The following is a 72,089-nucleotide window of genomic DNA, read 5'->3' as shown; positions in this document are numbered from 1 at the left end:
CCGTTTGTTTATTGTTCAAATGTTTCTTGGTTGCTACTTAATGACACGGCAACGATTGTCCTGATAAGTAAATTAGAACTTATAATGTTGATCACCGATGCAAAGCCATTTTTACTGTATGGTGATGTAACACAAGCCATTAGTGATTGCATATTTTGTAATTGAGTTTCACTGTGAAGGTTATGCCAAAGTAGGTTCTGCTTGTTCTGATGCTTAATTGGTAGGTAATTGACAAGGGTTATAACTTCTTTCAGTTTATTGTATACACTTCAAATTATTTGAAGCTGGAGTATTCTCTTGTCTAGAGTTTTTTTTACATTGATATGGTGTTACCTTTTTACAAAGATGGGAGATATATAGATGTTGTCATGTTGATACTGCAGCTCCAGCAGCGCAAGATTCAATCAAGCATGGTATGCTAATATGGAGAATGCGAGGCCTAAACTTCAGGTCCTGGAACAGGTGAGGAAAGCTTACTGCCTTGTAACTATTTCCAACTCATTTCCCAATATGGATGATTAGGCATTGAAGTGTGAATCGTGTCTTAAAGTTGCTTATGTTACTCCCAATGTATCGAATTTCTTCAGTTACATTAAGATCCAAATTATAGATCTTGCAGGTTATGAGGGGTTATCACAATGGACAGGACGCCTGTGGGTGGTAGTCGGCGTGAGCTGGTGTTGTACTATCACAAACATTAGGATGGGTAAACGGGGAGGCAGGGTGGAGGCCAGGGAGACATCAGGCAAAAACATGGTGAGCAAGGCGGTAGTGTTGTACCATGACACGGTCGTGTTTGTGGCCGTCGCGTGCAGCTGACTCATAGACATTGGAGCAGGGCTAGCACCACAGAAGCAAGCAATGGTTCTTGAGCGGCACACAAGTAAGCAATGGTGCTTGAGGTTGCCGGGCCAAGCAGCTATACGTGAGTGGTACACATCTGATTTTTGTCGTCAAATTCTAAAGGATCCCTTGAGTTCACTGCCATTTTTATTAATGTGAAAAAATCATATATTCATGGTTGATCCTCATTTTAAGGGTGTCGTAAAACTGAAGAGAAAACTATCATCTAACCAATTTTGAAAATTGAGTTTGAGTTTGGACGAAAAAAAGTTTACCAAATAAGACATCAAGGAACTTATATTTAGGGAGATATTGGAGTACCACCCTTAGCTTCTCAAGGATTTCATGAACGTCTCTAAGGTATGAGCTTTCTACATGGTAGGTTTCTGTGACATGCTTGTAAGTTTTTTCACTGTTATTTTGTCTATGCAGCAACTTATGCCATTGGCTCTTCATCTTTTTTTTGTTATGCAGTGATGTTGTCAATTTCTGGAGGCAATTCGCTCATGACTTAGAAGATGATAGTGAAAAGAGTGGGGTGATGAACATGAAGTAGGTTTCTCTCGCACGGTAACTTACATTATCACATTACAATCTGTGATTAGTTACATCTATATATCAGGTTCACAATGACTTGTGCCGCCACACGTAGCTTGTACTAAGACTGATTATAAATACCAAAATGCATTAGTTAATAGCTTTTCTACAAAGGTCTCTTCATGTACAATATGAATTATTGTATTGCTTCGTGGATTTTGAAAATTGGTGATTTTTATTTTGGGGGGTGTAGATTTTAGAATTTCCTATGCACATTTGGTCTGCTTCATGCAGGACTACTGGTAGGAACAGCTAGGGTTCTACCGGGTCTAGGGCGGAGGTTGTAGGGGATGAAGCGGGGTTGGCGAGGGCTGGAGCGCGGCAGCCGCCGGCGGGGAGCCGTTGCGCGCGAGAGGGAGGCGGCGGCGGTGGAAGGCGGCAGTGCAGCTAGGGTTCTAGCTCCTTTAGGAGCCGGACAATAGAGTTATGACTATATTGCTTAATTCGAAAAGAGTTATTTACATCGGTTTATATAATCTCACGGCTGACTAAGATAACTTGGAAACTAAGATAACTAAGATAACTTGGGCTAAGCCCGTAACTAATCCTGCCCATTGGGTCTCCTCCTTTGGTACGTAGTACCGGTCATAACATCTCTCCCCGCCTGCGCAAACAGCTCGTCCTCAAGCTGGAAGTCTGGATAGTGTTGGCTGAATTCGTCACGCTGCTCCCAAGTCACGTCCTCCTCTAGAAGGCCTTCCCACTGGATCAATAGGTACCACACCCCGCGACGTAGTTGGGCCCGCAACACCTTCGCTGGCCTGGGAAGGAGGCGCCCGTGGGAGGTCGGGGGTAGCGCCGGCGTTGCCACCGGTGGCTCCCCACGGAAAGGCTTCAGGAGCCCCACATGGAAGACGTCGTGGATGCGAGCACCGGCCGAAAGCTGAAGGCGGGCCACCTTTCCGATGCGCTCCAGCACGGAAAATGGCCCGGCGTAGCATGGGCCCAGCTTGCGCTTCACGCGCGGGTCAAGGGACTACGTAGAACGGTGAAGGAGACGCAGCCACACCCAGTCGCCCACCGCGAACTCCGCTTCGCGTTGGTGGCCGTCATAGTAGTGCTTGGCCAACTGCTGGGCCTGAACGAGGCGTTGACGCACCTCGGCAAGCATCTCGTCACGGCTGCGAAGAAGATCACATGCCGCCTCCGTCCTAGCCGTCTCCGGGTCAACCGACAGGATGGGAGGGGGCGGACGGCCATAGACCACCTCGAACGGCGTGGCACGTAGGGCGGAGTGATAAGAGTTGTTGTAGCAGTACTCCGCCCACGCAAGCCAATCCACCCAAGCACGAGGACAATCACCTGTAACACAATGCAAATACATGGCAATCACCTTGTTGACCACCTTGGATTGGCCGTCCGTCTGAGGATGGAATGTCGTGCTCAAGCGAAGCTTCACGCCAGCCATCCTGAAGAGATCGCGCCAGACATGCCCCGTGAACACCGGGTCCCGGTCGCTGACGATCGAAGAGGGAAACCCGTGTAGGCGAACGATGCCGTCGAAGAAGGCCCGGGCCACGGAGGTGGTGGTGTAAGGATGGCCAAGCGCGATGAAGTGGGCGTACTTGGAGAAGCGATCGACCACGGTGAGGATGACGGGCTTGCCCCCCACCTTGGGAAGGCCCTCGATGAAGTCCATGGTAATATCGGCCCAAACCTGAGAGGGCACCTCCAAGGGCTGTAGATGCCCTGTCGGCCGTCGTGTCTCTATCTTGTTATGCTGGCACGTCACACAAGACCGCGCCCAGTCCCGAACCAGGGCCCGATCGTCGAGGATGTAGAAGTCGTCCGCTTCCAAGTAGAAGAGGCGCGGGCAGACGTGGTCCGGCATGTAGGGCTCATCGCAGTCAAAACATAGCCCCTAGCGACGGCACTCGAGTTGCTCGGCCGGGAAGAGCTGGCGGAAGGGCCGCGGCGAGGCCAAAGTAGTAGTCGCAGGAGGGACCGGGGGCGGACGGCCCAGCACAGCCGTAGTCTGGGGAACCCGGGCCGGTTGACGGCCACTCCGAGCCGGCGCCACCTGCTGCAAGGCCAGCGCGCAACGCTCGAAGGCACGGGCGTAGTACATGGCCGTCTGGAGTTCCTGGGGGCCCCGAAGCTCCACGTCCACGCGGATGTGATCTGGCAGACCATCGACGAAGAGCTCGGCCGGTCGCGAGAGTGCGTTTGCCCCGGAAGAACTGCTCACACTGATTGAGCCAATTGAGGGGGTCCTCTATACCGTCGTAGGTGGCGAAGTCAATCTTGGCGAAGCGCGGCGGTGTCTGAGTAAGACCGCCGTGCCCGTATGGCTTGGCGGCGCGGAGCAGCGAGGGTGACGGCGCCGGGGCGGTGGCCACCGGGGGTCCTCCGTGGAAAGGCGGCCCGTCGCGGCAGGCGTAGGGGCCCGCGGAGCTTGAGGGGCCCCTGTACTGCACAGCGGTCGTCGGCTACTCCGACGCCATCGTGTAGACCGGCGGCGGAATGGACCCGGCCAACCAGCCGGAAGTGGGGATGGTAAGGACGGGAACCAGACCTCCTGGATCGGGACGCCTGCTGGTGTTGTGGACGGCGGCCCGGAGCTGAACTGCAGCGGCTACAGGTAGGGGGGCCGACGCGGCCGACGCCGCAAGTGCCTGGGTCGGCCAGGGCAACCAAGGCGGAGTGGTGGCGGGTGGGGGCGGCAGCTGAAGGGGCTCGACGAGTACGGTGCCCAGCGATGGTGGCTGCTGCCATGGAAGCAGCTGTAGCCCGGTGGCGGGGGCCGGCAGCGCCGCCGGTGGCGGACCGCAGGGACCGGCCAAATACAGGCGGATCCCCTGGACCGCGGTGGCGAGGTCGCGCAGGGCCCCCGTGACCTCCTCCGGGGTGTAGACGACAGGGGCCGGGGCGGGAGTGGTAGCCGGCGCGGCAGTGGCGGACGCCGTACCCAGCGGTGCGGTGGAGATGGCTTGCAGCGGGGCGGTGGTGACGATCTGGACGGTGGAGGTGGGCGGGATGGTGGTGACAGTAGGCGAGGACGACATGATCGGCCTCGAGTCTCTAGATACCAAATTGGTGGGAACAGCTAGGGTTCTACCGGGTCTAGGGCGGAGGTTGTAGGGGATGAAGCGGGGTTGGCGAGGGCTGGAGCGCGGAGGCCGGCGGCGGGGCGCCATTGTGCGCGAGAGGGAGGCGGCGGCGGCGACGCAGCTAGGGTTCCGGCTCCCAGAGGAGCCGGGCAATAGAGTTATGACTATATTGCTTAATTTCAAAAGAATTGTTTACATCGGTTTATATAATAACTTGGAAACTAAGATAACTTGGGCTAAGCCCATAAGTGATCCTGCCCATTGGGCCTCCTCCTTTGGTACGTAGTGCCGGTCATAACAACTACAATGTCTGAAAATCAAATACTAGCAGGACTACAACAGTTCACTCTACTATGATTTCTCCAACAAATCGTCCTCCATAATCCTCAAAGGATTCCAACAAGTGTTTATTAGCTATTTGTGACATACCGAGCTGGTATCATTTTTTCCATTTTGCTTGAGTTAGAATCAGTATAACAGATTTTGCCTTTGCCACTCTCGCAGCTAGACAACATGATTCTAACATATTCGCCTTTGCCACTCTCACACCTAGACCAGACAGACTATCTTCCTCAGGGACATCAATCCGAAATGCAAGTATCACCGATTGACACATTGGAAAAATAGGGGGAAGGGAATTGAAGTTATACTGCTCTCACATACTAATAACACTTGCAGAACACATATCATCACTTCAGGCACACCAAGTTTGCATTGAAGATTGGCATGCTGTCCTTGCACTATTACATTTTTTCATTCAGCGGCAGGGCCACAAGAGTGGATATGACATGGTTGGTGTGGGCACACGGGTGTAGTATGAGAATGGTCAGGCAAGCTTGCGGGTCAAGTATGAGAAGGGATCCTTAGAACCGCTATAGTTCTATTCCACACTGAGGTCCAGGCTGGAGGGACACATGGTAAAATTTAGAGAGTTTTTACTGTACCCTATACCGCTAATAGTGTAGCGAGCAGTATACTAAAATCCAACCAATCATTTTCCGAGGGTAGGATAGACATAGATTTATTGTCATGCTCATGGGAACCTTAGCTTCGTTGTTAGTCGACAAATAATGGCGCGATCGGAAATAGATTTGTTGTCCCAGGAGGCTAGGACTCCATGGTCTCCTTTGACCTCCTGCAGTCGCTGCACCCTGCAGCCTGCACGGATTGCTGAAGCTCATCTTCTTTGTGGCACACCCGAGGACCACCGCAGGCATCGGCATGCTCACTCGCCGTCTGCACTGCGTCCGCGGTCATCTCGCCGCGTCGATCGAGCACGTGGTGAGCTGGTGCTCATTCCCGCCTCCTTTCCTGTCGTTTTCGTCCATCATAGCATCGTCTCACTAAAGCCGGTGCCCTCTGCCCTGTCCATCATGGACTAGTCCCTGGAGCTCGTCCCCGCACACACACATGACACACCCAGCCACACGCACGCTGTTCGCACTCCATGCCCGCAAGGACAGCCGCAGCGCACGCGCCACAGCCTCGCAGTGACCGCTTCCGCCTCACGAACGCAAGTAGCCCCGCAGCCCTCACGTCGCCTCGTCGCTGTCAGCGGTCAGAGCGATCCTAGAGGGCAGGCAATGGCAGCCAACCGCCTTGGTCTCGCCTGCCTGGCACGGCCAGCCGCCGTCCTGGACGACTGGACGAGCACCGTACGCCGGGAGGCTTCAGATGTTCGAGGGTGTTGCTGTCGGTTCCGAGGTCCTCCACCTTGCCAACCCAGCCGTCCTTGCAGCGGCAGTACAACGCACAGAGGGCGAGAAGGCGGGCCTGAAGTCAACGACGCGGCCAAGCAGGGGTGAGGCAGCGCGAGCTACACCAGGGCAGGTCGTGCCTTCAGGGATGAGAGAGAGAGAGAGCAACAGCAGCAGCGCGCCTGTGGATACGAAGACGTGGAGAGACCAGTCGCGGCCTCGCGGTGGAGCAACTGTGTGGGCGTGGTGGGTTCTCGTCCAGCGCCTAGCGCCCTAGCGGCAGGAAGAAAAGGATGAGGATGGAGGGACGGGAGAGAGCAACTGGGAGTTGATGACGAGGAAGATGGCCTAGCTCGACAACCTCCTGGTTCGCCATAGATGGCCAGACACACACTGGTGGTGGCTGGAACTCACGGCCGTGGTCGAGAACGAAATGGGAGGGCGAGGGCGGGCCGGCGGGGTGGGCTGAATTTTTTTACTTCCTAAAATGCCCTTAGAACTTGTATACTGGAGGAAGGGAGCGAAGCAGTGCAATCTATACTGCTCACGATTTCATTTTCGAATTAGTCGGTATAGATCGATAGCGAGCGTTAGATTTCCCAAATGAACGGTCAATATTTGACCGCGGGTACCATAAAAGAGCTCAAAATTTATCCCTTTTTCTGAATTTTATTATAGGAGATACTCCCTCTACTGAAATATTTATAGTACATTTCACTCTACAGATATTTCGGTACAAAGGGAGTAGGAAACAATGACTCTCTTGTATATATGGCGACACTTCATTTTTCTTTCTTCTGCTGTGTGAAGTTGCTGTTGCTCCAGCGTATGTTGATGGATGGTTTTGCTATAGTGGAAGTAGTAGTAACTACCTATGAGGTGAACTTGTAGGTTGTGGAGTTTCCTTTTTTTGATTCTCCTATGTTTTTTACTTATTTTGTTTTACTTTTCACTGGTAGCCAACCGCATGTAATCTTGCTATTTCCTTTTTATAATGTTGAAATAAAGTCATACTTTTTTGTCATATAAATATTTTGCGTATCACTGATTGATTTTGTTCAGTGATCTTTGTTGCATATCTCTAAGCTTAATCTCCACTAGAAAATCTTCTTGCAAACTAATAAATGGCTACATTTTATTTTCCTATGTTTTATGTGAATGATGCAAACAAACCTCTACTATTAAAAGGTAAATAATGGGGTGCTTTTCTTATGCTTGAGGGAAATGCTGAAGTGAATATTCATGGTTTGAGTAGCGGTGATGGGGTTACTCAAAAGAAGAGAGTAACGATGACGGGGAGAGCCCAAACATAGTTTCCATCTTTATTTAGCTTGGTCACTATTACCAAACTGGACAACGGGTAGTAACGATGTTTGTGTGACCCTTCATCGTCCATGTTAAACTGAGGTGCTTAACATGATAACAATACGACCATCCTGTGAAACCAATTGCAGTTGTGGTCACACTTTTGTTACCAATGTTGTACACGTTGGTATTATTTGGTCTCCTACCCATGATAACAGTACGACAATCGGAATGCTCCATCATGTGTAACTGTTGATGCCAAGAACCATACGGTGATTTGGTAGAGTTTAAGAGGAGACAACACACGATGCTTGTAGCAATAGACAGTTTGAGAATTTTCAATTGCCATAGAAAAACAATTTGATTTGTATTGCCTTTATTGATTGTTCTACACATTTGCAATTGTCATAGATAAACAATTTCATTTCTTATTGTCTTTATAGACTGTTTTGTTCCGTGGCAGGGCAAGGACATCCAACTAGTTATTTAAAAATGGGTCGTGACAGTTCACAGATCGGCTGATACCGCCGCCGCCTGTCCTGTTTTGGCCGCTATCGTGGCCAACCGATTTCGGCCAGCTCCGGTGCCGCCATGTCGCCCTCTCCAGCTCCGGCACCGTCTTAGCCAGCGCCGACCCCTTCCCTACCCTTTCCAGACCGCCGCCTGCCATCCCCCTACCCGAATTCGGCCATTCTTATGCTGGGGCAGAGGAGCAGCCGTGAGTAGAGGAGGATGTCAGACACGCGCCCTTCTCGGAGGCACTCATGGCCGCGCAGCTCCACCTTGACTTCGTCCCGGGCCACGACCCGACCGGCGGTGTCCACGGAGGAGGAGGCGATGAGGAATGGCTGGGGCGGTAGCAACAACCAGCAGTGTGCAGCAGAGGACGGGTTGCAGCTCGATTTGCTCTGCAGTCGGCGGCGGCGCGCGAGAATCTGGTTGGCAACGTGCGAGAGCATCGGCCATTTGACAGTTACGACAGGAGGTTCAGTACAACACCAATTATACATCATCTACATTAGAGTTGTTCTTTTATTTTTTTTAAAAAAAATAAGAAATTTAGCCTTCAGCCTCTTTTACATCTTTCCTTTTTTTCTGTCTTCTTAAATCGGATGTATTCGAATGAGCGACCTCCCGGTCGAGGTGACGCTGCACTAACCACCAGAACACGTTCATCTAACATGCTCAGTTACACCTTCTTAACTTTTTTCTTCTATGTCTTTGACTTTCTTGTTTGTTTTTCATTTTATTTGGAACGATTTTGTTCAGTTTTTTATTCAATTCTCTTTTTTTTTTTGCGGAAAGTTTTTTATTCAATTCTCTACACTGAATGCTATGTTTTTCAAAATTGAATGATTTTTCTTTTCCAAATTCAATGAACTTTTTTCAAACTCGATGGACATTTTTAAAAAATTATGATTTTTTTTAATTCGATGAACTTTTTCAATTGTTTTACCTTTTTTAAAAAAACTGATGAGCTTTTTTCAAAATCCATAAGCTTGTTATGAAATTTACGTTTCTTTTTTCAGATAATTTGTATTGGGTATATGTTAACATTTTCTTTTAGTAAAATGTTAACTAGCACTGTTGTAGCATATATGTATATACATATGGAAAAGTATTTCTTTCATCCGGCTGATCCAACACTGGACGTCCGCCGCCTTCATCACGCAATGTGTATCCCTTGCACCGCTACATCCTTCTTATCTCCTTCTCAATCAACTCCTTTCCCCAGCTCCTGCAGCATACCATGGCCATCACCACCTCAAGCTCCCGCAACACCACTGCTCATACGAGCCAGCCGGTCGCCGCCATATGCCCACGCGCTCCCGTGCTCACCACAGGCTCCGTCGCCGGCCTGCTGCATACCTACCGCCCCTCCGCGCGCCGGCATGCGTGCCGAAGAAGATGGAGGAGACGCGCTCTCCGGCTGGCTGCCCGTGGAGAAAGGGCGGGTCCATCTGAGCAAGATCCGCAGATGAGTTTCTGCAACATGAACTTTGTTGTAGAAATTTCTTTTGCAACAGTAATTATGTTGTAGAAAGATGAAGAAAAAAAACTGCAACAAAGGGATTGTTTCAGAAACTCGAGCGTTGTCTCAGGAATTACCGGGTGCCCAGCCGAAGCGCGCGCGAAGAAAAAAAAACTGCAACAAAGCGATTGTTTCAGAAACTCGAGCGTTGTCTCAGTAATTACCGGATGACAGTCGAAACGCGCGCGAAGGAAAAAAAAACTGCAATAAAGCGATTGTTTCAGAAACTCGAGCGTTGTCTGCCTGACCGGAGCAGGCGATTAGGACACCTGACCGGAGTTATTGACAAGATAACAAAGTATGGAAAGGGGCCGGCCCAGCGTGTCGTCCGTGGACTGGGCCGAGAACTGGTCCGTCCGATACCGACTGGGTACAGGGCTCGCTCGGCTTAGGGTTCCTCTTCTTTGCCTTCTTTATATAGATCGAGACGGCACCGCCGCCTGCCCCCAAGTCCCCAAACCAGCGCAAGCAACCAACAATCCTTGAAATCCAACCTCGTATATCATCGATTGTGCTTCTGATGGCGGGTACGGAGCAAAAACTTTCCATGGAGATGATGAAGCCGTGTAGCGTCGCCAAATCTTCCGAGGCCGGCGACCATGGTCCGGCTCCGGCCACGCGGTTCCCCTCTAAAAGGAATGCAGCCGCCGGATCCAGCTACAAGACGGCTGTGCAGATACCAATCGACAAGATGTTGGGGGAGGCGAATCTGCCATCCATCGTTGCCAAGCAGGGCGCCGCTGCAGGAGCAGATTCATCAGCTTCGGGTGGCAAAGTTGCGCTGCCGGCGGATGAGGTCAAGCTCATCTTGGGCCTCAAGAGAGAAAATCTTCCCACTATGGACTACCTGGACGACCTAGCCGAGTACTACACGCCGGAGGAGATTGCGGAGAGGATCCTTCTTCACGACAAGGATTTGGCGCTGTGCAACAAGATTGACGACGAATTCGAGGCGTACCAGAAGGAGGTCCGTGATTCAATGCTAAAAAAGGGTTACTTTGAGGTCGACAGTGGCTATCTTGAAGACAGGAAAAAGATCAATGCCTGGACCAAGGAGCAGTGGGCGAGCATCAAAGAAGTCGATCTTGTATTTTGCGCCCCTGGTGCCGACCAAGCCACCCAGGGTTACATTGAATATGTCGACTCGGACGACTCGATGGTTCTGACTGATGATGATTCTGATTGACATTTTCTCAGTCATGAGGCAGAATGTGAGCTGGAGAAGAATTGAGCTGAGGTGGAGTGCGAAGTTTGTGTGACCGAGCACCTCGGTGCTCTGAATCCGGGACGTCCAGTAGCACATTGGGATGGTAAGCTGTCTGCTGGCTGTCCCCTGCTAGCTCGTGTTAGGTTGAGGATCTAGGTATCATAGACGTATTGGTTTGACACACATGTTTCGTAATACATGTGTCTACTGTTCTCTTGTGGCCCCTGTTGAGAGACTGAACGATTAAATATCTAGTTGGAGCAAGGGTGACTGATGAGATAGAAAAGACAAGTCGTGATGGGTGGCCCCGGTGAACGATTAATGGGTCTGGACACCACCGCTTGCATCCATACGCAGCCTACAGTCATGCAACGTGGCCGCATTTTTTAATGGGTTAAATCTAATTAGCTTTTAGTGGTGCATTAAGGTTTATGTGAGGGTGTGCATGTTTAATTGTTTTCACTCTATTTTAAGTTTAATTTCATCTACGATATCAGATGAATACGTCGACAAAATATTTTCATATTGAATACATATGCGTCGATACCTCATTAAAAGCTTCATTTATCTATTTAAATATATTTCTCACCAAGGATGGAACAAGGGCTTCATTTACCATACGGTCGATATTTTGAAACTACTATGATTTTATGTAGATATTCGACACCCGCCGTAGTTGGCGGCGTGCATGGATGAACGTTATGTGTACTTGAATATGTATTATTATCCGAGTGTATCATTTTAATTAGGACAAATAATTCATGGAGATTTCTATTCATTTTGCCAATCTTACAAATATCGGCCCGTTTGTTAATTTATTTCTTGGGTTTGCTATTTTATACAGAGTGGTGACAATTCATCATGGTCATTTCTCAATGGTGTACTTCATTATTTCAAGTAATTTATTCGTTTGAATTGCATTATATTTTCTTCGGTCAAAACCGCTGTCAATAGGATGCCAATTTTTTTGATTCGTTTTTTCTTTTCGAGTGACAATTTTAGTTTTAGAAAATGCCACGGTGAAGTTGCTTTATGCCACATGTGTGACACTTATCATTTATAAAAAATAGAGATAATAAGATTTATCTTAAATCTTTTTCGTAAAAAAAACATTTATCTTAAATCCAACTTCATAAAGTGTGACCCAATTTATTTATAATATAATCAACTTCTGGAACATTGGAGATATACAGTATCATCTAATGATATCAATTTTATATCGTGAATGCTGATTTTTTATATAATCATAATCAAACTTTAACGTTTGATTCAATATATTTTTTACATGCGGACTTAAAAAAGGGAGGGAGTACTTTGACACTGTGGTGCTTGTTATGTGCCACGTATTAAGAAGGGCGGTTATTTAAATTTTTATTTTGCCTTCATTGTGAAAAACATGTCTATTACCCGCAAAACAACACTATTTGAGGGATTGATTTCATAATTTTAGTTTGACGTGTACTGCTGGATTGATTTCATATAACGTGTGTGGTTTGTTTAATGGCCGATGTGTAGCTGGAATTTGTTTTGATGAAATGAATAATCGTTTTGCTTATAATCCATTTTCCAACTGCAGTAGGGTCGGCAGTTCATGCTTGCTGATTGTTGTGCACAAGTGGAGGATTAATTAGAGACTTAGCATGATTAGGTTCTGACGCATGCGCATTTCATTTTTTATTTTTCCAGGTAATAAACGACACCAAGGAGGGCATGGACTCACGTTTTTGGCTGTCAGTTTTTCCCATCAATATTTATTTGTCACAAGTTAGCTATATAACGTTCTCTAAAAGTTTTGTAGTCCCTAATTGAACGTTATCACATAAAAACCCAGATTATATTTAACGCTAATACATGCCTGTCAAAGGACACCACACGCAAACTCGTACAGTGCCAACAGAAGGTCAAAAACACTGCTGGTACATGCATGCAGTAACAAGACAGGGGCTCGATCGATCACTGTAGAACCATGTGAAAAGTAACAATGCAGACATCAATTCAACAACATGCTCATGTCAAATCGGAAGTATTTTTTATTGTTTCTCAGCCCATTCAACACGCACGTCATTTACTCCCTAGCATGTCAAATCGTAATACAAGAAAAGCTGCCTCCTACACGGGGGACAGGCCAAAACAATACGATGACGGCGCGGATCCCTAGCGGGTGTGTATGAACAGGATGCCGAGCACCGAGGTGCTCGTCCTCAAATCCGAATTTTCGGCTGAGGTGCTCCTTCTCTATGTAATAATCTAACTATGTTGGCAGGCATCCCTATTATGCCTAGTGCCAGTTATCTTTCTAGTATTATAGATCCATCCATGTTTCATCTTTTATTTTATATATCCTTGCTGTTGGTACTCTGCCATTGAACACCAAAGTACAAATTTTGTGTTTTCCTATCGCAATGTAGTATTGATCCTGATGAGGGGTTTTGAGTGAATCATGTTTTGTTACTACAAATGTACTTGCTGGTGTGCTGTTGATTCTGAGGATCTCGTTCCTGGCTGCAGCTCTTTGTTGATCCTTGTGTTGACAACCTGCCAGCACTGCAAATCATTGTCACATTTTCCTCTTATGTTTTTTTGCGACTGTTATATTTTTAACAATATAACAGTGCTTAAGTAATTTGGGATTGTTTGGTTTTCGTAAGATGACTTATACATTGGGACGGGCGGAGTATTAAAATCCGCCCTCAAACGTCCGGACAATGACATTATGATGCATTCATGTATCTCAAAGTTTATAACTTAAATCCATAAAAGTCATAGGGATTACTAAGTAGGTATTTTATCTACTCATCATTGGAGATGTTCACGATCTCTCTGTATCCGGCTTCGGATAAATTGGCAACCGTGGAAACTCTGTCACGTGCAGCAGCTCCGGCTTGTCGTCAGACGAACTAGAGACGGAGAACTTGTCGATCTGCCCTCTGCCGCCAGATGAAACGTCGATTAGCCTTCACATATATAGGCCTCGTCCAAGATGGACTGTACGGTGGCGGTCTACTCCGCCATCTCCTTTGCGAGGGTAACCTCGAACTCTGCCATGGCATCCGCCATGACGAAGCCCGCAGCCGCCTCCGCCCCCCTCCATGGGCTGGAGGTCTTGCTCCACCTTCGGCTACTGCCCCCTCCCCATCCTCCTCCGTCTCCTCCTCCACCTCTTGTTTTGGCTCGGGTAAATTCGGAGGCAGGCCAGCTACAACACGAGCGACGCGCCTTGCCCGGATCTCCTCCTCGAGCTGAAGCCGGGGTTCCGGCATCAACATGGCATAGGTGGTGATTCTCCGTCGGGCCATGGCTAGCGGCTATGGCGAGCGGATGGAAACTAACAGCGCAGGTGGAAGGAGAGGGAAGGAATGAGGATATGCTAGGGTTCGACTCCTGCCGTCCGGCTTAAGTAGCTTGACTTGCTCTCTCAGGTTGTGCGGCGTCACGTGGAGCGAAGGAAGTGCCCGAAGGACCAACGATAGCTATGTGTCCCTGCGTGGACCCTTGTGGCCAGTTCGACATGGCACCCACGTTCAGGCGCCTTCATACGCGCTCCAGATATGGGCCATATATAGGGAATGTCGGTCAGGTCGAACATTTGGATCGAATATGGGCATCCGGTTGGGTGTGGTTTTTCGTGATCGGATAGCCTGTCTGAACGTTTGGGATGATACAAGGGGTTCGGTTTTAGATGGTCTAAGACCATTAGAGCATCTACAACTCTGGTTACATAATTGAAGGCCCTATATGCTTGTGGACACAACCGGTCGTGTCCACAATCAGTGACAAGGCATACCTTATTTGTCCATGTCCACGACCGCATCTCATATGTTGGCAACGAAATCTATAAAAAAACATTCACGCCACGTAAATTGTCCATACAATTTATGATAAGAGCAATCAAATATATAGTACTCTCTTCGTTCCTAAATATAAGTCTTTTAATCGATTTCAGTAGGTGTCTACATACGAAACAAAACGATTGAATGTATACTCTAAAGTATGTTTATATACATCCGTATGTAGTCCACTAGTGAAATCCCTACAAAGACTTATATTTAGGAACGGAGGGAGTAGTTACTAGTTAGGACAATCCGCATAGATAAAATGCATACAACTCGACCCAAAAAGGGCCGCCGGAGTTCACCACTAACTAAAATGCAAGATTAAAATGTAATTAAACATAGGAAGACGAGAGGAGTTCACCACTTCATCGCTGACCACTTCCCCTTAGGGTGTGGAGAGCGGTGTTTGTCATCAACATAGTTGTTCATGGTGGGCAGAGCGTCATTGTCTGTCGTGTCATGGTGGAAGAACTGATCTCCCTGCCATACGATGAGCGGCTCCGGTGCAGATCTGCATGATCAGTAGGACAGAGCTTGCTACTTTGTGAACTGATTGTAGATGGTAAGAATTTGGCATAGTTAATGTTGTCATAAAAGCATCTACAGTCGATAGCAAATATGATCCCTACGGACGTGTCTGGTGAGTGATCAGACGTGTCCTCTATTCATCGGTCCGTACAACCACACCGTTCATTTGCTTTCTCATATGTCCAGTCATTTGCAAAGTGATTGTTGAAGAGAAAGAAAGAGAAAGAATGAATAAAGAAAAAAAAGTGGTTCGGGATGGAGTCGCGTCCTACGTGACGGACTGGCTAGGCGTGCACGGCGCATCTGTGAACCCTCATATCCTTCATATATTTAAGATGAATAAGAGGGTTTGTGGACAACCCAGACGTATAGTAATGATATGAGGGATTCGGTTGAGTTACTTTTTTCTTCTATCCTGTCCGATCACTGATTGGACACATCTAAAGGCCAGAAAGAATGCTCTATGATATATGTGATGGGCAATATAATAGAATTTTCTATAAGGTAAACGTTTCTGGCCGGTGCGCCGGCCGAACCCTTCGGCCGGCCGCACGCGACCCGCCTGAGCGCTGATTAGGCATGTAACTTTTTTTTCGTCAAAATTGTTGCAACCAGCGTTCATATTTGTTACAAGCTTTCTTATTTGCTACATTTGTCCAGTAAAAAAGCTGCATATACGTTTGGTTGCAACTTCAGTTCGTCGGATTTTTCGTTACAATCGGTGTTTTTTTACTTTTGCTACAACTGTGTTAATTTTTGCTACAATCAGCATCATTTTTTGTTGCAACCGTTCAGTAAAAAAGTTGCATCCACGTCACGTAGATATTTGCTACAACCGGCGTTTAACTTTTGCTACCACGCACCATCAGTTTTGTTTTTTTGCTACAATCACGTAGATATATATTTTTTTCTAAAAATTTTTTGTTGTGACCGTTGACGAAAATTACTGCATCGCGTTAAATTTTTGCTGCATCAGGGAAAAAATGTTACATGAATATTTAACGGTACGGACGGTTGACGGATCGTGCGGGCCGCGTGCGGCCGGTCGAAACTTTCGGCCGGCGGGCCGGTGCAGAGCACTGACCTTTCTACTCCCTCCGTACCGAAATATAAGTCTTTTAAGATATTTCACTAGATGTCTACATACGAAGCAAAATGAGTGAATCTATACTTTAAAATATGTCCATATACATCCATATGTAGTTCATTAGTGAAACCTCTAGAAAAACTTATATTTAGAAACGGAGGGAGTATAAGTGTAAAATTCATCACAGATCACTAAACTTGTCGCAGAACTCACTTTGATCCCTGTACTTCGAAATACTCTAAACACGGTCACCAAAGTTGTTTGAGGGGTTCACATACGGTCAGTGTACATATTTTGCTTAGCTGGCATACAGTAGACCGATTTGACTGGGACGTGGCACTAATTAACTAGCCTACTTGGCAAACTGCGATGGTCCCACATGTCAGTTGGAGCAACAAATAATAAATGTAGTGCTAAATTTTTGCTTCGGTGTACGTGAGTGCTAAAAGGTTGCAGCTAAAGCACTCTAGCCACTACGTCCAAGAGGTTCATGCTCAACACGTAGAGCGTGGCTCAACATGTAGAGCGTGGTTAGAGCAAGTCTAGTAGAACCCTCAAACCCTTAAATAATCATTTTTTTACAGTTTTCGTCGACAAAACGACGTAGACTAGAACCCTTAAACCCGTAAAAAAAATTAAAGGTCCAACCCGTAAACCCCTTCCTAGCCTGTAAAAGTAAGGGTTGGGAAGGAAAACTGTCCCCAACCCGTACTCCACTTCCCACCTCGCGCGGGAGGCAGTTGGTTCCCGCCCGCGCGAGGAAGTTGCCTCGGCCGCCGCCGCCCCGCCTCCCCCCGCGCTCCCTCCGCGCCCGCCCTGGCCGCCGTCGCGCCCCGCCCGCCCCGGCCGCCGTCGCACCCCGTCCGCCCAGGCCGCCGTCGCGCCCCGCCCCCGCGCCCGCCGCGCCCGCCCCGGCCGCCGCCGCGCCCGCCCCCCGCGCCCGCCCCGGCCGCCGCCCCTCCCCTTCCCTCTCCCTGCCGCAGAAGGAGCTCGCCGCGGCGGCGCCGCAGCAGCAGTAGCGCGCGAGCTCCAGCAGCCGGTGCGCGCGGTCCTGGCTGTATTCCGATTTTGAGGGTTGGGTTTGAGGGTTGTAGTCTTTGCCCCTATTTTTCAGCCCTTAAAAGTGTCAAAAATGTGCAATTCTCAACCCTTAAAACTAATTTTTGTTTTAAGGGTTTGAGGGTTCTACTAGACTTGCTCTTATGATTCGAAAACTAAAGCCTCATCTAAAATCAAAACTGATTGATTGACCCCACATGTGCGGCTGATTTGGCATGCCTACATGGACAATATGGCGAGGTGGAAGATGGGCCCACCGGTCAGCCTCCCATCTCCTTTCACCATTCTTCTTCTTCCTCCTCCTCTTCCCCCTCTCACTGACTCCTCCCACCACTATCCACCACCTGCAACATGCCGACGAGCTCAAACAGAGGGAGGAGCACTGGGGACCGGGCGCCAGATTCGGCCACCAGCCACCGCCGCATCGCCAGATCGGCCTGCCCCTAGGTTCCTGCTCAGCGCCAGGAGGCCTCGACCTCTAGCGTCGCGCCCTGCCGCCTCCCGTCTCCCACATCCCGGCGACGCGTCGTGCCCCCGCCTCCCACCTCCAGCGTCGCGCCATGGCCCCCGCCTCCCACATCCCCTCGACGAGCCACGGCCCTGCCTCTCACATCCCGGCCTCCCACCTCCAGCGTCGCGCCATGGCCCTCGCCTCCCACATCCCGGCGATGAGCCACGGCCATGCCTCCCACATCCCGCCAACTGTGCAGAATCCTACCCGCATGTTGCCTCCTCTGCCATGCTTGGATCCAGTGAAGGTGAGGCAGGCAGCAGAATCACGAGGGGGGATGGGATGCAACCTCCAGTGACAGATCTCCCTTTCTTGTGCGACACCTCCTTCTCCTAGATCCACAACAATCTCGTCAGTTGTGTTGTGCTCGCTGGAGCAGAATAGAGGGGGTGGCCGGTGGTGACGGAGACGTTGGGTGGAAGAAGAAGAAGATAGCAAAAATAAATGTGGCTAGCAGGTGGGGCCTCCATCCACCTCAGCAGGTCAAACATTGACTAAAACTACACATCATCCCGACAGGTGGGCTCAGGATGTCTATTCTTCTGTTATTTGCGTCTCGAAGCTGATTTAGTGCGATTTGTTAGTCACTTAACGCGAAAGCGATGGGTTTTTATGATTTTTAACAAAACCTATAATTTTAGAATACCCTAATTATAAATGTGATGGTTTTGTGCAATTTATTTTCGAACGGAGTATCATCTGACGACGTAGCGGAAGAGATGTGGGCACGGATTGGCCATCGTAACGCACATAGGAATGCGGTGTCGGCACAGGGCCACGAGCCATGGAGATCACCCCGAAGGCTAGCGTATGCCTACCAACCAGCGGTTGTTAACTAAGTCAGATGATAATTGATCAATATAAACCGCCCCATCCACTGTACGATTCACGAGAATAGGTCACTCAGATTTGTCCGTGTTAGGACATCTCTAATGGTCGTATGATCATCGTTGATAAAATTGCCACATAGATGATTTTGATGACATGACACATAATAAAAGAAGAGAGAGAATGAAACCGTATGAACTTGAAGCAACGGTTCATGCACAAGCTTCGAGACAAACAAGGTTATTTCTTCAACATTTAATGGACCCACACCTTTAGAGCCATGTTAGGTAGCAAGCCATGCGTTCCTTGTTTTTTTGTTGGGCGCAGCAAACCACGCCTTTCACTCGAAAGAAAGGCAAGCCATCGTACAAGAAACATGCATGTCAACGTACTGACGGTTCTCACACATGGCCATGCTGCAACCATTCGAGGTCACATGCCAACACAGCTCGCGTTACGTAGCTTCTGTCGCGTGCCGCGTCGGCAACATGTCATATGGGTCACACCCGAGTTCTGCAGTTCACATAGTGTCTTAGGGTAATGTTTGGTTTAAGTCCCAATTTGCTTCCCTTATCGAGAAGTCTCTGTCCTTCGTTTCATCATCCCATCTCAAATACCCCCTCCGTCACTTTGCAAAAACGTCTTATATTATAAGATGAATGGAGTATGAGACAAGAGAAAGCAAGCCAATAGGGAAGAAGAAAGATGTTGCAACCCTTCCCGTCACACGAGGCGTGGTTATTGCTGGTGGAGGCCATCATAGCACCATCGAAGATGTGATGTCACATGCGGCTAAGGCGTTGACTGGTTTGTCCAACATTGCAACATGACCGATGTGCAGCTAATTGCAACATGACTCCTCACAACGTGTAATGCCCCGGACATACCCGCCGGCGGTCGTTACTCGTGGCAGGATCTAGACTGGTCTCACGTATCAATACTAGTCTTTTCTTTTCTACGCACTTTGTCCTCACTCATGCGCACCCGGGATCAACTTTCCGGTCGGTCACCCATCCTAGAACTACTCCAAGCTGAGAACGCTTAACCTGGGAGTTCTGTTCGAATGGGTTCCCGGAAAAGAAGGAATTCCTTATTTATATGAGTAGTCTATCATCCCTAATAAGCCAGGCTATCACACGACGTGACGCTAAGGTGCTCGATCACACCGACCAAACATCTTGTGACCCGTCCGATCTTTGCCAAACTCAGCCGACTAATGAATAGCATGAGCTTTGCGGCATCGCGGCCCGACTTGCGGCAGCAAGTGGGATATCCGGTAGCAGCAACAACGTTACTGGGAATTGCAGGTTCATAGAATTTTCTTCCCTTTTGTCTTTCCTCGAATTAAATCGCCCTAAGACCATTACCATTAATTCGTATTGAACGTGTGTGCTGCGCTTGCTACACACCAATCGGCCTTTGTAACATCAGCATGTTCTCTTGACCCGGTCTAGAATTTGCATCAACAAAAAAGAATGATGGACGTCCTTTGCAAAATTGAATGTCCACTTGCAATGTCGAACGTCTCGCTTTGCAACATACCTACAAACCTACGTACTATGTAGAACCTATTTACTAAGATGTCGACAATCTTCATGCCCTCCGACAAATAAATGACCGACTGCCGCAAATCCATCCCTCCGGCGCCTCAAGCTGCTTCGCTACGGCCTCCTCCGCCTCGATCTTCGCCTCCAACTCGTCGAAGAGGGTGTCGGCCTCCGCCTACCTCTGCCGAATGAGCCGATGGTTGGCCTTTACCTCGGCCTCATCCCGGATGAAATCCACAATGGCGTGCTGCTCCGCCATCTCCTCCGATTGGGCAACAGCGAACTCCGACTGCCTCTGTCGGATGAGCTGACGGTTGGCCTCCACCTTGGCCTCATCCCAGATGAAATCCAGGATGACCTGCTGCTCCGCCATCTCCTCCAATTAGGCGACGACGAACTCCGCCTCCGTCTTTGCCATGATCAAGTCGGGAGCCTGCTCCTCCGAGTCGTCCTCCTCCATGGCCTCCTGTTGCTGCTGCGGCTCCTCCTCCTCCTCCTTCCCGACGAGTCCGGAGGGAGACCCGGAGCGCTGCGTGCTGCGCGACGAGCTTGGATCTCCGCCTCGATTTGCAGGCGCCGCTCCGGAGTGAGATGCGCGTAGGTGATGATGAGCTGTCGGACCATCCTGACGCAGAGGGAAGTACGAGATGAGCAACAGCTTGGGTGACGTGCGGAGAGATGAAGCAGAAGAATGAGCTAGGGCTGGGGGCGTCGACCGTCTTAAATAGTCGGCCCCAACGTCAGGCGGGGAGCCAGACGGCACCACGCGGCGTTCACACCACGTCGACGGTCAAGGCGCCCGTCAGACTTTCGGGCTTTCCGACGAGTCCACGTGGGGCCAAGCCGTCAGACCGACGTGACGAGCATATCTGGGTTTTTCTATATCTACCTCATATTTGAGCTGGAAATGAAGGATGATGGTTAGTCCGAATGTTTGAGAGACCCGTATGGGTTGCATTTCGTGACCGGACGGCCTGTCCGGATGTTCCGAAGAGGGTTTCAGGGGCTGGTTGTATCTCGGATGTTTGATATTGTGTATCTTTTGTATTGTGGATGTTAGAATATTTTATAATCCGCCGGTGTCTCTCGCGCCAACCGGCGGCGCTCATCTCCCTCGCCGTCGCGTCTCCCCCCGCCACTAGCACGGAGGCGAAGCCGAACCAAAGCGAGGTAGTCAGCGAGATGCTGCTAGACGAGCTGCTCCGCTGCCAGATCCACGAGTGGTACCCGGCGTTCCGCCGCCACACCGTCCCCACCGTCGTCATCCCCCTCCCTGCCGCCTTCCTCCGCTACCTCTCCGGCCAACCCGCCTGCCCCTGCCCCGACGCCCCTCACCAGGACGCGGCGGAAGGGCCTCCCTCATTCCTCCTCCCGGCGCTCACCTCCGGCCGCACCCCCTTCCCGCCCCTCCACGCCAACCTCGCGGACCGCGACAGCTCCGGCCTCTTCTCCGGCTGCTCCGACGACGAGAGCCCGCCCCGCCCCGCCTTCCCCGAGCTGGAGGCCGCGGTCGACGCGGCCATCGCCGAGCTCGGCGGCGCCGCGCTCCCCAAGCTCAACTGGAGCGCGCCCAAGGACGCTGCCTTCATGTCCGCCGACGGCACCGTCCGCTGCACCTGCTTCGCCGAGGTCGCCATGCTGCTCCGCTCCTCCGACTGCGTCGCGCACGACCTCGCCTCCGCACGCCAGTCCTGCCAGGACTTCGTGCGCGCCAAGGGTGCTCGACGGAATGCCAGACAGGACAGTGCTGCCAACAAAGCGGGTGCTCCATCAGATGGCGGTGCTGGTTCTCTGAGTGATCCTCCCACTGATGGTCTCAACGAGGGAGGCATTCAAGCTGCTGCCGGCAGTGATGGAAGCGATGATGCGCCGGAAGAAGATGTTGGACAGGAAAGCAGCGATGATACTTGGGTGGATGATGGGTTCTAGTACTACCTCGCCCTCCGCAAGTGGTACCCGGGCCTGCGGCCCGAGTCAGAGTTCCGTTGCTTCGTGCGGCAACGAAAGCTGGTCGGCGTGTCGCAGAGAGACACATCTGCTTACTACCCTTCACTGCCTGGGTGGAGTGCTGAGGTGCAGCCGAAGATCGAGGATTTCTTTGAAGCAGTTGTTGCACCGCAGTTTGCTTCAGAGAATTACACATTTGACGTTTATTTCAGAGCAGACGGCCGGGTGAAGCTGATTGATTTCAATCCTTGGGGTGGCTATACCTTGCCCCTTATGTTTACATGGGAGGAGCTCGAAGACGAGCAGCGAGGAGAGGACGAGCTGGAGTTTAGAGTGGTAATGGAGCAAGGTGCAGTGAGGCCAGGATTAATGACGGCAGTGCCGTATGACATGCTGGATTGGGGGGAAGGGAGCGGCTGGGATGTATTTCTGAAGAAGGCTGACGATGAACTCAATAGACAGACGGCCGCATTAGTTATGGATTCGTAGTTGAGATCTAGAACAAAGCAGCCTTTGAGGGCTCCAGGAGTTGAACAACTGAAGCGACACCTATTGGTAATTTTTCACCGGTCGAAGCTAGAAGTAACAGCCTTGTTTAGATTGTGATGCAGCCTCATGACACTCTGCCGTTTTTTCCCGTGACTTTTGTAATGCTGGATTGCTAGTAAGGAATTACCACATGCTGCTTCATCTCAGTTATGTCTTCTGATATTTAGAGAAACATATTTTTAGTGGAAGTTTATGGCCCATGGCTGAAATTGCAATGGATCTCTGATCTCTGAAACATGAATACACATTCCATATTACCTTTGCCGTTTTATACGTGCCCGCTTGCATCCACTTATTTATTTTGGCATTTCAGTTGAGAGTTCAGCCAATGATCAGTAGCATATCTCTTGGTCAAAAAAGTTTAGCCTTAAACTCTCCCCCCACATACAGTTCAAACCTTGAACTCTACAATGGTCTGGTTTGGCACCCTGTACTCTTAAAAAAGTTTGATTTTCAGCCCTTGCTTGGTTTTCAAACCTTTGGCTGAATTTCACCCTGGAATTCCCCATGTGGCTGCCATCTATACCCAATTCGGGGCCCACGTGTCATTCATGTGAGTTTGCGTGATACCCCAGCCAAAAGTGGTGTCGAATAATACACAGGTCATAGTCCGGGATCCTGATACATAAAGTCAAATAGCAATTCATAACCAAGTTTATTCTCGGCAACTTTGAAATCTTCTAGGTGTTCAATTCTTCAAATTGTTCCAAGGGCTGCTTCTTGGAAGATTTGTCCCTATTAAAGAGAATGTTGCACTTTGAGAACTGTTAAACTCCGTTAATCCCTGAAATAAGTGAGTGTGCTAGTCAGTTAAAGATCTATTAACTTGGTTATTCAGTTTCTATTGGCTACTAAGTTTATCCTATAAGGTGCTCTACTGGCTGATAGCTTATAAGCCTGAAGCTCTATGGTGGTTATTTCGCCTGCTATTCCAAAAAAATAAATTTGTCAATGAGTCTTGGTGCTGGGAGACTCAGGTGAATGTATGTATGGGCAGCTCGGTTGCTTGACAAGGTAGGATTAATGCTTCCTGGCAATTATTTGTCACGAGCGTATTACTACTGAATCATAAGTCTTGAACAAGTTATGTTTTGCAGACAGCAGGGTTGAAGCTGAACCCAGAGGGGGTACATAGCAACAGCTTTAGCGACATGGTTTGATGGTTTCACAGAGGTAAGACTTCTTGACTATGGAATTAACCTCAGTCGAATATCCTACCGTCAGTACAATAGCATAGTCTTCGACATCATTGGAAGCCACCACTGGGACGCGGTGGTGGGTGGATGTGCGTGTTGCGAGGCCAGCTAGTAGCAGCTACCCTTGGTATCATAATCTACTGGCTGTAGCTTTAGCAGCGAGTCCTGGAGCTCGCGATGATGTCTTCCACCTTGGCCATCCTGCCACACACGCTCTAGTGTGTAAAACACATCTCCTTATCATGATCCACATCTGTTCTCCCCAAATGATCCACATCCCGTGGAGTAATTGAGTAACCTATCCAGAATGTATCTCCTTGATATGTTGCTAAGAGATAGATTCGGTTTCTCTCGTTCTTTCCTCCATCGTAGTCCGGGTCATATGTTCTCGGGTCGTCACTCTAAACTTGCTGCAAAATCTGTACTTTGCCTTGGCGAGTGAAGGAATAAGAACTCCTGTTCTGCACCCCAAAAAGGAGGAGGGGAAGAAAACTGTTTGTGTTGTTGCCCAGAGCCTCCCGTATGAACTACCTGTGGACAGTTTAAGAAAATGCGGCCAGTATTCTCCAACTAACCGTCCAACAGCCACACAGAAGTTGGAGGTGATCTGTACGTCCTGGTCATCTCTTCGCCACCAACTCTCAGCTGATGGGATCCTCCTATCACTATCACTGGCTTTTCCTTCTTACTACATCCATTGCTGATGAACAATGCTTAAATACTCAGCGTCCAGATCAAGTTACAGACGGCAATTCAGCAAAGCTTAACTGGTAATCCAGCACTGCAAATAAGTTGTAAGTTTCGATGCTAGGGCAACAAAACTTAGCAGCAGTGCAGTTCAAACAAACTATAGGTTGCCCTCTGGCAGGGTACTATGACACATCATGTATTTGCAGCAGGTCACTGAAACATTAGTTGTGGAACCAACAAAACAGGATAGAATTCAAAAGAATTTATCAGCAACTGGGATTCCCCAAAGGAATGAAAAAATCATCTTAACAACAGAAGGCATGTATTAATCAATCATGGCGTAAACTGAGATTGCACTTTCATGTATCACAGGGCTTGTTCAACGTAATTACACATCCACGACAACGATGATAAGCTTGACAACAACTAGTACTTCGAATTTATTTGTGTTTATTGGCACATATGTCTGCACCACCAGGACAATAATAGCGATTGTGGTCTTGTGGCCTAGGATGAAGCGGACGCGGCGGCAGCCTCCTCCAGCAGCTGCTTCACCTTGGTGATGTAGTCAGCCATTGCCTCCTCCTTGGATTTGGCTGCATCAAAGTTTTGCCAGCATTTGCATAAGCGTAAGTTTGGTGTTGTTTGCGCAAACATGGATTTGAAAAACCAGAAGGAATCAAGAACTTGTTACCTTCGACGGACTTCCAGGCATCCCACTTGGCCTTGCCCGCCAGGTCGAAAAGGCCAGGGCGGTCTGTGAGGTGAGAACAGAGCAGTTAGTTAAGCGCGACGATCGACGAAATTCTAATACAAACTGCCATCTACTTGTATTCGTGTTTGAGAAGAAAAATCTAAGAATTACTGTACCAGATAGTAACAATATGTAGTATTGTTATTTATAATTAATCGGAGGACAGGCAGTGTCACATGATGTTCCCTTTGTAGATCTATACAGGTACCAATCATGCACATCTGGATCTGGGCACATGTCCAGGTGACCACATGATAATAGTATTAATATTATTTGAAACAATGAGTGACCACATTGGGGTTGGTTGTGCTACTAGTTAAAGCTTAAGATGGCACTGTGTATTTTCCTTTTGCATCAGATTGTCCTTTCTAAGGATATGCAAAAATCAATCAAACAGAGCCGCTCTTGAGAGTTCACCAGGGCAGGAAACTAGAGCTAATTTAACAGTAAACCAGACCTTATAATTCACTTGTTACTGAAACTAGTAAGAGGATGAAAGGAAAGGCGCGTAAATGTGTGAACGTACCGGTGTTGACAGGGCCGACGGTGGCCTGCTTGTAGAGGCTGTAGAGGCAGAGCTTGCTCTCGTTGGTGGTGGTGTCGGGCAGTGTCTTGGCCTTCTCGGCGTACTCCTCAAACTCCTCCTGAAGAAACATCAACAGGGAAGCACAACAGCATAAGTAACCGACAGTGACAGCCGCTGCTAACTCGGTTCGTCGGCCAGTTCGCCCGGTTGTTCCGAGGCAGAAGACAGTAACAAATCCAAAAACTGTGGGTAAACTAAATTACTTCGCAAAATAATACGTGTGGACATTAACTTTCAGCTGTTAACTGCTGGTGTGAATCTGAGCCCTGAAGTTGAACAGATTCAGGCATCAACCAGCCCTGAAGTTGCAGGTAAACTAAGTATCCTCAACATTAGTCATGGAATTAATCTCCAGCTAGATACATGAGTTTAATGGCGGCGGTGATGTGCACGACATCTGAAGCGGGCGATTCGGACGGCGGAGCTCAACTGAACCTGAACCACGAAAACCAGTAATCCCCTAGCGAAGAATATTCCTAGACTCTACGCCACGATCGACAGGCGCGTAGATCGGTGGGATACGGCAATCGGACCGCCCCAAAACTAGTTGCGGGAACCGGAGATCTCGCCGCGCGCGTCGGTCGCGGCCCCGACGGCGCCGGCGAAGTTGGTCGGAGTTGGCTCGCGCGGCCGGGGCTCCGAGAGCGCGAGGGGGAGAGGAAGCAGAGGATCTGCGCGTACCTTGAGGCCCATGTCGACGGACGGACGGACGGATCGAGCGCCGGCTGCGGTTTGTCGGCTGCTCCGATGGCGATGTGTTCGAGGCGAGGCGAGGGCTGGGCTGCCTCCGGTGCGTACGCCGTGGTTTATATGGGCGGGGGAGGACTCGTGCTCCAACCAGAGACGTGTCGGGGGTCCATCTCGGCCGTCCGACCCCGGCTCCTGGACGGCACGGACACGTGTCGCTGCTCCCTCCGATCACACATATGACATGTTCTAACTTTTTCTTCTCTTCAAATCAGACGTGTGTTTCAGCGCGTTTGTTCGCTCCTTTCAGGCCACTTCATACTTATAAATACACACACAAAAAATGTATCTCAAACTCGTGGATGAAAGATGGGTGTAATACGGATCGAGGTACTCTACGGTATCATATGGTGTTGTAGTGCGGATGACGCATTGGGCCCTTTCCTGGTAAATAGGATCGTTGTTTTCTGTGGCTTTCTTGGTTTCTGCTTTGCTTTGATCTTGTGGCACAAATTCTTATTCCTAGGTCTTCTTCTTTTTTCGTAACGTCGATCAAGAGATTTGCACCGTTTTTAAGATAGTGCCTTAATGAAAGGCTGACTGCAAGGTGTGAACGCGAATCCATCGGAATTATTTGGGATGCATGTTTGATTTGTTTCCATACATCAAGCATTAATGATTTCCGTAGAAATATGTATCACAAGTTCACAACAAAATCAAAAGGGAATCCCATGTGTTGACTCCTTATTAGCATCGAAAATGTCGGGGAATACACAAACTACTATTTGTGACCCCTCTTTTTACAACATCGTACTTTATGTGCAGTGCTTCATCCACTGACATCCTAAACTTGTACTCGAATCATGTAGCTGCTCTTGACAACATGTCTCTTTCAGTGCATTCGATGCGTTCAACATAGTTGATAGCCCACCATACGACAAGCACGTATATCACCACAGCTCACGACCTTCATTGCTCAACTCCCAACCATTATGACCATATTAACTACACTAGAGCAATGCAACTATGCAGAGGAAGGAGACTTGATGTCATTATTTGATGATTTGTTCTTTGGGGAACCATGGTCGTTTACTTGTTTAAGCTAAATTGTGGGACTAGTAAGTTGGTTCCATAGAAGGAGGAGGAGTGCGGATTCAACAATTTCAGCCAATATGTTTGCTTCATGTTATCTTTAAGCTTTTTATTAAAGTAGGTACAAATAAGCTAATTTACATAGCGCACACTCTGGTCCAACCTACTCAGGCTATGTTTTTTTTTAATAATACTCCCTCCGTCCCAAAATAAGTGACTCAACTTTGCACTAAAGTTAGTGCAAAGTTGAGTCATTTTTGAGTCACTTATTTTGGGACGAAAAGAGTATATTTTTAATAATTTTGAAAAATGTATGCCCCAATTCAAAAAAAAGTCGGAACTATGACCCTGTCGGCATCCCTTAGGCCGAAAAGAAACTCTCCGGTATAGCTTAGGCCGAAGGGCAATAAAAATGGGGTCGAAGAGCAATCTTCGGTTTTCTCCAGGCCGAAGAGAGCTCAGGGGCACAAAACAAGATGGACTCAAATAAGAAAAAGTTTATCAACATGAAAAATCTTCTCCTCGTTGAAATGGTTTATTTTGATATAAAAATCGTCTTAATCTAAGGTCTTATGCAACCTGTAGAACCAAAACAAGGTCAGACACAGAAGTTGCAGAGTAACTTCGGACAGACCGAGTGGATTTGGCTCGGTATAACGTATGGATGTCAGAAAATTGCCTAAAAATTTCCGTTCGAAACATCAGAAACCCTAACTTGACTTGCACATGAATCTTTGGCAATTTTCCGGATCAATTCTGAGGCTTTGAGTGGTTTCGTTCGGTCCGATGAGTGAACGGGACTAACCATCTGTTCTACTGTGTATTCCACTCGGTATTTTTGAATGTTTTCCCTCGGTCTCACCGAGTGCACCGGGTGTCCCTTGATAATTTTTTTGACATCCATAATATGGTTTCGCCGAGTCAAATCTACTCGACTGTTCAAAGTGACTTTGCAGCTTCTGCCCCTAACCTTATTTTGGCTCTAGATGTTGCATATATCTCACATTAAGACAATTTTTATACGAAAATCGACTGCTTCGACGAGCCTAAGATTTTTCATATTGATAACAGTTTCACTTGAGGTCATTTTAATTGCATTTTGTGCTCCTGAGCACTATTTGGACCGAAGAAAACCGAAGAGTGCTCTTTGGCCCATATCTGCCGCTCTTCAGCCAGAGTACACCAAAGAGTTGTCTTCGGCCTAAGCTAGACCAAAGAGTTCCTTTTCGGCCTAAGGGAGGCCGACAGGGTCATGGTTCTATTTTTTTTAAATTAAGGCATATGTTTTTTTGACACAATAATATTGTAAGACTACGCCCATCTTTTCTCTTTCCGCTGCCAAGCCAAGCCGAATCCAAAGTACGTGCCCTTTGTATATACCAGTAAGCAAGTGTACATGCGATGTGTGTTGATATTAGATGATTTACTAATTGTGTATTAACTACATGATCTGCAGTAATATTGATATTAGGTAGAATATTAAATCTATGTTAAAATTGGTTTGTGATTAATATTGAAGCATTTCCAACCATTACTTTGGGTCAATTGATGGTCGAGATGGCTTGGATCAGCCTCGCTCAGAAAATTTACAAGAGCAGCAGATATGGAAATTGTCAAGGGAGCTCGAGCTCCATGGAGCCCCTAATTTGAAAAAAAAAATCAAAAGTTTAAGTTTTAGAAGTTTACAAAAAAATTACACATGAATGTATACTACTTCTCCATAATTCATGGCGATTTATTTTATGCGAGCTACACAAAAATGACAAAATTACATATCTCTAGCACATGTACTATTCGCTATAAAGTACATTTTCTTTGCTTAGCTCGCACCTTTAATTGATCTGCTTTAGGCCTTGTTTGGTACTAGTGTATTTTAGGAAATTAGTGGAGATTATTCCGGTCAAACCCCTAAATCCCCACATATCCTATAACACATTTGGTTCTAGTGTATTTGACATGTTTCATCCCCATATTTCCCCACAAATTCCCAAATTCTAATGCATTTTTCTCAATACCCAATACACTACCCCTACCTAGTGGATTGGGGATAAATGAGGATTTGAAGGGATTGGGTGAAGGTTGAGGTTTCACCCAATCCCTGTGGAGATTATCCCCACCAATCTTCTCAAAAACTCTAGTACCAAACAAGGCCTTATAGGGTTTCCAAAGAAAAAAATTGAGTGATATTAATTTGTCTTAAAACACGTAATTCTTCAAATTCATTTAAAGATATCTAACCGGTATCAACTTTTTACCATATGAATCAATTTTATTTATTAACCACGTATTTATTGCTATATAACATATAATGATTTGGTTTATTCAGTTACCAAAGATTGGTTTGTTGAAAGCCATGACGGGGTGAAATACCAAGAAAATCGGTGGAGAGTGGGGGGTTGGACGAAAGGGTGGTAGGAAGAAAATGAAATATGTAACCTTAGATTATTTATACCCAATAGAGATAGAGATTTTAGTGGTTTTCTTTCCACTTTTTCTTTTCTTCTTCGTTTTGTCATTTTACTTTCTCTCTTTCATTTTGTGTTGTGATTTTATTTAATTTTTACATCATATTAATTACACATTGCCATTATTCAAATACATATTGAACATTTTCGAAATATATGTTAAAAAAATCAGATGCACGTCCAACATATTTGTAATAGATGTTTGAACATTTTATTTAAATAGTGATGAAAAATTTCAAATACATCAAACATTTCTCGTCGGTATTGAACACTTTTATAAAAATCACATGAACAAGAAACTAAATTAAAAGAACATTTATTTAATATTCATTTGAACAAATTGTGGACGTGTGTTTTATTGGAATGCTGCACACATTTTTTAAAATTTCATGAACAATTTTTTAGACTTGTGAACATTTACTGAATGGTATAAATATTTATTTAAACGTGTGAATATTATTTATAAAATATCATCAAAGCAACAATAAGTAGCAAAAAATATCCCCAAGAAAACATACGTATGTCTCGTACAAACTAAGCTAGGATCGCTTCCCAGGAAATGCTCCTCGTTGACTGGGCCTGAACCATGTAGCCTATAGCCCGTACAAGTTACAGGCAACGTACGCCTAAAACTCACTACGAGCGAGTTGACAGTCAGAGCTAGGTCGAGAAATAGACCCTGATCACAGACCGTGAGTGCGAGATGGATCGGCCCAGTGTGGGTTCCTTGGAGCTGTTTAGCCCAACATATATAACCGATTCAGACTTTTTTAGAACTTTCCATTTTGTCTTTAATGTTTTTACCAGTGTATTTATGATTTGTTTACTTGAGTTTTTGCTTTTTTAAATGTGTGAATTTTTTAAATAACTATCTACATTTGTGTACACAGGTCCAACATTTTTTATACAGATTGAACTTTTTTAAATCTCTCCCTAATAATAAAGCACCGATTGCTTCTGGCGTCCGTCGTGGCCATTTTATAAAAATTACCCTATAGTTTTTCAAAATCAGCCCGCAGTCCATCTTTAATTGACTCTAAACCGTTTTTTGCATTTTACGCCCCCCCCCCCCCCCCCCGCGCCGACATTTACGCTAAATAACCCGTAGTCCACACTTTAGTCACAGCGAATCGTTTTTTTCACAAGTCGCTCCGTAAGATTTTGGTTTATAAAAGGGTGAACTGGAAAAGAACAAATACGCTGCCATAGCCTGTTGGCTAGAGCGCGCCCCTCTTACCTGGGACACCCGGGTTTGAATCCTATCTTCAACAATTATTGTTTATTTTTTTATTTTTTTGTTTATCTTTTATCTTCTATTAGGCCGGTTCACATCAAGAGACATGAATTCTTTTTTTTTCTTTTTTTTACCTTTTCTCTTCCATACTGATTCAAATCAATAGACAAAGATAGGAATCGGAAGAAGATGAAATTGACTATTTGTGGAAGAAGCCAATTATCTATAATGGGATGCATCGTATACCAGTAAACTAGCACTAGTAGAAAAAGGGGCTTCCGTCCCAGCTCAGTTTACACATTAGTCCCGGTTCCATTACGAACCGGGACTAATGTTAGCATTAGTCCCGGTTCGAACGGCAAGGACGTCGGTCGGTCATTAGTCCCGGTTTAAAAGGGGCCTTTAGTCCCGGTTCATGTCTCGAACCGGGACTAAAAGGTTTGGAGGCTTTAGTCCTGGTTCGTGTCTTGAACCGGGACTGAAGGGTAGACCTTTAGTCCCGGTTCGAGACTCGAACCAGTACTAAAGGGGTTTTGTATTTTTATTTTTTCTTGTTTTTAAATTTTATTTCTGTTTGTAGTTTCTGTTTTAAATTGCTTATATCTTTTAGGATTTTTTTGAGTGATTCTTTTTGCATTAGATTAAAATTTTGTCTAGTTTCTGTTTGTGCAATTAGTTTTTAAATTCGAATGGTTTAAATTTAAATTTGTTCAAATTTGCTTCAAACCCAAATTGTGAATAACTTGAGTTTACAAATAGTTTTTAATTTAATTCTTTTTTTCTCCTAGTCATCTGTTAGATTGTTATCACAGTAAGATTTATTTGGTTATTTTTAGAATAATTTAAATTTGGATTTTAATTAAAACAATATTGTTTTGCTTATATAGTTGTTTTAGTCATTTAATTGTTGTTTTTTATTATTTTTAGTTAATACTTTCTGTAGATTTTAACATGTTATAGTATGATGCATATTGAATACATAAAAAGTCTGGAATTAAAATCGTTTTAATAAAATGCCTTTGTAGTAGATGGGTTTTCGTCTGAAACCTTGATACTTCGAAGGATGATCCAGTTTGTACACGAAGTGGATCCAGTTTTTATCGTAACTCTCTCAACTTTTTAGCACATTCCATGTGGGTGAAACTATGATACCATGTCAACTTTCAACCTTTTCAGAGTTCATTTGTAGTCCTTTTCAATTTCAGAGTCAATTAGCTCAAAAAAATAAGTAAATGCATGAAAAATACCAAATGAAGTTAGAAAATATTGAAAATTTATGATGTGGCTTTAAATGGTGTATTTTAAACACACAAAAAGTATGGAGTTCAAATAAGTTCTAAAAAATGAAATCCCTTTGCAATAGATGAGTTTTCGTTCGAAACCCTGATCTTCAAAAGAGATTGTTCATTTTGTACACGAAGTGCATCCAGTTTTTGACGTAACCCTCTCAACTTTTTAGCACATGCTATGTGGGAGAAATGATGATACGATGCCAAGTTTCAACCTATTCAGAGTTAATTTGTCAGGCTTTTCAATTTCAAGGTCATTTAGGTCAAAAAATCATTAAGTGCATGAAAAATAGCAAATGAAGTTATAAAGGGTCGAAATTTAGGATGTGGTTTTATATGGTTTATATTGAATGCACAAAATACATAAAATATCTGAAGTTGAAATAAGTAAAAAAATAAAATATCTTTTTAGCAGATGGGTTTTCGTCCGAAACCGTGATACTTCGAAGGAGATGGTCCAGTTTGTACACGAAGTGCATCCAGTTTTTGTCGTAACCCTCTCAACTTTTTAGCACAAGCTATGTGGATGAAATGATGATACCATGCCAAGTTTCAACATTTTCAGAGTTCATTATAGTTCTTTTCAATTTCAGGGTCATTTAGCTCAACATAGCAAATAAAGTTAGAATGGGTTAACTCTGGCTTGGTTAACCTTAGTTGTGATTCTGGCGGGGACGGTGCTAGCAAATGTAGTCGATGGGTATGCTTGGCCTCTTGGCTAAAGGGGGGTTCTGAAATTTTCAAACTCTACCCTCCCTGGACCGTCTTTTTTAGTTTTGTAGAAAATAAACAAAAATGCTAAAATCTTCAAAAAATAAAATCCTTTGAGATGTAGTTAGGTTTTAGTGCCTAGTTGGTATACAAATTTTGAGATATGAATTTTGACCGCTTTTCAAAAAAAGGAAAAATGTAAAACGGCCATAACTTTTGCATACGACGTCAAAAAAAAGTTTAATATATAAAAAAAAAACTAGAGAAAATTGGGAATCGATTTCACCGGGGCTTGCTAGGTGAAGTTTTCTGAGATGCTCAAAATTCCAAATGTAAAAAACGTTATGGTAAAAAGAAGTTTTTCCCACAAAAATAAGAAAAAATAATTTTATTTAAAATCTTTAGGTTGTTTTCATTGAAATTCAGTATTATTATTACTTATTTTGTTTATTTTAATAATTATTTGAATTCAAAAAATTAAATAATGTGACATGACATCATACCCTAGGTTGTTTAGGATTGATAGCTTACTATTGTCAGGAGAACAACAAGTGCAAACTTGGCAACTAGGGGCAATAGAACCTGAAAGTTAAGCGTGCTCGGGCTGAAGCAGTGAAAGGATGGGTGACCGGCCGAGAAGTTAGATGATTTGAAATGAGTAATCTACGCTAGAGTAGTGAGGATGGGTGATTAGAGATTAAATTGTCAAATAAATCAAAGATTTAAAAATTGAAATAAAACATAAAAACAAATCAAAGAATATTCAAAAATAAAATTTGAAAAATAATAAAAAAGGTACCTTTTTGGGTCAAACAAAGAAAATAAACAGACGGATCATTTAGTCCCGGTCCGTGTTAAGACCCGTGACTAAAGGGCCTGCCCCTGAGGGCGCTCCGAGGCGCCCACGTGGAGCACCTTTGTTCCTGGCTTGGAATAGGGCCGGGACTAAAGGTTAGGCCTTTAGTCCCGCCTCTTTGGTCCCGGTTGGTGAACCGGGACTAAAGCCCCTTACGGGCCGGGACTATAGGCCCTGTCCCCACTAGTGTAGACTGCGAACAAAAAAGATTGCTCGGATGTCCTCTAGATTAGTTCATCTTGATTTCTTCCACTCACGTGCATCTGGGTGTGTAGCCTAAATAAACATCTTTGGCTACTTAAGTGTGTTTGCATTCATTTGTGATTCTCAGTTTATTAATAATATAAGTTCACAAGACATAAATTTGAATTGTTTGGAATACATGTACTCAATATTCTTTCATGCTTTTATTTCTTGATTTGTTCATGAAATATACATAGAGTTAGTGTATACTCCCTCTGTAACTAAGCATACATAACATATTGAATGTTTTGCTCAAAGAAAGAAAGAGAGACCTTAGGACTAAACACATTTAAACACATTACCGTTGTGTGAGTACTGAGGCCATCGTCGGCAACACAAATATGATTCCATGTGAAGCTAAAAGACATGGGCCTATTAAGGTCTTGAGTCGTGGTTATTGGGTTAAAAGCGTGTGTTATTTTCTTTCCCGTTGCAATGCACAGGCTTTTTTGCTAGTACATGATTAAATTTTCTCAAGCCTCGCAAAAGAAACTTTCCTCGAGTACGTATTTTGAACTTTACAAATGCGCATTAAACACTTTCAAAAGAACAATAAATATTTTTGATAAATATGACGTTAATATTTAACATTTGTTAATGCTATGAAATATATTTTTTCAATTATGCAAACATTTCACACCATTGTAGAACTTTTTTAAATGACACTAACATAGTTTTGGAGCATGTGAGCATTGTCTTTAAAATGTCAATACCATTATTTAGTATGACATGAAATTTTTGTTAATTAGTAAACCAACCTGTGCTTGGATGGTTAGGACGACTTTGATCTCCTGGACTTGAGTTTGATTCTCATATTTTTCTGAATTTATTTCAAACCTTCAGGCGATGTGTGTTTAGTACGAGGAGACGTTTCCGTTAACTATAAATGCATTTATGACGATTTCATCAATCTGAAGATGATATGTCGGCTCAGTCTCTTGAAGGTGTTTATATGGATAGTGTGTGCGTGTATGTATTCATAGGAGTAAATGTATGTGCGTATGTACTGTGTTAATAAAAGAGTTAGCAAACAATTTTTATATTGTACAAACATATTTTTAAAATATCATTAAACATTTTAATATATCTATTTTTAATTTCATAAGTTTTTATAAATTACAAGATGTGTTCAACAGTTAGACAATGTTTTAGAAATTCCAAGTCATATGCTTCAGTTTCTCTCTGATGGCCGGCCCACTGGCTGATACCCTTGTGGGAATAGCTAACATATGGACGCACAGCGCATCGTATATGAGTCCCGAGAGCTACTATTTGGAACACTGGACGTCTCGCTGAACCCAGTGAGCGATTTTTCCCACTTCGTTTTGTAGTCGGTTACTGTAGCAACAAGTAGTCAAGCATCTGGTTTAATGAATCGGACGGGTTTTCGGTCGTTTTTTATCTCGTACATTTTGAAATATGTATTGAACATTTCATAATATATGTCGAACATGTTCTTAATATACGATGAATATTTCAATCATGCATGCTGAAGTTTTTTCTAATATACCAATAAAATTCTTAAATACATTGAACATTTTTAGATGAAATACAGTGAACTTTTTGCACATTGAACATTTTTCGAATATGCGATGGAATTTTTTGTAATACGTGATGAACATTTTTATTATGGATGGTGATGTTTTCGTAATATACAGTGAATATCTTTGTAAATATAAGATGAACATTTTGTAATACAGATGAAATTATTATATAATGCAAAATAAATAATAATAATAATTAAAAAACAGTACATTAAATGAGTGAACAAACACACTAAAACGTGTATACATAACTCCGATTCAGAAAACATCTTATATTTATGAACGGAGGGAGTGGTGATAACGTAGAAGTAAATTAAAAGCTATTGCGTCAGGGGTTAGAAATGGTCAACCAGATGCGGAGAAGCTGACACAAGACGTTGTATGCGTGTGGATATCCATGAGCAGGCAAGAAAACGGCAGCTTGCACATTGTCAACAAAGCAAGCAGCTGCGTTTTAACAAACGAGCTGACTGGCATTATTGCCAACCGACACGATGCCACAGATTTTCAAAGTATTTTCCAGTGCCGCCCTGCTATGATTCTATACATGAGATAGAATGTCAACGATCATGAAAATAGATCGCTCAGCGGAAATATGCACAAGCTTCCATGGAGAAAAATTTGGACATGGAGACAATAGACAAACTTGCAAGTTGCAACCAAACAACGGCTCCATCAGCTACGATCAGCAGTGCATGGAGGTCATGGAGCATCAGCTCAAGAGAACCTGCAGGCCTCTCCTTTAGTTAAAGCTGGACAATGTTTTACCCGTTAACCATTAAAAAATGCGTGCAATCTTAATTATTAGTGTGTTATTTGTCTTTCTTTCATATCGGCATCGATACGGATTGAAAACTGAAAACGAACACCTCAGCAAAGACCAGGCCCCGCCTGCCGGCAGCTCCTACAGCAAGGCATGCAAGTCAGGAGGCAACATTGCAGCGAGCAAAGATATCACGTGTTATCTAAGTTGTTTTCCCAAATTCTGAGTTGGCGAATTTATTGCCTGGCTTTTTTTCACTTGTTTGTTCCTCACACTTGGTGGTATGTAATCGTGTAGTAAAATATACTACTGTTTATGATTCAGAATCTAAAAAGTCTCTGCTCTTTGTAGTCTGGCACGTCCAACATTTTCTTCCAAGCTCCGCCATGAGTTTGAGGTCGTGGAAAACCCCAGCACTAGTACAAATATTTGGGGACCTTACCCTCCCAACATCGACGATCCTGTGCCCTCTGCGTCGCCCTCCCCGAGCGAGGCGACCGGGGCGGTCCCCCCCCTCCCCCTTCCCCCTCGCCGCTGTCGTCGGTGGGCGCGGCCAGGCGTTGCCGGCGCGGCGCCCCGCAGTTCCGCGGTGGCGGCTCCCCCTTCTTCCCCCGTCGCTGGACTCCGGCTTGGGCGAGCGGTCCTGGCGGCGGAGCCCTTCGACCGGCGGCGTTCCGACGCGGATCTGGATGGCGGCGGTGCGAAGGCGTTGCCCCTTGGCGACGGTGACGGCCCATGGCTTGCGGCGGCCGGCGGCGCCCGGCTGGCTCAGATCTAGGCTCTAGGGGCTCGATCTGGGTCGGGGCGAGCCTCCTGGGGGCTGCGGTGGGTTGTTCTCCGGTGGTTCTAGCGAGCTCCTCGCGATGGGGACGACGACTGCTGCAGCTTGGCGACAGAGCTTCATGGCCCGTTCTGGGCTCGGCCAGACATTTGGTCTGGTGTGTCTCTGCTCCTATGCCCGGTCTGCTACCGCCTAAGCCGGTGGAGGTTGTTCCCTCCCTCGTGGCTGTGGTGCCGTCGATCCTTGTCTACGAGTGTCTCGTTTGGATCCGTCCGGCCTCGCTTCGTTGGCCATGGTGAGACGACGACGGTGTCCTCGTAACTGTGTTGGGGCATGTTGGTGGGCGGTGGGTGTGGTGGAGCCAAAGGTTGGTCCTGGGTGGCGGGCGCGATGGGTCGTGAGAAATCCATGTCGAGTCTTGCCGGCACCAACGCGGTGACGCCTGCGGGCGCCGCCATCCTTCTTGAAGGGCGTCGGGTGACCCTCTCCCCCACTACCCTCCATGTACCGGGAGAAATCCTAGGATTCGTCCGGGCAGCAGCGTCGTCATCGTCGCATTCTTTCTTGAAGGTGGTGATTGGTACACGGCAACTCGGTGGCTTTGGAGCGTGGTGGTTATCTTCGGTTGGCACAACAATCTAGGGTGCCGTAGCTTTCGTTGATCCAGCGTTGTTGACTTTTTCTCTCTCTTATTTTCTCTTGTATTTTCTTTTGGACGTGCTTGTACTGTTAGGCCGAGTGTTGATCGAAATGTTGTATCGTTGGTTGAGCCTATTTCGAGTTTGAGGTCGTGGAGCGGAGCCATGAGCTGAAATGATGTTGAATATGTCCTAAGCTGGTGACGCTTGATGTGCATATGTCCTGTAGTGTGCTAATGTGTTATCGTTTGTTTTTATATATATTTTTTGCATCGTATTTCGCAAATGACATGAATAAATGGATGACCACTTATCTGTTTCTTTGTATGTATTTAGATCTAATGCAAGCCATGTTAAAATATAAGACATGTGAAATCTTAAACAACATTTTTGTCGCTTAAGATCATCTTTGTTTGGGATGCATCTATTAATTCTTAGATTATAGATCATCTTTTGCAGGTAAGGGTGTATGACATTTTTGTCTCCGTTCACAATGCACAGGCCTTTCGCTTGTCAGACAATATAATTATGAAACGGAAGTTAAAAAACGCAGCAAAAACGACAAGCAGTGTTGTGCCACCGTGAAGTTTTTGAAGTACGGGACGAACGAAAAGGGCCGTGCTGGGTGCTGCCACCATGGAGCATGGTGTTCTCTGTCAAAACTTCATGTCCGCCTCCATCAACAAATTCCAAAACTACAATTTTTTGTTTTGGTTTTTCTCTAACCTGTCCGCGTCATGGATTGACTTTGATTCATAGACAGATAACTGCAAGACACCAAGCGATTTCATATCTCTCAGGGCACGGTGTCGTTGTCGTCGTCGTCGTCATCGATATTATAATCTCAACTGGAGTACCCGACGTTCGATGATGAAAGTATGGCATTATCAATCAATCTTTGCTCCGTTTATTTGCTGACATGCACGCACTGCTCTGCGTCATGTGTATGCCATCTGAGCTGGCATACTCGTCATGTTTTTTATGGTAGATAAATAAAGCGCGACATTATGTATTCATCTTTGTCCCGTCCATGACATACACGCATTGCACCGCGTCATCATCTGTATTATTGGCAATGTGTACAGATAACCTGGCGTTTCCCACATTGATGATAAAAAAATGTTTTATACTTCCTCTGTCAACTATATAAAAATGTTTAGATCACTAAAGATCTAACGCTCTTATATTAGTTGATAGAGGAAGTACATTAGAGTGCGGACGTTTGGAGCTCGGCCTCCATGGTGGCCAAAAATTTCGAATAATTCAAAATTCAAACTTTTGGGTTTCAAAAAAATCTGAAAAAAATGAAAGTAAAGAAGGATGTTATGCGTATGTGTGCAAAAATTTAGGATGAAATACCTTAAAATACGATCTGCACAAAAAAGACAAATTCATGACCTGAAATGATGAATAGTGGCATGTGTAAAAAAGTGTAAAAAAGCCTCAGATTTGTCTTTTTTGCACAGCCCTCATTTCAATGTTTTTTTTTCTGAAAATTTATACACATGTGTGTTACACCTTCACTTATCCCTCTATTTTTTTCAGATTTGTTTAAAATGTAAAAATATGAATTTTCATGAAATTTGAGTTTCAAATTTAAAGGGCTCCATGGAGCTCGGGAGCCAAAAGCAATTTCCGGAGTACATTATCTATATATTATATATTCTCCTTCTTTTCTAAAAAAAAAGAAATAAAAAAGTGAACGCAGAGGAGATCCAATAAAGCTGCAATATTGTGCTATTTCTCCTACATAAATGAAATATAAAGAGGAACATGACAAAAAAAAGACATGTTTGATAAGAAATAAATAGTGATGAAATAGGGACCAGTGCCTGTGACATGTATGGCAATAATTAGTGATGAAATAAGGGTCAGTACTTGCGTCCACAGGAGGCCATATAAAAATGTTATTTTCCAAACAAAAATATCTCTCTTTGTGGTGAAAAAAATAATGTATCATTTCAAAAACTATTCATGTATTTAATAATATGCATGTGAATAAAAGTGTTCAAGAGTTACAACAAAAATATTTTCAAATACAAAATAAATATGTGTAGTTCCAAAAAAGATGAAATCATAGGTGGAGACCATATCAAATGTAGCAATTATGGCGATTCCAGGGCTTGAGGACAAAAAAAATGCAACATCAACATCTTCTTTCAGACAATTTGTAAACAAGGCAAGAGACACTTTCGTAAAGGGATGGGTAAATTATCAGAAAGATGATGTTGGTGAACCAAACTAGGTGAGTATATAGATGAGGCATGAAGAGTTCCAAAGCGAGGTTTGACGTCAGAGTTAAGCGAGCAGACACGGACACGGCTTCGTTAGGGCCCAACTAGGCCATGGCCCGCCCATGATTTCTGCACTTCTTTTCGCACCTATACTTGCTTTGTTGGCCAGCCTACCATTCGTACCTTCGTCATATATATAGGCACCAGCCATGAGGGGCAAAATTCACTGTTTTGATCCTTTTGCTATAACGTTAAGCCGGATCTGACCCCGGTGGAGAAATTATTTTGGATCTGCCTTTTTGCTACCGCTAGACCCCTTGACGGTACGGTATAACAACCTACCACCGAGGTCCCTAGCGGTAGGGTTGCACGCCTACCCCAAAAAAAATTCTAAGTTGCAGACATGTGTGCGTGCGTGTCTACCGCCTGACCCCTTGACGGTAGGGTTAACACGCTACCGCCAGCACCTGCGACGGTACTCCATTTTTCTAAGGCCAGGGACCTTGGCGGTAGGTTGTCATAACCTATCGCAAAAGGATCCGACGGTAGCAAAAGGGTCAGATTCGTTTTTTCCCCCCACCGGGGTCAGATCCGACTTAACGTTAGCAAAAGGGTCAAAGCAATGAATTTGGCCGCCATGAGGTCCACCCTTCCTACAACAAGGGATGAGGCAACGTTACATCGAGCAAGATATCACATTTTTTTTGAAACGAGGCAAAAGATTTGCCATTTTTCATTGATTAAGAAGAAGAGAATTGCCCGGTTAATTAGCAGAAAACCAGGCTAAAACCGATACAATACACAACCCGTATGACATGGTACCACGGGTCAACCTAGCCACCGACATGGGACCCGAAGCTGCAAAGAATAAAGACATCCGCCACGGAGTCGCAAGCGTCATCGTCATCGCCAGCTGCCTTGAACGAGCGACTCCGACTTCACCATCGAGCTCCAACATCGAAGCCACCCCGCAAACAGCTGCAAAGAAACCACGACAACACATGCCACCGGATGACCACACACGCTAGTAGCCGACAACTTCGACCTTGACGACGAGCATCACAAGGGAAAAATGCAGGACTTGCGCCGATTGTGTCCTTCCCAAATGGCCACCGAGCGCCCGTCATCATCACCGCCTGGACTCGGTCCAACGCAGCTCCGATTTCAAGTAACCCACAGAAGACCACCTCGGACACGCCGGAAAGAACAGACTACCAAAGTCCACGTCGCGACCCGAGCTCCTCGCAACACCATCATCGTTGCCAAACGGCAACCAACGGCCCACCTCAGCAAACCATGCGGCAAAGATGCCGCAATACACTAGTCTCCTAGACGTAGCCGGCTTCGGGGCGATGCCCCTAAGAAGGAAAAAGACGCAATGATGCCTCCACCGTCCGATCCACGGGATCTGAGGTTTCCCTCCGGAGCTCAGGCCGTGGGGAGGAGCAATACACCTCCACGATGACGCTTCCAAGAAAGATAGCGGCATCCGCGGGCATCGCCATCGCCGACTCCGATGAGGACCGGAGCAAAGATTTCTCTTGAAGCTGCGCTGAACACCCGCCGCCACCGACCGCTGCCCACCAACCACCAGTTGCTGAGGCTTACCTCATTCTGACCATGGGATCCCATGATCCACCATGACCAGACGCACCTCCCCTGGCCAAAGCCGCCACCACCAAATCTGGGGTTGTCGCCCCGACAACCGCAGACCTCTAGAGCATGGCCGGCGCACACCACCACGACCCCCAGCCAGGGTAGCCCCCCGATGAGGGCAGAACCGGCCGGAGATGGTCACATATGGGAAGCCGTTGTTGGGTAACGTAGCATAAATTCAAAAATTTCCTACGCATATTCAGATCTTCCTATGGAGAGACCAGCAACGAGAGAGGGGTAAGAGCATCTTCATACCTTTGAAGATCGCTAAGCGGAAGCGTTGCTAGAACGCGGTTGATGGAGTCGTACTCGTAGCGATTCCGATCTAGTGCCGAACTACGGCACCTCCGCGTTCAACACACGTGCAGCCCGGTGACGTCTCCCGCACCTTGATCCAGCAAGGAGGAGGGAGAGGTTGGGGAAGAACTCCAGCAGCACGACGGCGTGGTGTCGATGGAGAGACGAGGTCTCCCGGCAGGGCTTCCCCAAGCACCGGCACAGACGAGGAGAAAGAAGAGCAGGGCTGCGCCGAGGGAGAGGGAAAAAGTTTGATCCCCAATGACCAAAAGTGCCCACTATATATAGGGGGAGGGGAGAGGGGGTGCCACCCCTAGGATTCCCACCCTAGGGGGTGCGGCAGCCCCCCCAGATGGGAGGTGCGGCGGCCAGAGGGGGGAGGAGGGGGTGGCGCACCAACTGGTGGGCCTTAGGCCCACCTGGCTTAGGGTTTGCCCCCCTTTTCTCTCCCTTGCGCAATGGGCTGAGTGGGGAGGCGCACCAGCCCACCTAGGGGCTGGTTCCCACCCCCACTTGGCCCACCTTACCTCCCGGGGTCGTTGCCCCCCTTCGGTGGTCCCCCGGGGCCACCTTCGGTGGTCCCGATGGTCCCGGTACGTTACCGGTGATGCCCGAAACACTTCCGGTATCCGAAACCATCCGTCCTATATATCAATCTTTACCTCCGGACCATTCCGGAGCTCCTCGTGACATCCGAGATCTCATCCGGGACTCCGAACAACTTTTGGTAACCTCGTATAATAATTCCCTATAACCCTAGCGTCATCGAACCTTAAGTGTGTAGACCCTACGGGTTCGGGAGACAAGCAGACATGACCGAGACACCTCTCTGGCCAATAACCATCAGCGGGGTCTGGATACCCATGGTGGCTCCCACTTGCTCCACGATGATCTCATCGGATGAACCACGATGTCAAGGATTCAATCAATCCCGTATACGATTCCCTTTGTTTGTCGGTATAGAACTTGCCCGAGATTCGATCGTCGGTATACCTATACCTTGTTCAATCTCGTTACCGGTAAGTCTCTTTACTCGTTCCATAGCACGTCATCGTGTGACTAACTCCTTAGTCACATTGAGCTCATGATGATGTTCTACCGAGTGGGCCCAGAGATACCTCTCCGTCACACGGAGAGACAAATCCCGATCTCGATTCGTACCAACCCAACAGACACTTTCGGAGGTACCCGTAGTGCACCTTTATAGTCACCCAGTTACGTTGTGACGTTTGATACACCCAAAGCACTCCTACGGTATCCGGGAGTTGCACAATCTCACGGTCGAAGGAAAAGATACTTGACATTAGAAAAGCTTTAGCATACGAACAATACGATCTAGTGCTATGCTTAGGATTGGGTCTTGTCCATCACATCATTCTCCCAATGATGTGATCCCGTTATCAATGACATCTAATGCCCATGATCAGGAATCCATGATCATCTATTGACTAACGAGCTAGCCTACTAGAGGCTTGCTAGGGACACATTGTGATCTATTTATTCACACATGTATTACTGTTTCCTGTTAATACAATTATAGCATGAACAATAGACGATTATCATGAACAAGGAAATATGATAATAACCATTTTATTATTGCCTCTAGGGCATATTTCCAACAGTCTCCCACTTGCACTAGAGTCAATAATCTAGTTACATTGTGATGTATCGAACACCCATAGCATTATGGTGTTGATCATGTTTTGCTCGTAGAAGAGGTTTAGTCAACGGGTCTGCAATATTCAGATCCGTGTGTACTTTACAAATATCTATCATTCCACTCTGGACACGGTCCTGGATGGAGTTGTAGCGGCGTTTGATGTGCTTCGTCTTATATTGAAACCTGGGCTCCTTGGCTATGGCAATGGCTCCAGTGTTATCACAGAAGAGTGTCATTGGACCCGACGCGCTTGGAACCACTCCAAGGTCGGTGATGAGCTCCTTCATCCAAATTCCTTCATGAGCCGCTTCTGAAGCAGCTATGTACTCCGCTTCACATGTAGATGCTGCCACGACTTCTTGCTTGCTGCTGCACCAGCTCACCGCCCCACCATTCAACACATATATGTATCCAGTCTGTGACTTAGAGTCATCCGGATCTGTGTCGAAGCTAGCATCGACGTAACCCTTTACGACGAGCTCTTCGTCACCTCCATAAACGAGAAACATTTCCTTAGTCCTTTTCAGGTACTTAAGGATATTCTTGACCGCTGTCCAGTGTTCCATACCTGGATCACTTTGGTACCTCCCTACCAAACTTATGGCAAGGTTTATATCAGGTCTGGTACACAACATGGCATACATTAGAGAGCCCACGGCTGAAGCGTAGGGGACAGAACTCATCTTCTCTCTATCTGCTGCCGTGGTCGGCGATTGAGTCTTACTCAATCTCATACCTTGCAAAACTGGCAAGAACCCTTTCTTTGAGTTTTCCATATTGAACTTCTTCAATATCTTGTCAAGGTATGTACTTTGCGGAAGACCTATGAGGCGTCTCGATCTATCTCTATAGATCTTGATGCCTAATATGTATGCAGCTTCTCCAAGGTCCTTCATTGAAAAACTCTTGTTCAAATAGGCCTTTATGCTCTCCAACATCTCTATATTATTCCCCATCAATAATATGTCATCCACATACAATATGAGGAAAGCCACAGAGCTCCCACTCACTTTCTTGTACAGACAGGCTTCTCCATAAACTTGTATGAACCCAAACGCTTTAATCACCTCATTAAAGCGAATGTTCCAACTCCGAGATGCTTGCACCAGCCCATAGATGGAGCGCTGGAGCTTGCACACTTTGTTAGCACCCTTAGGGTCGACAAAACCTTCTGGTTGCATCATATACAACTCTTCCTTAAGGTTCCCATTAAGGAACGCTGTTTTGACGTCCATTTGCCAAATTTCATAATCATAAAAGGCGGCAATTGCTAACATGATTCGAACTGATTTCAGCTTTGCTACGGGAGAGAAAGTCTCTTCGTAGTCAACTCCTTGAACTTGTCGAAAACCCTTTGCGACAAGTCGAGCTTTGTAAACGGTTACATTACCGTTTGCATCAGTCTTCTTCTTGAAGATCCATTTATTTTCTATGGCTCGCCGGTCATCGGGCAAGTCCACCAAAGTCCATACTTTGTTCTCATACATGGATCCTATCTCGGATTTCATAGCCTCAAGCCATTTGTTGGAATCCAGGCCCGCCATCGCTTCTTCATAGTTCGAAGGTTCACCGTTGTCTAACAACATGATTTCCATCACAGGGTTGCCGTACCACTCTGGTGCGGAGCGTGCCCTTGTGGACCTTCGCGGTTCAGTAGTAACTTGATCCGAAGCTTCATGATCATCATCATTAACTTCCTCTTCAGTCGGTGTAGGCTCCACAGGAACAACTTCCCGCGCTGCGCTACTATCCTATTCGAGAGGGGGTGTAATTACCTCATCAAGTTCTACCTTCCTCCCACTTACTTCTTTCGAGAGAAACTCTTTCTCTAGAAAGGATCCGTTCTTGGCAACAAAGGTTTTACCTTCGGATCTAAGATAGAAGGTATACCCAATACTTTCCTTAGGGTATCCTATGAATACGCATTTCTCCGCTTTGGGTTCGAGCTTTTCTGGTTGAAGTTTCTTCGCATAAGCATCGCAGCCCCAAACTTTAAGAAATGACAACTTAGGTTTCTTGCCAAACCATAGTTCATACGGTGTCGTCTCAACGGATTTAGACGGTGCCCTATTTAAAGTGAATGCTGCAGTTTCTAATGCGTATCCCCAAAATGATAGCGGTAAGTCGGTAAGAGACATCATAGATCGTATCATATCTAATAAAGTGCGATTACAACGTTCAGACACTCCGTTGCGTTGCGGTGTGCCACGCGGCGTCAGTTGTGAAACGATTCCACACTTCCTTAGATGTGTGCCAAACTCGTGACTCAAATATTCTCCTCCACGATCAGATCGTAGACATTTAATTTTTCTGTCACGTTGATTATCAACCTCACTCTAAAATTCCTTGAACTTTTCAAACGTCTCAGATTTGTGCTTCATCAAGTAGACATACCCATACCTACTCAAATCATCGGTGAGAGTGAGAACATAACGATAACCACCACGAGCTTCAACGTTCATTGGACCACACACATCAGTATGTATTATTTCCAATAAGTCGGTTGCTCTCTCCATTATTCCTGAGAATGGAGTCTTAGTCATCTTGCCCATGAGGCACGGTTCGCATGTGTCAAATGATTCAAAGTCAAGAGACTCTAATAGTCCATCAGTATGGAGCTTTTTCATGCGCTTAACGCCGATATGACCAAGGCGGCAGTGCCACAAGTATGTGGGACTATCATTATCAACTTTACATCTTTTGGTACTCACACTATGAATATGTGTAACATCACGATCGAGATTCATCAAGAATAAACCATTCACCAGCGGAGCATGACCATAAAACATATCACTCATATAAATAGAACAACCATTATTCTCTGACTGAAATGAGTAGCCGTCTCGCATTAAGCAAGACCCTGATACAATGTTCATGCTTAAAGCTGGTACTAAATAACAATTATTAAGGTTTAAAACTAATCCCGATGGTAGACGTAGAGGTAGCGTGCCGACGGCAATCACATCGACCTTTGAACCATTCCCGACGCGCATCGTCACCTCGTCCTTGGCCAGTCTTCGCTTATTCCGCAGTTCCTGCTTTGAGTTGCAAATGTGAGCAACAACACCGGTATCAAATACTCAGGAGCTACTACGAGCGCTGGTAAGGTACGCATCAATAACATGTATATCACATATACCTTTAACGTTGCCGGCCTTCTTGTTCGCTAAGTATTTGGGGCAGTTCCGCTTCCAGTGACCCTTTCCCTTGTAATAGAAGCACTCAGTCTCAGGCTTGGGTCCGGTCTTTTTCCTCTTCCTGGCATCTGGCTTACCGGGCGCAACAACATCTTTGCCGTCTTTCTTGAAGTTCTTCTTACCCTTGCCTTTCTTGAAACTAGTGGTCTTGTTGACCATCAACACTTGATTCTCTTTCTTGATTTCTACTTCTGCAGACTTGAGCATCGAGTACAACTCGGGAATGGTCTTCTCCATCCCTTGCATGTTGTAATTAAGCACAAAGCCTTTGTAGCTTGGTGGGAGAGATTGGAGGATTCTGTCAATTATAGCATCATCCGGAAGTTCGACTCCAAGTGAAGTCAGACGACCGTGTAACCCAGACATTTTGAGTATGTGCTCACTGACAGAACTGTTCTCCTCCATCTTACAGCTAAAGAACTTGTCAGAGACTTCATATCTCTCGACACGGGCATGAGCTTGAAAAACTAGCTTCAGCTCCTAGAACATCTCATATGCCCCGTGTTGCTCAAAACGCCTTTGGAGCCCCGTTTCTAAACTGTATAACATGCCACACCTAACCAGAGAGTAGTCATCACTTCGCGTTTGCCAGACGTTCAGAATGTCCTGGGCTGCTGCGGGAGCGGGAGGGTCACCTAGCGGCGCATCAAGGACATAAGCCTTTTTAGCTGCTTCAAGGATGAGCTTCAAGTTGCGAACCCAGTCCGCATAGTTGCTACCATCATCTTTCAGCTTGTTTTTCTCTAGGAATGCGTTGAAATTGAGGTTGACGTTGGCCATCTTTCAATATTTATAAAGACAACTTTTAGACTAAGTTCATGACAATTAAGTTCATTTAATCAAATTAAGTATGAAATCCCACTTAAATCGACATCCCTCTAGTCAACTAAGTGATACATGATCCATGTTGACTAACCCGTGTCCGATCATCACGTGAGACGGACTAGTCACCATGGTGAGCAACTCCATGCTGATCGTATTCAACCATACGACTCATGTTCGACCTTTCGGTCTCTTGTATTCGAGGTCATGTCTGTACATGCTAAGCTCGTCGAGTCAACCTAGGTGTTTTGCGTGTGTAAATCTGGCTTACACCCGTTGTATGCGAACGTTAGAATCTATCACACCCGATCATCACGTGGTGCTTCGAGACAACGAACCTTCGCAACAGTGCACACTTAGGGGAATACGTTCTCGAAATTTTAAGAGGGATCATCTTATTATGCTACCGTCGTTCTAAGCAATAAGATGTAAAACATGATAAACATCACAATGCAATCATATAGTGACATGATATGGCCATTATCATCTTTGCTCTTTCGATCTCCATCTTCAGGCATTGCATGATCATCATCGTCACCGGCGTGACACCATGATCTCCATCATCGTGTCTCCGTGAAGTCGTCACGCCAACTACTACTATAGCTAACTGTTAGCAATGAAGTAAAAGTAGTAAGCACATGGCGTTGCATCTCATACAATAAATTAAGACAACTCCAATGGCTCCTGCCGGTTGTCATACTCATCGACATGCAAGTCGTGAAACCTATTACAATAACATGATCATCTCATACATCATACATGCAACATCACAACTTTGGTCATATCACATCACATGTCAAACCCTGCAAAAACAAGTTAGGCGTCCTCTAATTGTTGTTGCAAGTTTTACGTGGCTGATTTAGGTTTCTAGCAAGAACGCCTTCTTACCTACGTGACAGCCACAACGATGATATGCCAAAGCTATTTACCCTTCATAAGGACCCTTTTAATCAAATCCAATCCGACTAGAGTAGGAGAGACAGACACCCGCTAGCCACCTTTCTGCACGGTGTGCATGTCTGTCGGTGGAACCAGTCTCACGTAAGCGTACATGTAAAGTCGGTCCGGGCCGCTTCATCCCACAATACCGTCGGAAAAGAATAAGACTAGTAGCGGCAAGCAAATTGACAAATCATCGCCCACAACTTTTGTGTTCTACTCGTGCATAGAATCTACGCATAGAAAACCTGGCTCTGATGCCACTGTTGGGTAACGTAGCATAAATTCAAAATTTTCCTACGCATATTCAGATCTTCCTATGGAGAGACCAGCAACGAGAGAGGGGTAAGAGCATCTTCATACCTTTGAAGATCGCTAAGCGTAAGCGTTGCTAGAACGCGGTTGATGGAGTCGTACTCGCAGCGATTCCGATCTAGTGCCGAACTACGGCACCTCCGCGTTCAACACACGTGCAGCCCGGTGACGTTTCCCGCACCTTGATCCAGCAAGGAGGAGGGAGAGGTTGGGGAAGAACTCCAGCAGCACGACGGCGTGGTGTCGATGGAGAGACGAGGTCTCCCGGCAGGGCTTCGCCAAGCACCGGCAGAGACGAGGAGAAAGAAGAGCAGGGCTGCGCCGAGGGAGAGGGAAAAAGTCTGATCCCCAATGGCCAAAAGTGCCCACTATATATAGGGGGGGGAGAGGGGGTGCCACCCCCAGGGTTCCCACCCTAGGGGGTGCGGCAGCCCCCCCCCCCATATGGGAGGTGCGGCGGCCAGAGGGGGGAGGAGGGGGTGGCGCACCAACTGGTGGGCCTTAGGCCCACCTGGCTTAGGGTTTGCCCCCCTTTTCTCTCCCTTGCGCAATGGGCTGAGTGGGGAGGCGCACCAGCCCACCTAGGGGCTGGTTCCCACCCCCACTTGTCCCACCTTACCTCCCGGGGTCGTTGCCCCCCTTCGGTGGTCCCCCGGGGCCACCTCCGGTGGCCCCGGTGGTCCCGGTACGTTACCGGTGATGCCCGAAACACTTCCGGTATCCGAAACCATCCGTCCTATATATCAATCTTTACCTCCGGACCATTCCGGAGCTCCTCGTGACGTCCGGGATCTCATCCGAGACTCCGAACAACTTTCGGTAACCTCGTATAATAATTCCCTATAACCCTAGCGTCATCGAACCTTAAGTGTCTAGACCCTACGGGTTCGGGAGAGAGGCAGACATGACCGAGACACCTCTCTGGCCAATAACCATCAGCGGGGTCTGGATACCTATGGTGGCTCCCACTTGCTCCACGATGATCTCATCGGATGAACCACGATGTCAAGGATTCATTCAATCCCGTATACGATTCCCTTTGTCTGTCGGTATAGAACTTGCCCGAGATTCGATCGTCGGTATACCTATACCTTGTTCAATCTCGTTACCGGTAAGTCTCTTTACTCGTTCCGTAGCACGTCATCGTGTGACTAACTCCCTAGTCACATTGAGCTCATGATGATGTTCTACCGAGTGGGCCCAGAGATACCTCTCCGTCACACGGAGTGACAAATCCCGATCTCGATTTGTACCAACCCAACAGACACTTTCGGAGGTACCCGTAGTGCACCTTTATAGTCACCCAGTTACGTTGTGACGTTTGATACACCCAAAGCACTCCTACGGTATCCGGGAGTTGCACAATCTCACGGTCGAAGGAAAAGATACTTGACATTAGAAAAACTTTAGCATACGAACAATACGATCTAGTGCTATGCTTAGGATTGGGTCTTGTCCATCACATAATTCTCCCAATGATGTGATTCCGTTATCAATGACATCTAATGACCATGATCAGGAAACCATAATCATCTATTGACTAACGAGCTAGCCTACTAGAGGCTTGCTAGGGACACATTGTGATATATTTATTCACACATGTATTACTGTTTCCTGTTAATACAATTATAGCATGAACAATAGACGATTATCATGAACAAGGAAATATGATAATAACCATTTTATTATTGCCTCTAGGGCATATTTCCAACAGCCGCCACATCCAATGATGAGCACACACACGAGATCGCACATGAGGAAAAGGGCCCGCCACCCGTCGAGACCTGTCGGAGGAGAGCCGTCGAGCGACACAGGAGTCCCGTCGGCGCCGACGACGCCACGCCGCGAGAGGCCACTGAAGGACCGAACTCCCCTGCCACAAGAGCGCACCGTAGTGCGAGGAAACGCCTCACCGCCCCCGTCTGCGGGCCGGGCTTAGCCCGCCGGCTTCCTCTGGCAATGACGAGGGAGGAGGAAGCAGGGGAGGGGCGGCTGCGGCTGCGGCTAGGGTTTCGCTTGAGCCGTCGCTAGGAGCAACGTGGGCGTGGGGGGAAGGGGGGGGGAGTTATCACATGTTATCTAAGTTGTTTTCCCAAATTCCGAGTTAGCTATTTTATTGGGTGGCTTTTTTCACTTGTTTGTTCCTCACACTTGGTGGTATGTAACCGTGTATTATGTTTATGATTCATAATCTAAAAAATATGTGTTCTTTGTATTCTGGCCTGCCCATCATTTTCTTTCAAGCTCTGCCATGAGCTGAAATGATGTTGAACATGTCTTAAGTTGATGATGCTTGATGCACACATGTCTTTGCTAATGTGTTATTTTTGTTTTTGTCATTTTTTACCAGTAACAACACCGTATTTCCCACATGACATGAATAAATGGATAATTATTTCTCTGTTTTTTTACGTACTAAATCTATATGCAAGCCATGTTAATACACAAGACCTGTGAATTCTTGTGGGACACTTTTATGGGTTAATACCATCTTTCTTTAGGATGTAGCTATAAATTTTCAGATTATAGATCATCTTTTGTAGATTAAAGTGTATACTTACTCTAATTAGCAGCGTATGCACGACTGCCTTGGCATGCGGCGGGGCACGAAAACAATCTCTATACATGCAAACTAGTACATCAACATGACATCAACAAAGATTCTTCTAATGTTGAATTTTCAAAAAGTTTTATCTCTTAAACTATAAATCCAATTGACGATCCGTTTTCGCCGTTAGCTTTCTCGCAACGAGATCTTCAAAACCAAATCCCATGACGACATGTTTCGACAATTTTTTTTCCGTTGATAGTTGCCAGATTACTATAATTTGGTTGTTAGGTTATGAGACACTTAATAACCATATTTAATTAACTTAGTTGTCAACTTGGCAACCGTGTGTATAGATTTTTTACAACTACGCTTGCTTAGTACTTCCTCCGTCTCAAAATAAATGACTTAAAAATGACTTCATTTCACACTACTTTAGTGCAAAATTGAGTCACATTTGAGTCATTTATTTTGAGACGGAGGGAGTACTTACTAATATGATAAATAAGTGCAACAAATGTGATAAGTACGAGCAAAAAAAATAAGTATGACCATGTGAGATCAATAATCTTTACACGAAACGACATTAAAAAATATGGTAATTAAGTTATTTTTATTGGATAAGTAAGTGGTTAATAATATAACAAGTGAGTGGAACAATGTGGCAATTACGAAAGGAAAAAAAATGTTTATCGAAACATATCGACATGGGATCTAGTTTCAAAGATCTTGTCGCGACAAAGCCAACGGTGAAAGCAGATCATCGATTGAATTAACGGTTTTAAAGATAATTTTTTTAAAATTTCAAACATGAGAAAGAATCTTTAGGTGATGCATGTACATGCAAGCGGTCGCATGGGAGCACGAGCCGCTGTATTTTTCTCTCCGGCCACAATGTACGGGCCCTTTCGACTTGTCAGATAGTTCAAAAACGCCGCAAAAACGAAAAACAGTGTTGTGTAGCTGAAGGAGGCCACCGTGAAGTTTTTGAAGTACGGGACGGAACGAAAAGGGCCGTGCTGGGTGCTGCCACCATGGAGCTTGGTGTAATGTGCGGTGTTCTCTGTCAAAACCTCCTGTCCGTCTCAACCATCAAATTCTAAAAATAAAATTTTGGTTTTGGTTTTTCTCCAACCTGTCTACGTCATGGATTGACTTTGATTCATAAACCGATAACTGCAAGACAACAAGCAATTGAACTCCCACACTGCACGGCGTCGTCATCGATTTTTATATTTTTCTTGAAGCACGGCTCCTTCATCGTCGTCGTCATCGGTATTATAATCTCAACTGGAGTATCCGTCGTTTGATGACGAAAGTATGGCATTATCAATCTTTGCTCTGTTTGTTTATGACATGCACTGATGCACGTATTGCTCCGCGTCATGTGAATGCTATCTGAGCTGGCGTACTCGTCATACATATTGATGGTAAAAAGCGTGACATTAGAGAGTGGCATTTTGGCTCCTACCTGTAGATATCTCTATTATGAAATATGTATACAGAACATATTTTAAAATGTTAAAGAAATTCAAGAAAAGATTTCAAGTCTACATCTGCACATCTCATGTTCGGACACAAATTTTCGGTGGAAAAGGTCATTTTCTGTGGCATGTATAAAAAAGATTAAAAATATACCTCATGAATAGCTATAATCAAGCATCGAAAATTGGCGAACGCACATATAATGTCCGGATTTACAGCGCCTGCCTTTTATTTTGAATTTTATTAACATTTTAAAATGTGTATTTAGACAATAGGTGCATATAGGCCTATAAGTCAAAGTGAATTTTTGCATTATTTATTTTTCTTTGTCATGTACTCCCTCCGTTTCAAAATTCTTGTCTTAGATTTGTCTAGATATAAATGTATCTTGTTACGTTTTAGTATTTTAATACATTTATTTTTAAACAAACCTAAGACAAGAATTTTGGGACGGAGGAATATATATTATGAACGATGACATACACATATTGCGTTGCATATTTGTCTGGGTTTTCGGGCGAATCCGCATGAGACCCAATCATCAGGCCGACGTGGCAGGTGTGTTGAACGCTCCATATCTGCTCTTATTTGGGCTAAGATATGAGGGATGTCGGATAACCCGAGCGTTTAAGGTGACCGATTGAATTAAAATTTCGTGATCGGTCAATGACCGGACGACCTATCAGGGGTCTGGTATTAGAGCATCTCTAGCAGACCCCGTATAATCGTCGGAACTGTAAAATTCCGGCGACTATACGGGTTTGGTCTGTTTTTCCTGCCAAAGCAGATACTATAAATGCGGTCCGACCCATAAAACTTTTGTGATGGCCCGTAAAGGAGAGCGCTCGACCGCTATATCTGCGGGTTCGACCGTTGGATGCGGGTCGAAACCCTATCCCTCCGCCGCCGCGAAAAGTCCCCCACCTCACCGCCGGCGCCTCCAATCCGCCGCCGCGCGCCTCCATTCCGCCGCGTAGCCGCTCCATTCCACCGTCCTTGATGGCCAACTTCGGTAGCCGTAGGAACGATGACTCCGAGAGGGCTCGTTGCTTCAGATCCGAAGCCGCCCGTAAGCGCGCCGCCCGCCGGTTCACGCAGTGGGGCCAGACGCCGTCGCCGACGCTCCTCCGTCGCGAGACAGAGGAGTACGACCACGCGCGCGGCCGCCTCTTCTCTTGCAGCTCCTTCGAGGCGTCGAGCTCGCGCTCGTGCTCCTCCCTCCCCCCGGTGAAGAGGGAGCTCGAAGAGCTCCCGTCGGTGAAGATGGAGCCGGAGGCCGAGGCGATGCCGGAGCGACGTGCCGGGGCCGTCGTCGGACCGGAGGATTTCCAACCTCCAGCGGAGGCAGATAGCCTTTTGCCCGTGCTGCCGGCGCGGAGTGCACGAGAGGCGGAAGAGGACCAGCAGCGCCGCTAGAGGGAGGATGAGATCGACACCGTGCTCTACGAGCAGGGTGTCGCGTTGGCCCTCGCCTTCGTAAGTGATGCAGTCTGAATGTAGTTTGTATGATCATGTTCTATGTAGAGTTCTCAATGACTGTGGTTCCAATTTCGTCTGCGAATGTTTTTTTTTTAAATTATGCAGTTTGATTATACGGGTTATGTTCTGCAGCGCAACATTTCGTTCCGTAAAACCCCACTTCGTCAAACTGTAAAACGCGTTTGCAGGTCGTAATTATACAGGGTCTGCTAGAGATGCTCTTATACTATTTGTTTCTCACGTTCTATCTATCGTATGGTTGCGTATTATAGTATGAATTGTGACAATGACAGACACGTATTTGGACAGTTGTCGTGACCTTTTGCTCCTACTACTACGTACAGTGTTTTTTGTGCGTTTGTGTGGAGTTGTTTCCGCTGCTTTGGCTGGGGTGTTTGATCACGTACGATCTCAAACAAATCCGCATCAGGAATAACCCGTTCCATCTTGCGCCCAGGGGAATCCGATTCAAAAGCCGTTCGCTGGGGCAGGTGGGCACATGCCAACGGAACGGACGGGGAATAGATCCTTGTGCGATGTGTGTTTTGGATGCTCTGTATGCATTATCTTTTATACCTAGCTAGTTAGCTCTAGATCTCAATCATTAGTCGCGCGCAAGCGAATATATAAAGCAGAACGTAGCAGCACGACTGCTTTCGAAATGTGGTGCAAGAGAAACGGCCCGCGCTCTCCCTTTAATTAGCCCCACATTCCCCCATTTTTTGATTTTGTTGATCTTTTTGGATTTATCTTTCTCCAGGGACTACCTCAACTGTTTTACGTCGATTTTAGGACCCTCTTATTTTGTGAACCTTCGTCAAAAAAGGATTTCCCTCCGCTTTGTATTACAAAGCAACCAACCGATCCAGTCAACAGCAGGTGCTGGGGCGGAAGCAGCACAATCACATAAAAAAACGAAAGATAATCAACAAAAGAAAAATGCACGCAACGGCGAAACGAAGACGCTTCACGACCACTGCGTCCACTGAAGATCTTCCACCAAGCTCCAAGGCTCCGTAGCACCGGTATCAATCAACACCTCCAAGAAAGACCGCGACGATAACGACGCTGCTGCCAAGGGTTTCCCCCGGTACGTGACGAGGCAAGAGGAAGGGTCGCCCCCGATGCCCTCCAGGAAGGTCCGGCGGCACCCACATGCGTCGCCGCGTCGGTGTCGGCCAGGCCAACAGGGGTTTTCCCCGATCCCAACCTTCACCTCAGATGCTCCAGAGCCTGCTACCAAATCGACCACCATCTTGCGTCACCGTGGTCATGAAGCCTCCACGCCGTCTCACCACGACACCATGAAGTGAGGCCTGCACATCGGGGAATAGGAGCCGGGACTAGGGGCCACAACACCGTTGGCACACAGGAGGGTACAAGCTCCATCGTCGACGACGGTAGCCGATCGGGCACAATAGCAGGAGCATACCAGGCCCATGGGCCCACAGGCCCGGCCGGACTCTCCACGCCCGTAAAGCTCCCGCCATCGCGCTGCAACAGGCGCGCCTTCAGCTTCGCCGTCCTCCGAGCTCCTCCTCCTCCTCACCACACAAACGATGTTGAAGCCACGCCGGGAGCCGGCCCGCTAGGACCCAGATGGGCCCCACATGGCCCAGATCTGGGTCGGGGCGCGCCACCGGCCAACCTACGTCACCACGCCGTCTCATCGCCAAGGGGCAACACCACCACCTCGCGCGTCGCCGGCCACTGCTGCCGGGTCGCCGGACCGTCGTCGAGTCGAGGAGCACCGCCGCCGCCCCATGCCCCGGGCAGGGAGTCGCGCACGCGGGGACAGGCAGTCCCGCCGCTGCCAACACCACCTGGCCAAGTGCCGGGGGCGGCCGTCGGCGACGGCAGGGAGAGAAGGGGAATGGAGGGAGACCGAAGAGGGGAGGGGCTCGCGCCGCCCCGGCCACCTCCCAGGGAGGCGGCCCGAGGCGGATCCGGGAGGATGAGGAGGGAGGGGGGCAGGGACGGCCGGCGGCGGCGCGGGCTAGGAAGGCCGACGGCGGAGGCGGCCCGGGGGGGGGGGGGGGGGAGGGTGGGGGAACCCTGGGGAGCGGGGGTCGCGGGTGTCCCTTAGCCTGTTATTTGGTGAACCTTCGCTAGGAAGAGGTGGTATTTCCGAACGTTCTGATGATAATTTTGTTCCCTCTGTATCAAAATATTTATAATTTTAGTAGCGTGACTTAGCCTGTTAAAACTACAAATATTTTGATATAGATGAAGTAGTTGTTTGGGATAACATTTTTTTCAAAACAGCATAACAGTTTCTGAGAGAAATGGAATTCTAAGCAAAACGAGCAGAAACTGCCATTCTAAGCAAAACGAGCAGAAACTGCCATCTTTTGAATTCGCATGGCAACTAAAACTACGAGCGAGACGTGTTCGTTTGCCACCCTCTTCGAGCGAAGGACAGCCTGATGGCATTACCGCTATTCTATCCCGTGAATCCGTGATCTAGTGAGTACCAATCTGACTGTCAGCTAAGGTTTATTTTCGATAACAATAAGATGAAAAATTTAAAATATTTATGCTTCCGTTGCGACATATGAATAACTATTGTATTGAGGGCGGAATCAATCCGTAATTGAATGGTTAAGAGGATAGTGGTATCCTAGTCACCAGGGTTCAAGTTCTAACTTGACACCGATGTCCATATTTAATGGAATAATTTGGAGCCTTCAGGGGCCTTAGGGCCATGGTGGCGCAGTGGATCTGTCTACCGTGACAGTCCGCCTCGTCTTCATTGAAAAGCTTGTCTCCTCTTCCCTGAAAAGCTTAGGGTTTATCTGTCTACCGCGACAGTCCGCCTCGTCTTCATTGGCCTTAGGATCATGGTGGCGCAGTGGAGGATCTCGGTCCTTGTCGACGGGAGGGCTTTGTTTTTAGATCTTTATTTAAGTTCTGTTAAGGTTCGTGTCCTGTTTAGGAAGGCAAGACGGGGGCGGCTTTCTGAAGATGAAATAAAGTTTTTCCCGCCTAACCCCGCTTCGGCGGTGTGTTTAACATTGTCGGTAGATGTGTGGTGGTCTATCTTCGTTGGATCTACTCGGATCTGATCATCGTTCTTCTTTATTCGTGTGCCTTGAGGTTCGATCCTTCTAATATGTGTTTCCTTTCATCGACGACGACTGTTGTTTTCATGCGCTGGTTGTATTGAGGGGCTTAGCACGATGATTTTTTAACCGTCTACTATATCATCCATCTCAAAATTCTTGTCTTAGATTTTTCTAAAAATTAATGTATTTAAATACGAAAACGTAACTAGATACGTTTATATATCTAGACAAATCGAAGACACGGATTTTGAGACGAAGGGAGTACAATTTACACGGCTCCGGCGGTGAGGAAGGAGCGATGACGGCGACACGCCTTCGGCCCGTTGAAGTGCTCGTAGTCGTTTGTTTCAGTTGTTCGTTGTACCGTCATGATTCACGATGAATAAACCGAAAGTTTTTTTAATAAAATAAAACAAAATAGAATAATAAAGATAAGAAAGGAGAGGGATGGACTTGGCGTAGCATAAGCATTTTGTGTGAGCACAAATGCGCCCGCCATTTGCGTACCAACCATCCGTTTTCTTTTTTCTCTTTTGTTTTTCGAGGGGGAGCCAACCAACCAACCATGAGTTGACGCCCCAGCCCAGCAGACCCCTTCCTCCCTCCCTCCCTCCCTCTTTTATCACTGCCTCCCTCCCGAGCCCACGCCGCACGCGCACCTCCACACCCCCCGAGATCGGAATCGGCGCCTACCCCCGCCGCCGCCATGTCGCCGTCTCTGCTCGGGGTCAGCTCCCCTCTCCCTCTCTCTTCGTCCGGAGGACGGCACGCAGCTGTTGCTGAATTGATCTTGATTTTTTGGTTGGTTCCTTCCTACTGCAGGGGCTCACCAAGTCGCTGGCCATGACCGTGCTCTCCGAGGTCGGGGACAAGACCTTCTTCGCCGCCGCGGTAACCCCACCTCCCCTCCCCTCCCCTCCCCTCCGCATCAACCAATTCACCCCTTCCTAGCACTACTACTCTCTCCGCGAGTCCCGGAACTCTTCCCGCGCGAGCAGCCTGTTCGACGATATGCCTGCCACCGTCGCCGGCGGTGCCTGTGTTGGGTTAGGGGACCAGGGGAGGGGCGAGCAGGCGGTGGAAGCTGCAGATTTCGGCCAGGCACCGACCCAATTCCTGGATCAACAACGAGATCTCAGCTGAGATTAGCAGCTGCTCGGCGTATCCTATCTGCTCCTTTTTTTCCCCCACCCGTCTTGAAAAAGGCAGAGGAATGTTTAGCTCCGTTTTCCGTTCCTCTGCCTCCATTAGTGGAAAATCGGCTGGTTTTCTTGGACGAATCAGCCTGCCTGCCTGCTACTACCATCTTCAGCTCCACTGCACATGGTTTACACGCATAAAGAGGACGACCCTGTTGGTTAGCCTTTTGTTTCTTTTGATTCACTCACTCCCGGGCTGCCGCGCTTCCCGATTTTGCTCTCCACACCAGCTGGGCTCTCCACTTGCGTTGGACTCTTGCTAGTTTTTGGTCGTCCTTTCTTTCACACCGAAATCTGTTTCACCGCCGGGGCAAACCTTTAGAAGCACCGTATCTGCAGCATATTTCTCTTCTTCAGAGAAGGATTGATGCGTTTGACATGGTCCGAAGTAACAGGACAAACATATCCCTCTTTGGTGATACACTAACAGCCATTCCCTACTTCTGCAGAGATTATTATTTTGTACTCACTCTGCTTTGCTCTGTTTCTGTTTTTCCCCTTCATATCTTGGCTTATCATGTTTTCCATTTACCTTCTATACAAGATTCTGGCCATGCGCCATCCCCGGAAGCTCGTCCTGGCTGGCTGTCTATCGGCATTAACAGTGAGAATTTTTCAAACATGCTCTAATCTAGTGTAATGGCCTGTCTTTTTCTGCCTGACTGATTGAGTTTAAAAAAATTCTAGGTGATGACGGCTTTATCTGCTTCTCTCGGCTGGGTTGCACCTAATCTGGTATGTTTTCGTTGCTTATTCACCCTGATATATCCAAAGGCATATGTGTACGCTGCCTATATTCTTCCTGTAACAGTTGCTTTCACTCTGGTGGTGGTCAGTATCATTTTAGAGTTGAAATTATGCTAAGCTCTTGAAATATCCAATGTTAATACTTGATGGAAGTGTGTTTATTTTTTCATTTCAACACGGCGAATCACATTTATAAACCTTGCCCTGAACTCCTGATTATAGCTTTACATTAAATCTTGCAACAACAACTGTTACAATCCTCGTGGTGTATTAGCTGAACCAACGGTGGGCCCCTTCTGAACCTGCTGGTGGATTATTACCACCAACCCTGCTCTCTCTCAACTGTCTTGTTGCGATGATATGCCAAAATTTTCTTCTTGAAGCGTTACCTTGAAAGAAAGCACAGTTTTAACGGTTTTTTGTTTAAACAGATATCACGTAAATGGACTCATCATATCACGACTCTGCTGTTCTTTGTGTTTGGCATCTGGTCATTGTGGGAAGGCTTCAAAGAAGAAGGGTATTGATCTTGGTTGATTGCTTGTTTGCTTTTTAGTTTGTTAACTGTGCACTTGCTTTATGTGGTTGGCATTTTAGTGAAAGATTTCACTAACTCACTAGCTTTTATCGCAGAGAGTCAGAAGACTTGGCTGAATTGGAAGCAAAGCTGGTTTGCAAATTTTATTCTTACCTTATTCTTCTACCGCACTGCAGGTCAAGTACTTTATAACCAACTTCTGCCAAATTTTCAGGATGCGGACTTTAAGAGCAACAAAGGGGAATCGAAAAATAAATCAAAGGTCAGTGGCTCAGTGCATGAGTGACATGCCTTTCTTATATCACAATGCTGCCATACTTTTGTGCCCTTTTTCCCAGTCAGAAGAATGATTTCTGATCTCCAGATATTATCTAGGGAAATATATAAATTGGCAATTCTAATGTGTGTGCATGCAATTGTTGTTGCTTGTGCCAAGTTATAGTGACTTTATGATTTTCATGTAATATTGGCAAAAAATAGTAAAATCAAAAGTCAATCTCCATGTATGTCCGGTTTCACTATTTGTGTGAACTATTAATTTTGTTTTAACAGACACACAGTCTAAAAAACTTGCTTACTGATTTTTTTTAACAAGTTACTTCACTTTCTTTGGGTGTGGATTTTGTGCACCTGGGCTGTGTGCTTTCTTAATTTCAGATTGCATGTAGGTATCAGAATTAACTGTGTGTCTTGAAGTCCTTGTGAGAAACATGTCGATTGTAGTTTGCATCATGATAATGACAAGATTGAGGAGCTAAAAGAACCTTTTGGGCGTTTAAGTTTGTTTTTTCTGCACAAGCCACAAGAATCCAAAAGTTTGAAGTAAACTTGAAATTGGTGCATAATAAATACTTAGTCATCTACATGTGGGAATCTTTTATAGCATGGGAATTTTGTGACTTTGTGCCTGGAGCACATGCCCCCAAGCTCTATTGGGCCTTACTGGCTTTTTATATGAGCCCATGGAGCATCAGATACTCCCTCCGTCCCAAAATAAGTGTCTTAAGCTTAGTACAATTTTGTACTAGAGCTAGTACAAAGTTGAGACAGTTATTTTGGGACAGAGGGAGTATTAATTATTCTTTGTATGCTTACCTGGATGTGCAACTCAAATATTTTTCACATGTTAGGCAACTGAGGATACAAAGAAAAAGCAAAGGCCATTTCTCATGCAGTTCTTCTCACCAATTTTTATCAAGGTATCATCTACTGATCTATGGAAGAAATGGTAGACAAATGTGGTGCTTGTGGTTCCATCTTAACATTTACATGTCCATTCACTTGTGTGCTGTAGGCATTTTCCATCACTTTCTTTGGCGAGTGGGGTGACAAGAGCCAGGTAAGTTGCACAAAAAGATTGTTCTATTCGCCCCCTTCCAAAGCACCTCTTGATGTTATTGGTAGAATGATCTGGTACATTGCCTAACCTTTTCTTCTCAGATTGCTACGATTGGCTTGGCTGCTGATGAGAACCCATTTGGTGTGGTCATCGGGGGAGTCATGTAGGGCCGCTTCTTTTGTACAGTCCTTTTAGAATGGTTCACTGTGTGTTGTTGTTCCTGACAAAACCTCTTATTGTGCTCAGAGCTCAAGCACTATGCACTACCGCTGCCGTCATGGGAGGGAAGAGCCTGGCCTCTCAGATATCCGAGAAGATGGTATGTAGGAATTGCTGTCTGAAGCCTGTTTTGCGGTACTCTCTGCGAACGACTCAAATGCCCCTACATCTAACGCGACGCTTACCTTGTTTCAGGTCGAATTGTCAAGCGGGGTGCTGTTCCTGCTGTTCGGCATAATGTCCTTGTTGTCAGGACCAGAAGGGCAGTTGTAATTTCTCCAGGAACTTCGGCAGGACTCGCCAGCCAGTATGGCCTACTGGAGTAGTTACTAAGCTTACCTTATTTGATGGGTGATGGCGACGAAAGCCAGCCGTCCTTGGCAAACTGGATGGCGATTCATTAGTTTAGTCAACAACACATTGTAACATTTGGCTTGCCACTCATAAATAACTTGATGTTACTAAAATCTCTGCTGATGGCTTCCTATTGGTCCAGAAACCTGGAAATATGCAGTAAAAACCGCTGTAGAATTGTCATGCTCGCTGTACGAGTGTGAACTGCAGGGCGTTGGCCCTCAATCTCGAAGGGCGACGAGTAGCTTTGAGTTGGGTTATTTGCCTTTAAAAGGTCCAGATGAATTTTTGTCCTTTTTTCTTTCATCTTAGGGATGGTACATCATACAGTACTGGTTCTGTCGTACTGTATCAACATGGCACAGTTTAGTGGACTGGCAAACCTGACGTTCCTTAAAACCATCTAGGCTACACTTGAGTATTTAAAACACTTGGGAGTGTGATATGTTCAACTGCAGCAAACTTCATTTTGTAACTTACAGGAATAAGTGACGCTTGGTTGTGTCATTCCTGTGTATTTCTATATGTTTTTATAAGGCGAAAAGCAGAAAGCCCGACGTGCATTAGCATTTCCCCCACCACCAATACGTTCCTCCAGCGCTTCGGAGCACTCCACCTCCTTCTTCGGCTCCTCCAGCGCGTCGGAGCAGTCCTCCTCAGGCGCGTCATAGCAGTCCTCCTCCTTTGGCTCCTCCTCAGACGCGTCATAGCAGTCCTCCTCCTTCGGCTCCTCCTCGGGCGTGTCGGACAGCGGTCCTCGTCCTTCGGCTTCTCCTCAGACGCGTCGGACAACAATCCTCCTCCTCCGGTTCCTCCTCAGGCGCGTCATAGCAGTCCTCCTCCTTCGGCTCTTCTTCAGGCGCGTCGGACAACGATCCTCGTCCTTCGGCTTCTCCTCAGGCGCGTCGGATAGCAATCCTCCTCCTTCGACTCCTTCTCAGGCGCGTCCGAGCAGTCCGCCTCCTCCGCAACGGCGGAAGACAGACGTCGTCGCCGCTCCGTCGAAAATTACACAAGTAAGAAAGATGTCGCCTCCTCCTCCTTCTCTCAAGCGGAAGACAGAGTCCGTCGTCGCTTTGGCGGCTAGCAGTGATGCAATGTTAGCAAAACGAAGAAGTGGGAAAACAATTCCCCAGCTCGGCCAACAGAAGAAGCAATCGTGCCCCCCGCTCAAGGTGTCTAGCGATATCGTCATCGCTAATGATTCGGGGTTGCTGCCCGGTACCAATCCTGGTGATTACATGAACGATTCAGTAATTTTTGAGATAGCTGAGGTAACAAATGAAGAAACATATGAATACGTGCTCGGGAAGCCTCTCGTCAAACCTGGTCATCCTCCTCTAACACCGAGGATGCACGAATTGCATGAGTGGTACATGAACATCTTCACGGAGACTAGGAAAGAGTCTATGTATATGAGAGTGAAAAAAGATCACGATTTCATTGGAGCTACAATGCTGCTTCTTGAATTTGAGGAGTTATTTTAGTTATACAATGAACTGGCCCTCGACAAACAACTCCTGACTTCCTACTGTTTGTAAGTATAACTTCTATAGTTAAGTATCTAGCTCAGCTCGTTCATTGCATGTATCTATAATTATCCTCACCGTATATATTATGCAGATTGAAGATCGTCGAATTAAAAAAAGCAGGAATCTTCAACGTTGGATTCATTAGCCCAGAATCGGTAAATGTATTGTCGGTACGAAATGAAACCAAAGAGACCGAGGTTAAGTTGCTAAATTCGTTTCTTGCAAATCAAAACAAAAGGGAAATACTCTTTCCTTACAACTTCAAGTGAGTGTTGCTGTCTTCTTTGTATACTCGGTTTCGCTTACTCGAGGTTAAGTAAATGTAATTGATGAGTTATATATGCGTGCGCAGTTACCACTTTATTTTGCTATCCATTAAGCTTGACGTGGCAAAAGTAATTGTCTTAGACTCGAAACGTGAAGATCCCGAGGATTATGCGGACATGACTGCAATGCTTAAGAAGTAAGTTCACTCAATACCGGGACCATATCGGCATGCAACTTTCGTTAATTTCCTGATATCAAGTAATAATTTTCTTTGCCTGGCAGGGTTTGGAAGAAGTTCACGAATAAGGTTCGTGGTATACCCAAAGAGTTGCAATTTACGCACCTACAGTAAGTAGTACTAGCTAGTTCCGCGCATCTCTAATTGATTCAAATTTTCATCAATATACCATTACCATGCTTGCTTATAAGTTTGATTGAATTCTATATATTCTCGTAAAGTGCTTGTACCAGGTAGTTGGGACTGAAAAATGTGCATACTACGTATGCGAGTTCATTCGCCTCTCGACCTCTGGGCCGGGCATCTCTGACGAACAATTGAAGTACGTAAATAATATTCACAATTTTATTTTATATATTATACCATCAATTGTGTTGAGTTTTATTCATATATATGCATGTATTGACCCCCTTCTTTAAATTAGATCTGGAAGAAGCGGGATGAACCCCTATGAGATGATGGCATACGAGCAATTCAAGAGGAATTGACGGGATTCTTTCTTGACCACGTCATACCTAAAGACGGAAAATACCATGTGAGCTATTTGTGATTGGATCTTAGGTAGATGATGTTAGGCATTGTAAAAGATGTTAAGTATTGTAAATGGTTTCCTTTATTTTCTTATTAGCTAGCGTCATGTTCTCTATATATGTATAGTAACTAGTGTCGACCAAACACGGAGAAAGAGAGGACACTTCTCTCTATTAGCTAGCTAACACAATATGAAACCACTAAATTAACCCTCCAAACACCCCCACCCCCGCGTTAAAAAAACAAAAACTCCAGCTCCGGCCAGATGCTGACGCGTGGATGCCATGTTGTCTCGGTTGGTGTGACCAACCGGGACTAAAGGCCCTCCTGTTAGGGCTCCCCGCAGCGGCCACGTGGAGACCATTCGGTCCTGGTTCGTAAGCGAACCGGGACTAAAGATTTTGGGCTTTAGTCCCGACCATTTAGTCCCGGTTCAAGAACCGAGGCTAATGGGCCTCTGGAACCGGGACAAATGGACCATTTTCTACTAGTGTTGCCGCCATCACTGCTCATGCCTTTCGCGTCGGAGGTGCAGCCGTTGCCGTCGTAACCGGACCGCGGGGTTCCCCGAACCTTCGGATCGCAATGGGACCCAAAATGAGGGAGTAATCGCATAGAAAACTGGCCAAAATAGGCCAAAACTGCGCGTCTTGACAAGTTCCTCGTAACCGGACCCCGGGGTTCGCTAAACGTTCGGGACGCCCCGTGACCCAAAATCAGTGAGTAATAGTAAAGAAAACTGACGAGAATAGGCCAAATCCGCGAATATTAACGAGTTCCCCGTAAACGGACGGCGGGGTTTCCCAAACGTTTGTATCACAGTTGGACCCAAAATGAGTGAGTAATAGCATAGAAAACTGGCTAAAATTGGCCAAGACTGCGCGTCTTGCCAAGTTCCTCGTAACCGGACCCAGGGTTCCGTGAATGTTCGGGTCGCCCCGGGACCTAAAATCAGTGAGTAATAGTAAAGAAAACTGGCCTAAATAGGCCAAATATTCGAGTATTAACGAGTTCCCTATAACCGGACAGCGGGGTTCCCCAAACGTTCGGATCGAAGTGGGGCTCAAAATGAGTGAGTAATCGCATATAAAATTGGCCAATATAGGCCACTACTGCGTGTCTTAACAAGTTCCTCATAACCAGACCCCGGAGTATCTCACTCACCCACGCCCCTCCCCGTACGGGGAAACCCTAGGATCAATCTGGCAGTAGCGTCGTCATCGTCGCATTCCTTTCTGAAGGTGTTGCTTGTTATGCGGTGGTCCGAAATGCTAGGAGCGTGATGGATATCTTCAGAGGAAATCGTTTTCGTCGAGCCGACTCTGTTGTCGTTCTTTTCTTTTTATTTTTTTATTTCTTTTGGGCATTCTTATGTTGTGTGTCCCGGCATATCGATCTTTGTTGTATTCGATGGTTGCTAAATCTATATATTGGGGCGAAAGACTATTTCGATGTTTTCGTGAGAGAGTTTCCGTTTGACAACCACAATAATCAATGTCGATCGGGACAGATTTGGACCTGTGGTGACTTACTTGTGCCATCTGTCATGGCTTGGTGAGTGGGTAATGCTAGTCTTGTTGTTGAAGCCAACAAGGACAAGCTAGAGAACCAGCAAGTCATGACTGTGAAGTCGATGCTAGTCTTGTGGTTGAAGCTCAAATTTGCTTTGTGCGAATTAAATAAAGCTCAATTTGAAAGCATTGTGCATGTGCATGTGCACACCCAGCCACTTCAAAATTCTTGGTCCCCAATCACTTAAGGTGCCTGTGTCCACATCCGTTCACAAGTCCATGTGCCTTATTTTGGTGAGGAAGATCAGTAGCATGAATGCTTACAAGGATTTCTGATGCACCCACTATTTAGCATCAAATGATTTTTCCATATAACCGGAGTGTATTTGGAAGACCACTCGGCTTAGGCAGACACGTGCCAACCCCTGAAGTATGTCGAGCACGGTCCTCGGCTTATCGTGAGCACTCAAGAGTGCGTGTATATTTGTGCCATCGAAGCTTAGGCTCAATACTCCGGCTTATAGAGGTCGGCCGGTCGTTATCCGTTTATTTTTCCGAGAGCCGCATTTTTATCATTGGGTTATACATAAGCCGAGTAGCCGTGAAACGACATTTAGCTTACAAGGTCTAATCTGATCCAAATGAAGCCGACTACTGTAAGCCGGCTTACTCTTCGATCGCCCAGGTTAAATTGGACTTCACCGAGTATGTTTCATACTCGGCTTCATTTATTTTTCATGTAGTGATAGATACATCCTAATATAAAAGCGTTTAGATTACTATTTTAATAATCTAAACGCTTTTTATATTAGTTTATGGAGGGAGTACAATACAACACATCCTGAACAGTACAGTAGAAAATTCACTTGCAGCAAACTGAACTACATACATACAGAGAGTAGAGGAAATTACTTTAACATTTCCATCGATAAAAATTTGATAGAACATCCATCGATCCAATGGAAAAGCTATATTGCCATCATTTATTCCTGATCATCTCTTTTCAACAATGCCAGCTACCAAGCACCTGCCATAGTTGATAAGTATGTTGGAGTACTAGTACTTTTCTGACCCAAATTCAAATAATCTGAGAGACTGAAATTCAGTGTTGATTTACCACAACACGAACACGATGTTTGCGTATTTCGGAATGATGAATGGACAGCTAGTTCGTGCTGAACCGAGATAGGATTGCTGGCAACTTGATATGAATTATATGGAAGGGTTTCAAGATGTGCTAACCCGCACGACACCTTGACTCCACTGATCTTGATGACTTCCTGGCACCGCACCTCGGCACCACCGCTCCCGCCAACGATTTTCTTTCACCGCCTTGCCGACGACAGCATGTCGCCTCCCTCCTTGTCGCCCCGCTGAACGACCATTGCTTGATCTTCCTCATCGCTGCACCATCCAGCGAATTCATGGCCCGCCCTGAGGCGTTAGTAGGTCACCACCCTGGGGCAAGCGCAGCTTCAAATCCTCGAACCTTGGTCTATATATCAATTGTTGGAAACTCACCTACAGGATCGACCACATCAAAGTAGATGAACACAAAAAATTGTTGCCATGGGTACGTCTGGTACCCTAAAATTCCTCTTTATTTCTTTGATTGACTTATTGTTCCTTTTTTTATTTCTTCTCCTTTCTTAACTCTCCGATCACGGTACAAGAAAACTCACACGCAGGTGTTACGTATATATATGCTGGCACCAGCCGACTCAATACCTCCTAAACCTGCACGTGCTTGGACTCCTATTCTACTCAGACTAACCAATTCTAATACTCCCAAACGTACTAAGCTAGGACACGGCCTGAATACTAGTCCGCCGGACTACACCTTGACGTTTACCTGAACACTTGTACCTAGTAGTACTATACCTGGTGACTAATCAACCGAGCTAGCACTAATCAACTGTATTCAACCAGATTACCTAACAATTTCTTCCTAATCTTGACACTTTGTCCTCTGTGCTTCTCCGGTCATGGCTCGTTGACGATTCATCCCTCGTCGTCTTATTCGCTCGCACCATGTCAAGTAAAATTAACGGCCTTGATTGCTTGCAACAATCTCTTCCCAATTTTGATTTGGTGAATTTACAGAAAACCTGAAATATTCCTTGGACTATTCAGCCTTGCTAGTAACCTGTGGAATACATCACTCGGTGGACATCACCATCCATCCTAGTAAGATATATGTCGACTCCTTGTGAATCACACCAGTGCGTGCACTACACCACGCACTCCAGCCTCATGTAGAGACATTGCCATATTAAAGAGACTCACCTTCACCGGTCTACCATCCCCACATACTTACTTGATCCTCCCGCCGAGACACATAGACGACCTGGTAACTTCATCTTCAACGCCTCCTCACAGAGATGAGCACTTGGACACGACAACGCTAACACGACGACGACGACCGAGATGTGCTAACCCGCACGACACCTTGACTCCCCGGACGATGATCTTGATGACTTCCTGGCACCACACCTCGGCACCACCGCTCCCGCCAGCCGACAACAGCATGTCGCCTCCCTCTTTGTCGCCCCGCCGAACGACCATCGCTTGATCCTCCTTATTGATGCACCACCCAGCGAATTCATGGTCCGCCCCGAGGCGCTAGTAGGTTACCACCCCGGGGCAAGCGCGACTTCAAATCCCCGAACCTTTCTCTAGATACCAATTGTTGAAATCCCCGAACCTTGCTCTAGATACCAATTGTTGGAAACTCGTCGACAGGATCAATCACATCAAAGTAGATGAACACACATACACAAAAAACTCTTGCAAAGGGTATGTCTCATACCCTCTAAATTCCAATTTATTTCTTTAATTGACTTCTTTTTCATCTTTTTATTGCTTTTTCTCCTTTCCTTAACTCTCCGATTACGGTACAAGAAAACTCTCGCGCAGGTGTTACATATATATATGCAGGCACCTTCCGACTCAATACCTCCTAAACTTACACGTGCTTGGACTCCTAATTTTATTCAGCCTAACCAATCATTATACTCCCAAACGTACTAAGCTAGGACACAGCCTGAATACTAGTCCTAGCCGGACTCCACCTTGACGTTTACCTGAACACTTGTACGTAGCAGTACTATATCTTTACCTAATCTATACCTAATACCTAATAATAAAGAGGCTATCGCTTCCGTCGGAAAACCCACCGCGTCATTTTTATAAAAAAGCCCCTGTAATTTTTGTTATTCAACCCGCGCTCTATCATTTATCTGCAACGTAAAAGAAAAAAACGATTCGCTGCAAAAATTATACCTGTACACATCGCCTCCTCCCGTCGACCCTGGGCCACCCTGGCCTGTGCCCAGGTCGCCGCCACACCACTCGCCGCCGCGGCCGACCTCAACCGCCACCGCTGCCGATCTCAACCCACCCGCCTCCGCGGCCATACCTCTCCCCACTCACTGCCCCCGTTGCGGCGCTCGAGCGCATCGCGTCGACCCTGGTCCACCATGGCCTGCGCCCAGGCCGCTGCCACACCACTCGCCGCCGCGACCGATCTCAACCCACCCGCCTCCGCGGCCGTACCTCTGCCCGCTTGCTGCCTCCGTTTCGGCGCTCGAGCACAGCTTCTGGATCAAATCAACGCGACAACTACAGTGGCTGGGGATGATGCGTCTGCTCGATGCAGAACGGCGGCGGCGCGCGGATAAGGCGTGGAGGAGCGAAGTACTTGCAGGTGGAGGCGGGCCTCCATGGCTCACACGGGGAACTCCGAGGTTATGGCGCGGCAACGGCGACTCCTTATGGCCAGATAGAGACGCCTAACCCTTGCTCCCCTCATTGTATCCCCTCCTCCGGCAGAAACTCATCATCTCGTGAGATCCCCTCTATTGAATGTAAGATTGCATTGTCGTAGAGACAGAGAATGAAACACCACCTTCAGTTTGTCATCTGATCCCACATTCTCTACCCCATGAGTGAAATAAGATAACAGTCCATTGATAAATTCACGTAGCCTCTTTGTTTTGCTTTGCTTGTTCCGCTCAATTTCTCATCATGGTGAAATTAACAATGGACGGGTTGATTTCTCAACAAAATAGGATAGGACTGACTACATTAGTTAGTTAGCTTATTATTTTAATAAATCAAAATGATTAAAAGCGTGTGGTATTTTTTTCTCCCGTTGCAACGCACGGGCCCTTTTGCTAGTAATAATAAAGAGGCTATCGCTTCCGTCGGAAAACCCACCGAGGTGATTTTACAAAAAAGTCCTTACTGTTTATGACATTAAACTCGTAGTATACATTAAATATTTTTTTAAATACTCATATCTTTTAAACCGTAACTCCAAATTTAACATATTATACATGGAATTTGATTAGAAAAATATGTAGAATTTAAATATGATATTATTTTATCTGTTAAACGTTTAATAAAAATACTATCTAGGGTGCAATCTTAATAAATAAGTCATTATTCGTCTTTCTTTCATACCGGTACTCATCCGGGTTGGGAATGAACACGTCAACAAAATCAGGATTAACGATGAAACTGAAGGTCACTTGACTCATTCTTTGTACGTATTAAATCTACATGCAAGCCGTGTTAAGATAGAAGACCTGTGAAATTTTGAACTGCACTTTTGTAGGATAAGACCATCTTTATTTGTATCGTAACTATAAATTCTCAAATTATAGACATTTTTTTTATAAATTAAGAGCGTGTGCCGTGTGGTATTTCTTTCTCCCGTTGCAACGCATGGGCCCTTTTGCTAGTTGATGACTAATTAACTTAGCTAGTACCGTATTTAACAAGGGGAAGATTACCTAACATTCCTGAAACGAATCAAAGTGATTGATCTATCATTGTCGATGGTTACAGGGAGTATATATAACTCCTGGAGAGACGCGACGACAGAGAGGAGATGCGTCGGTTCCAGGAAAGATGGAGAGAGACGCCCGTGCGGGAGGAAACCGCTCGAACGGTTACTCAAGAGGAGATTTTCCCCTAATTTATGTAATTAGTTTTAACACTTCCCCTAATCTACGCTTGACCATGTGGAGTCATCTTCATGATTGTCCGGGAAGCTTTATCATCAAAAACTCTTCTTCAAAAGTTCTTCATAAAGACTTTGATGAAAACCTGAAATGTAAACTCACAAAGAGATAGCATAATGTGATTTTATTGAACAAGGATATCTCAAGAAGAGACTCCCCCTGTTGCCTGCAAGTCTCTAAGTCGTCGCATACCAATTCCGTGAACATATTTCTAGAATGTTGAGTTTGGTAGAGACTTAGTAAACAAATCAGCAAGGTTGTCACATGATTTGACTTGCAGAATGCTTATTTTCCCGCTTTTCTGAAGATTGTGGGGGAAAAACCATTTAGGAGAAATATGCTTAGTGATATTGCTCTTGATATATCCTGTCTGCATCTGTGCAACACATGCCGCATTATCCTCATAGATAATGGTGGGTGATTCAATAGAACCAATTCCACATGACTGTTGTATGTGGTTTATCATTCTGCGAAGCCATACACATTCACATGACGCTTCAAATAATGAAATTATTTCAGAATGATTGGTAGATGTAGCCACTAGAGTCTGTTTGGAAGACTTCCATGATATAGCTGTACCACCATGTAGGAACACAAAACCGGTCTGAGATCTGGCATTATGGGGATCAGACAAATAACCGGCATCTGCATACCCAATCATATCAGAGTCCAGATTTTGCTGGAACTAAAAAAATAGGCCAAGATCCTTTGTGCCTTGGAGATATCGAAAGATATTCTTTA

At 46.1% G+C, this 72,089-nt stretch overlaps 2 protein-coding genes and 2 pseudogenes across 3 annotated transcripts; 3 read left to right on the top strand and 1 right to left on the bottom strand.

The window, feature by feature from the left end:
• The window catches only part of LOC123408013, a 3,439-nt pseudogene extending 2,620 nt beyond the window's left edge, over positions 1-819 (top strand).
• A 20,365-nt stretch (positions 820-21,184) lies between these two features.
• LOC123408504 lies at positions 21,185-22,891 on the top strand (annotated as a pseudogene).
• A 1,920-nt stretch (positions 22,892-24,811) lies between these two features.
• On the bottom strand, positions 24,812-26,639 carry LOC123411646 (acyl-CoA-binding domain-containing protein 2). 2 transcript variants are annotated; one of them, XM_045104609.1, is made up of 4 exons: positions 26,528-26,639; positions 25,787-25,904; positions 25,201-25,263; positions 24,812-25,102 (listed from the first exon to the last, which is right to left on the bottom strand). In XM_045104609.1, the coding sequence occupies exons 1-4, from the start codon at positions 26,537-26,539 to the stop codon at positions 25,014-25,016; spliced, it is 282 nt and encodes a 93-aa protein (XP_044960544.1). In that variant the 5' UTR covers positions 26,540-26,639; the 3' UTR covers positions 24,812-25,013. The 2 variants fall into 2 exon arrangements, with proteins under 2 accessions (XP_044960544.1, XP_044960545.1); XM_045104610.1 differs by lacking the exon at positions 26,528-26,639 and having other exon boundaries at positions 25,787-25,916.
• Positions 26,640-58,336: 31,697 nt separating this feature from the next.
• On the top strand, positions 58,337-62,357 carry LOC123407727 (GDT1-like protein 5). Its single transcript, XM_045100920.1, has 12 exons — positions 58,337-58,573; positions 58,669-58,737; positions 59,590-59,649; positions 59,733-59,780; positions 60,224-60,312; positions 60,426-60,462; positions 60,545-60,592; positions 61,461-61,529; positions 61,625-61,669; positions 61,771-61,832; positions 61,916-61,988; positions 62,084-62,357. The coding sequence occupies exons 1-12, from the start codon at positions 58,553-58,555 to the stop codon at positions 62,159-62,161; spliced, it is 699 nt and encodes a 232-aa protein (XP_044956855.1). The 5' UTR covers positions 58,337-58,552; the 3' UTR covers positions 62,162-62,357.
• The last annotated feature ends 9,732 nt before the right edge of the window (positions 62,358-72,089 follow it).

This window comes from Hordeum vulgare, chromosome 7H (genome assembly GCF_904849725.1).
Source record: "Hordeum vulgare subsp. vulgare chromosome 7H, MorexV3_pseudomolecules_assembly, whole genome shotgun sequence".
Classification (NCBI taxonomy): domain Eukaryota; kingdom Viridiplantae; phylum Streptophyta; class Magnoliopsida; order Poales; family Poaceae; genus Hordeum; species Hordeum vulgare.
The sequence above is the reverse complement of the archived record's forward strand: the minus strand, read 5'-3'. Positions and strand labels throughout refer to the sequence as shown.

Bases quoted from the DNA above. Each gene is read 5' to 3' on its own strand.
- LOC123411646 (XM_045104609.1), bottom strand. The intron at 25,264-25,786 runs GTACGTTCACAC...CTCACCTCACAG, and splicing joins CGTCGGCCCTGTCAACACCG to ACCGCCCTGGCCTTTTCGAC. The intron at 25,103-25,200 runs GTAACAAGTTCT...ACTTTGATGCAG, and splicing joins TGCCTGGAAGTCCGTCGAAG to CCAAATCCAAGGAGGAGGCA.
- LOC123407727 (XM_045100920.1), top strand. From the start codon at position 58,553: ATGTCGCCGTCTCTGCTCGGG. The intron at 58,574-58,668 runs GTCAGCTCCCCT...TTCCTACTGCAG, and splicing joins TGTCGCCGTCTCTGCTCGGG to GGGCTCACCAAGTCGCTGGC. The intron at 60,593-61,460 runs GTCAGTGGCTCA...TTCACATGTTAG, and splicing joins AATCGAAAAATAAATCAAAG to GCAACTGAGGATACAAAGAA.